The following is a 71,437-nucleotide window of genomic DNA, read 5'->3' on the forward strand; positions in this document are numbered from 1 at the left end:
TAGCGGTTTATTTCCAAATCGCTCAGGGGAAGAGGCCTGATCGAGGATGCTCGGGGCAGAGTGTCGGCTGCAAGAAGAGCATCAAAAGCAGAGTAGGGAAACGAAGGTCAATCGTGGTGGGGTAAGTCGTACCTAAGGAATGTGGTAACTCTGAAGAGATGTGGCTCATCCTGAATAGAAACAGTACGTCCTCTGTCAACAGTCTAAGCTGGTCCAAGCGCCAACATCTCAGTTGTGCGGAGGCCTCTGTAAAGTTAGGGTCTGCCTGAAAATCCCCTAAATGTGGTGTCGAAGGAAGAGATGAGTGCCACTGAGTAGGCCATTCCATGACTAGGGGGAAAGCTCACGAAAAATATTTTTCTTTCCACTCCGAGTCTGAGAATGAGAGAGGAACAAAAAAGATAGTTCGAGTGCAGGTCTAGAGACGGAAGAGACCCTCACTGTGACAGCGAGGGGTAAAGAAGCAATGAAATAAACAGGGAGTCCAGGATATGTCGCACACTTTGCAGAGGAGGACGAATCTAGACAAAATCCTCATGGAATTAGGGGTAAGTTGACAAAGGGAGATGCAGAAATAATGACTAACTTTAGAAAAGAAAGGATGAATTAGAAAATGGTGGCTGACAACAAACTGTTCTTTGAAGAAGGTCACATATGTTGGTGCGGTTAGCACTAACGGTCTAACTCAAGTTTTGATGAATGACAAAATAGGTTAAGTTAATTTTGCTGTTATCTAACACTCTGACCGAGTGTGTAGGAGAAGCCTAGATAGGTCGACAGGCTGACATGATGTCTGGCACGAATCCCAGCTAGGTCGACGGGCCGACTGGATAACTGGCACGAAGACTAGCTAGGTCGATGGGCTAACCGGATAACTAGCACGAAGCCTAGACGGGTCGAACGGCTGACCGGACGTCTGGCAGGTAAGTGAAGGTAAGTCACTGGAGGGGAGTGACTGTGAGGACGTGTTCTCAAGAATGGAACATTAGGCGTCGATCTGACTTAGACTCATTTCGGATATCTAAGTCGAGATCGTGACTAGATTCCGGTCTCGAGGAGACGAAATCTAGCTACTACTCTGATTATTAACTTTAAACTGTGCTAACACCTTGTTTTTACAGGATATATATATCATATGTTTGCCTCTGGACTAACGTTTTCTTGCAGGAAAGAAGTTGTTGGAAAACCAGGGTCCGGGCGCCCGGGAGGGATCCAGGCGCCCGGAGGTGAACTTTTATCCGCAACGTCATTTCGCCACGTGGAATGTCCTGGTTGGCTCAGCTACGTCATATTCAGGGTGCCCTGGAGGTTCCAGGCGCCCCGAACCTCCTATATAAGGAGGGTAAAGGCTGAAGCTCCAACAACAACTCACGATTCGCTCTATGGTGCTCCTGCGACGCTGCGAAGATAGTCTGACAACGCTCTGCTCTTTTCATTCTTCTTTTCTTTGTCAGTATTGTTTTTTCATTAGCTTTACTTTAAGTTGTATACAATTATTTCGAATTACTAGTGAATTTCCCATCGAAAGCACCCTTGCGTGCAGGTCTTAGAGTAGGAGTCGACACAGGCTCCAAACCAAGTAAAAAATTACTTGTGTCATTCTTTTCGCATCGCTTATTCCGCTGCTTACTAAAGATTTTTTTTAATCGATATTCACCCCCCCTTCTATCGAATTTACGATCCAACAAGTGGTATCAGAGCAGGTACCGCTCTGATTTGGTGCAACCACCAATCAGACAGGAGGTGAAACTAGTTTCTTTTCTTTTTTTGTTTTTGGTTTTTAGATTTTTAAAATTTTCCAAACTGGTACTATTACCTTTTTTGGAAACTTTTCTTTCGTCGCAATCAATCTGAATTGGTGCAACACCAATTCAGTTCTTAAATTATTTCTATCTTATCTCGCACTACTAATCTAAGGCCTAGTCTTGGGATTTTTTTTGTCTATTTCTTTACTTGTGTGCAAGATGTCTCAAATTGAAGGCTTCAGCACAGTACGTCATCCCCTGTTCAACGGGGATGATTTTCCGTATTGGAAGAAGCGGATGAAGGTCTACCTGAAGACAGACTTCGACCAATGGTTCAACGTCACAAGAGGCTACAAAACACCAGTCGATAACTCTGGAATTCCACTGGACCCGAAATAGTGGACTCTGGATATGAAGAAAAAAGTGTCAACGGATTTCAAAGCACTCAACACGCTTCAATGCGGACTGACGAAGAAAGAATTGAACCGGGTAGGACTGCACCAGAACGCAAAGGAATTATGGGACAAGCTGATCGAACTACACGAAGGAACAAGCGACGCCAAGGTAACGAAATGCGACCTTCTTTTAAATAGATTATTTAATATTAAAATGCAGGAAGGAGAACAGCAAGTCAGCTTTACACGAGGATCAAGGACATCCTCAACGGACTCCACACAATAGGACATCAAATGGAGAACCGGGATTTGATAAGGTATGCTTTAAATGCTTTTCCGCGCAATAATTTGTGGGCATCTATCGTGGATGCCTACAAAATTTCTAAAAATTTATCTAAATTAAAATTAGACGAACTATTTTGCGAGTTAGAATTGAATGAGCAAACTAACGCCGGGGCCGAGAAAGGTGTAGCCTTGTTTGTAGGTTCATCCAAGGAAAGAACAAAGACCAAGCCTGAGGTTGAGGATGAGTCTGACTAGGACTCTGAAGACAAAGAATATCTGGTGAATCTGGTAAGGAAAATGTTCACCAGGAGAAAGAAAATCTTCAGCAAGAAGGACCTGCAAAAGATCAACTCCCCAAATGAACCGAGGAACGTGACCTGCTTCGGATGTAACAAGAAGGGTCACTACAAGAACGAGTGCTCGAAACTGAAGAGCGACAAGACAAAGATGTAGGACCGTTGGCGGTCGACTAGAAGGGGGGTTGAATAGCCTTGTAAAACAAAAACAAAAAAAAATACCCTTCTCGAACTTTCAATAAAACACTTGCATAAAATAAATTGAACAAAAACTAAAGAAAGGAAGAGGCAAAAGGATTTACTTAGTTACAACCAAGGAGATTGTTAATCCAAGGAATATCGCACTAGTATCTCCTTTGGGCGGAGAAGCCTCTTACAGCAGTGAAAGCGCAAAACAAAGAAGCTAATCTAAAACTGAAGCGTACAAGCGTTGGAAATGAATTGCTCTGAGTTGTTGAAAAGCTTTTGGACCAAGGCTATATTTATAGCCTTGGTCGGGGCGCCCTGAGGGTTCCGGGCGTCCTAGGGGGGATAAAACTTTATCTCCCAACATTCAGATCGAGTCAAAGATCGATCCTGTGAAAAAGTCAACTCCGGGTGCCCCGGTACATTCCGGGCGCCCCGCAGTCCGGGTGCCCCGGACCCAAAAGTCAACTCTAGTTGACTTTTTCGTTCTGGGTCCTCTGCTCCGGCTCTGGTCGCCTCGGTCCGGGTCTTCAATTCCGGATCCGCTCGCTTGGGTGATCTCGGCCATCCGGAAAAGGGCTCACCCGAACCCAACTTTCGGTCTTCTCGAGTGGGCTTCCGTTCCGACTTCTCGTCCCTCGGAATCACCGCGTGTTTCCTTCTCGTCCGTCGGCGTACTCATCTGCAGTCTTCGTCCCTCGGGTGCACCACGTGCCGTCCTTCTCCCTAGCTGCGTCTCTTGCTCCTCGAGCAGTCTTCCGCTCTGGATTTCGTCCCTCGGAACCACCGCATGCTTCCTTCTCGTCCGCCGGTGTACTCTTCTGTAGCGCCTCGTCCCTAGGACGCACCGCGTGTCGTCCTTCTCGCTAGCTGCGTCTTTCGCTTTCACAAGGAAATCTACAACAAAATCGGGCTTGGCTACTAGTCAAGTTCGAATAAAACATTTAAATTATTAATAACCCAACACAAATAATCAAGTAAAGCTTAGGTTCCAAAAGCATGCTTAACCACGCAAGTAGGACTTAACCAATACTACATACCCAAAGAAAAAAATACATTATGTAAAATCAAATAAATCAACTCAACAACCAAAATACAAACCCAGATCAACAAATTCAAAATCTAAATATTTTAAACCCCACCAAGACTTAGAATATCACCAAGTCAATTATAACTATAAAAAGAACAGACATAAACCAAGAACTAAAAATCAAAAATAAAGGCCAATAATTCAGGGGGAGGCTCCAAAATAGCTGACACCTCCAAAACTAACATACCTAACAGGGTAACCCAAACTAACCTACCCGACAGGGTAATTAAGACTAATTAGAAAGGGACCAAGTTTAACTTGACCTATGGTACTAGTGAAGTTTTGGATGATAGTGCGTTAGAGAAGCTTAGTCTATGCATGTCTAGGAAGATATGACTTCGACCTGGTGCATTTGGCTAAGTGGAACTAACCGAAGCTACCCTTTATGGATCCTAACCAGTTAGACCAAGGTTTTGTATTAAGTTCAGTGGATAGGACTATTTGGAAAACCTCGAAGGCATGGTTACTCTAATGATGTCCAAGTGACTCACCATAGCCTAGAAGTTTATCCAGAGAATACCTATTTGTTGGACCCAAAGCTAAACCTGAATCTAACATAAAGTTAAATCAAATCCTAAAACTGAACCTAATTCATCTCACAAAATTATATGATTCCCTGATTAAAAACGTAGATAGGGTGAGATGACTAAGGACTCAATTAAATAAAGTTAAAATTAAATTAAATTAAAATTACATTAAATTTAAATTAAATTAAACTAAATTAAAACTAAATTAAATTAAATGAAAATGAAATGAAAATTGAATTAAATTAAAATTAAATTAATTTTTTTAACCTTAAAAAAATTATTTTAAAAATAATTTATAAACTTTAAGAATTATTTTAAAAATTCTTTTAAAAACTTAAAAAATATTTTAAAAATTCTTTTAAAAAAACTTTAAAAATTCTTTTAAAAACTTTAAAAATTCCTTTAAAAACTTTAAAAATTATTTTATTTTTTTAAAAAAAACTTTAGAAATTATTTTAAAAAACTTTAGAAATTATTTTAAAACTTGTTTTAAAAAAATTTAGAAATTATTTTAAAAATTCTTTTAAAAACTTTAAAAATTATTTTAAAATCTTTTAAAAATTCTTTTAAAATCTTTTAAAAATTATTTTAAAAACTTTAAAAATCATTTTAAAAATTCTTTTAAATCTTTAAAAATTATTCTAAAAAATTTAAAAATTCCTTTAAATCTTTAAAAACTATTTTAAAAACTTTAGAAAATTATTTTAATAATTCTTTTAAAAATTTAAAAAATTATTTAAAAAAACTCTTTAAAAATTATTTTAAAAACTCTAAAAATTATTTTAAAAACTTTAAAAATTATTTTAAAAACTCTTTTAAAAAAACTTTAAAAAAATATTTTAAAAATTCTTGTAAAAACTTTAAAAATCATTTAAAAAACTCTTTTAAAAACTTTTAAAAAAATATTATTTTAAAAATTCTTTTAAAAACTTTAAAAATCATTTTAAAAATTCTTTTAAAACTAAAAAAAAATTAATAATAATTATAATCATAATGATAATTATTTTATAAGTAGTTTTACCTAAACCAAATGAGAATCAAAACTTAAGCTAACCTTCAACCCCTACTTATTGTAGAAAATAAAGTGGATCTTGGACAGTGATTACTCCAAACACATGACTGGGGATCACACCAAGTTCACACGACTTACCTACAAAAGTTTAGTAACAATTGCCTTTGGAAACAATGGCAAACTCAAGGTAATTGGTATAGGTAATATTGAGCTTAAAATTGACTTTATTATTACAAATGTTCTACTTGTTGAAAATTTCAAGTATAATCTCCTAAGTATCAGTCAATTGTGTGACACTAGGTATAAGGTTAGGTTCTTATCCTCAGAATACTTAATCAAACACCTAGATAATCCTAAGATAAGTCTAAAAGAGTTTAGAAAAGATAACATCTATGCCATTAACTTAACCACTTCTTCAATTAAGTGTTATTTAACACAAAAGGAAGAAACTTGGTTATGACATAGAAGAATGTCACACACTAATTTCAGAAATATAAGTAAATTAAATGAATTAGTTAGAGGTTTATCAAAATTACCTAACTTAGACTCAACAATATGTAATGATTGTCAACAAGGTAAACAAACAAAGTCTACTCACAAACCAATTAATCAAACTCAAACCAACTCAATACTAGAACTTCTACACTTAGACTTATTTGACTCTCATGGAGTCAAATCAATAAATGACAGTTTATATTGCCTAATAATAATAGACGACTATTCTAGGTTCACTTGGGTAAAATTCTTAAAAAATAAGGATGAAACTTTTGAAATTTTTACCAACTTTTGCAAACAAGTTGAAAATGAAAATGACCTTAAAATTAAAAGAATTAGAAGTGATAATGGGGGAGAATTAAAAAATCATAAGTTTGATAAATTTTGTCTTGAAAATGGATATCATCACGAATTTTCGTGTCCTAAAACTCCCCAACAAAATGGAATAGTAGAAACAAAAAACAGAACATTACTTAAAGCTTATAGAACTATGCTGAACACATATAATATACCTAAGTATTTTTGGGCAGAAGCTGTCATTACAGCCTGCTATATCCAAAATAGAACAACAGTAAATAAAATACATAATAAAATATTTTTCAAAATTTATTATAATAAACAACCAAATATAAAATACTTTAAAGTATTTGGGTATCCAAACTTCATCTTAAACACAAGAGAACACTTAGGAAAATTCACCTCTAAAACAGAAGATGGAATTTTTGTATGATACTCCCTAAACAGTAGAGGGTACAGAATCTATAATACAGTTACATTAAGAATTAAAGAAACTACTAATGTAAAATTTGAGGAATCTAAACAACAAACCCAACCTCAACCAATTGAATTTATCCAAGAAAATAGCAATCAAGAAGGAACCAATGATTACGAAGAAGAAGAAGAAACTTTAGAAAATCAACCGCCTAGAACTATAAGAGTCAACCCAAATCATCCAATTGACCAAATAATTGGTGATCCAGAGTTAAGGGTTCAGACTAGGTCATCTTTTAGAAACCTAAGTCAAATTTCTTTGATTTCAAAAATTGAACATAAAACCATAGCTGAATCATTACTTGACCCACACTGGGTCATAGCTATGCAAGAAGAACTAGCTCAATTTGAACATAATGAAGTGTGTGACTTAGTACTACCAAAAACAAGAAAATAATAGAAACAAAATGGGTGTTTAGAGACAAACTAAGCGAAACTGGGGAAATTACTAGGAATAAGGCTAGGCTAGTCGCTAAGAGGTTTAGTCAAGTTGAAGAACTTGACTATGATGAAACTTATGCCCCAGTAGTCAGACTAGAGTCCATTAGAATGTTACTTAGTTATGCAGCCCATAAAGGGTTCCAACTGTATCAAATGGACGTTAAATCTGCCTTTCTAAATGGGCTGATCAAAGAGGAGGTCTATGTAGGCCAACCACCTGGGTTTGAATGTCTAGAGCACCCTAACTATGTCTTTAAATTAAAGAAAGTCTTATACGGACTTAAGCAAGCACCCAGGGCATGGTATGAAAGGTTAACCTCTTACCTTATATCCAAAGGGTTTAACCAGAGTCAAATTGACCCAACCCTATTCATTAAAATAATAAAAGAGGACATATTTATAGCCCAAATCTATGTCGATGATATAATTTTTGGTTCAACTAATTCAGAATTTTTAGAAGAATTCACAAACTTAATGGAACAAGAATTTGAAATGAGTTTAGTAGGAAAATTAACTTACTTTTTAGGATTACAAATCAAACAAATAAATGAAGAAAATTATATTTATCAACAAAAATATACCAAATAATTACTTAAAAAATTCGGGATGGAAAATACTAACGAAATAAAAACACCTATGACCACTAATACTATTCTAGACGATGACTCAAATGGAAAACCAGTTGACTTAAAACACTATAGGAGTGTCATAGGTAGCCTACTGTACTTAACTGCAAGTCGACTCGATATTTTATTTGCAGTGAGTATGTGTGCTAGATACCAAACCTATGCTAAAGAATCTCATTTGACTCAAGTCAAAAGAATCTTTAGATACCTTAAAGGAACAACAAATGTAGGGATTTGGTATCCTAGGACTAACAATTTTGAATTAATAGGGTATTCTGACTCAGATTATGCTGGATGCAAATTAGACTGCAAGAGCACAAGTGGTGGATGTCAACTACTAGGTCCATTACTTGTCAGTTAGTTTAGTAGAAAGCAACACCGTGTTGCTCTGTCTACAACTGAGTCAGAATACATAGCCATAGGTAAATGCGTTGCCCAACTAACATGGATGATGCACACTTTAAAAGACTTTAACTTAAACATTACAAATGTAAAAGTATTAATTGATAATATTAGCTCAATTAATTTAACAAAAAAAATCCTATGCATCATTCTAGAACCAAACACATTGAAATTATGCACCACTTTATCAGGGATCATGTCACTAAAGGAGACATTGAACTCAAGTACATTGAGTCCAAATCTAACTTAGCTGACATATTTACCAAACCCCTCCCTGAAAGTGAGTTTAGTAATCGACGCAGAAAACTAGGAATGTGTTTAATAGACTAGGATTACAAAAACTATTTTCAAAAATACTATTTTAAAAATTCTAGGATAAAATCTTTATTTCTTTAAAATCTTCCATTTCTAGAATCTTAAATCCGTTTTAGCCTTAGATTAGAACAATCCCTTAGAAAGCATGCACCCCTAGGGCTAGTACTTGAGCATCTCACCAACACCTTAGGATTCCCTTGTTTGTGATTGCCAAACATAGAAAGGGGTGAGATGCATAGACAAATTGTCTTGATTTAAGATGCTTATTTCAGTGCATCGATATAAGTCTGGGCGTTAAATACCAAACAGATATTAATCAAGCTAAGTCATTCAGTTTAGTCAAACACTACCTGATGCTTAGACTTAACTTGACTAACCAAGTGAAAGCTGCTATCTTCTAATAGTTAGTGAGTAGCTAACTGGTTAGACAGATTTTGTAATGTTAGGTTCAGGGGGAGGTTAATTATTTTTAAACTTATTTTAAAATTAATTTTTGAAAAAATACCTCTTTTTAAATCAAAACTAAGTGTTTTAAAATTTCATTGGATTTTTCAAAATTAGTTTTGAAAGTTAAAATCATTTATAAAAGTTAGCTTTATTTTCAAATTCTAAACTTTTCAAATTTAATTTTGAAAATGACAACTTCTAAATTTAGTTTTTGATTTAAACCCTCCAAACTTAGGTAAAGAGTTGGTGTTGAAAATTGGATTCTTCATTTTGAAAATTATGGTATTTTTAGAAATTGGATTCTACTTGGGGTTCAAAACGTATTTTTGGAAATTTATCTGAAATGATACAAAGTCAGATTTTAAAATAAGTTTAACTTCGTTAAGTCTTACAAACTCAAACTTGATTTTACTTAGTTTTAAAAACTTGACTTGTAAATTGAACTTACCCCTAATATTTTTTACTATCTTTACAAATTATGTTTCCAAATTGCAAAACTCTTTTTCGAAAGAATAAGTTACAGTAAAAAATACTACTTTTTGAAAAAGATATAAGTTGAAAGCTTAAATTATTTTTCTATGGTTTTAGCTTAAACTCCCCCAAGATAATCTGACTTGCATTTCTAGATTATTTTTACTTTGCATTTTTCAATTCACTACAACAAAAATCACTTTTCGCAGCGCGCAAATTCACTTTCCGCAGTGCACATTGCATGCTGCGCAGTTGAAAGCTGTTGAAAGTCCTATATTATTCGCGGTGTGCATTACGCGCCGCGGAAAAGACTATCCGCAGCATGCATTGCGCGCTGTGGATTGTATTTTCTGTGAAATAAAAAATAATATCCGCAGCATGCAATGCACGCCGCGGATAATAGTATCCGCGGCACGCAATGCACGCCGCGGAAAATAATATCCGCGGCACGCAATGCATGCCGCGGATAGTAATTTCCGCGGCGTGCATTGTGCGCTTCGGATACTATTTTCTACAGTACGCAATGCGCGCAGGGGATAGTCTAATGAATATAAAACAAAATAATTTCATTATGCTAAAACAATCAATAAATATTTTACAATAAATTAAATACAAATCCAATCCACACACAATTAATAAAAGTCATTTCATTATACCAAAAAATAATTTTAAGATCCATGAGTAGCTATTAAAAACTTCGATTAAAATCCAATCATCACAAACAAGTAGAATATGTATCAATCAGACAAGTACTATAAATTTAGATAACCATGCGACCGTACTTCCTATTGCATCATCCAGAAACTACATTTCATCATTTGGTGGAATTAGGTCCACTTTTTCTACCAAAACCTTGTCAACCCAAACTTTCCAACATGATCCACCAAGAATAACGTGATGCACTTTTGTATTTGGATCTGTGGATGCAATTCGACCTTCAGCAACAACTAGTTCATCAACACACCAATGAAGTAGCTTACATTTAGCATTAATAGGGATATCTCCATGACTCACATTCTTCAAATTTGACTATAAATAAACAATACAAGGTTATTAATTCAATGTCTAGCAATTATAATAAATTTATGGTTAAAAAAATACATAATTTTAATTACCTGAGAAATATGACCAAAATCATCACTTTTGTTGGCACCAATATTGATATCACTGTTGCTGCCAAATTCATTCCCAACACCACTACAAATGCCACAACTTGCAATCTAATTTAACAACACAATTGTATTAAGTAATATCATCATGATAATTCGAAAACAATTAAGTTTATATACCAAACTTATTGTATATATATTATTTACCAAACTTTCATTCTGTACTATAGTTTAAAGTTGTTGAACAGTTCCACTTGTTTGCACAGAAGCTCCAACTTTCGATGGCATAACTTCAAAGCCCATGCCACGCACTCTACCCTGAGCTTAATTTTCTTTCCCAAAATATTCCTAACATTTGTATAAACAAAACATTACTTAATCAATAAAAAACTTAAATATAAAAATTGATTTCTATATCATTATTTTTTAAACTAAGAAAATATTAAATTTCAATATTGTATTTATTGTCATGTTAAAGTAATATTGACACAATTGATAAATAATACAGTTACAACTACGCAAGCATATATGCAAATTAACAAATATTTTTTGCTAAGATTAATGCATGAAAATACAATGTAATTAAGAATTTTTCAAATTTGCTTAAAATATAAAATACTGAAAACAAATTAAGTGACATAAGTGGTCTCATCTATAGCATCTCATGAAGCAAAATAAAAATAAATCAGAAACATAGGAAAATTATTGCACATGAAGTTACACATGATGCTTCTAAATAAATGAGAAGAATAAAAAAATTATTAAAATTAGGTTTTAGCACATAATTCAATTTTATCCAAATCAATAATCCAATTTTATCCAACATCTTAACAATACCTCCCAATTCAATAATCATCCAGTCAACCTATCAACCAAATCATCAAACCACGATCAATCACAAACTCCAACATGATTCACCTTTAAATTCTCACCCATATCCATAGTTTCCAATCCCAAATCCCTAATCTAATATCAACATGGATTCAACAATATTTGCTAATATATCTAAGTAAGAATAAAAACCCTACAACCCATAAAAACTTAATTGTGTAACATACTACTAAGAATCAGAAGTGCATCACTGAAATACACTCACCTTGAGATAGGGCAGCCAATTCCAGTACCTAACAGTGCTACACTCCACTATCCGGAAACTACAACAGTCAACCATACACCAACTCTTCTAAGTATCAATCCAGAAAATGACATATACAGCAAAGGAGTTGCAGAAAACCTAATCCGCAGTACAAACTCACCTCAACAAACCCTCACTTCTTCACAGAGACCTCCAACAGCCGCAAGAAGTGGAGACGTAGTGATCGACAGCAGGGGAAATCCACCAATACCTTGATCCGGTGAATCCCCTTAAGTCCAGATCAAGAAGAACATCACAAAGGGGCAAGATCTTTGAAATCACACAATTTCGGATGAAGCTTACCTTGATCGGTCGCCTCCAATGCTGTCGCCCGATCCAATCCAGCAAGAGTGGAGACACCGATCAATCCCCAGCGAACAGATGGAGGAGGAGATGATCGATCGGCTGGGGACGCGAGTCAACCCCCCTCTCCGTGCCCTAGACAACGAGCTGCTGCCGACAGCGAACAAGAAATCGCCGAGAAGACTACCTCTCAGTCGGAGATGGCCAATACCGTCGAGATCCAACGCCACGTTCTCTCTGACGACACGTGAAGGCGAAATCGCGATGGAAAAGCCTCTCCGTCGGCGTCGGATCGTCTGCGCACGAGAGAGAAAGATTGAGAGAGGAGAGAGAGGAAGGATCTGTAACTTTCCTCCTCGAATCTCCGGTGTGCTCTATGCCGGCGCCACCGAGAGGCGAAGAGCAACATAGTTGATCGCCGATGAGGCTCGGTACGAAGAGAGCTCGCGCGCGAAGGGGGAAGAAATCGGGAAGAAGGGAAAGGTTTCGGCAATTAAACCTAGGTCAAGAGTATATACTTAGGGAATTTAGATTAAATGAAATTAATCTAACTCCCTCCTTGATTTGGGTATTCCAAACAAGGGATGTGCGAAGAGTTTGGGAATCGAAAATTAAAGAATAAAAGGAAACAATAATTATGAGAAAGTGGAATTAATATTACACAAGGTAAAAAAAATATAAAATTGATTATATTATTGTTTCTTACACGGTTAATAATAACTTATCATATTAACATTAACAGCATGCTACTTTTGCACGCTGTTATTATTATTAACTATTTGCAGCATACATTAACCTGCATGTCGTTAATAATATATTATTAACAGCGTGCTTTTAATGCGCGCTGTTAAAACCTTTTTTTATTTCAAAGTTCATACTATTAACAGCGCACATCAACATGCACGCCGTTAATAATACTATTAATGACATGCTTTTAATGTACGCTGTTAATAGCGCGCTGCGAAAAGTGATTTTTGTTGTAGTGATTACAAGTTGTTCTATGTTAATCTTTTGATGAATGCCAAAGGGAAAGGGTTAGGTGGTTAAGTTAGTTAAACAAACAGTAAAATAACAAAATTTAAAAAGCTAACTTAACAACTTTATGCTTGTTTTACTTGCATATTCTTCACTAACTTAACTAGGTTGTCATTGCATCAAAAAGGGGGAGATTGTTGGTGCGGTTAGCACTAACAGTCTAACTCAAATTTTGATGAATGACAAAATATGTTAAGTTAGTTTTGTTGTTATCTAACACTCTGATCGAGTGTGTAGGAGAAGCCCAGATAGGTCGACAAGCTGACCTAATGTCTAGGACGAATCCCAGCTAGGTCGACGGGCTGACCGGATAGCTGGCACGAAGTCCAGCTAAGTTGACTGGCTGACCAGATAGCTGGTACGAAGCCCAGATGGGTCGAAGGGCTGACCGAATGTCTGGCAGGTAAGTGAAGGTAAGTCACTGGAGGTGAGTGACTGTGAGGACGCGTTCTTGGGAAGGGAACATTAGACATCGATTCGACTTAGACCTATTTCAGATATCTAAGTCGAGATCGTGACTAGATTCCGGTCTCGAGGAGACGGAATCTAGCTACTACTCTGATTATTAACTTTAAATTGTGCTAACACCTTGTTTCTGTAGGATATATATATCATATGTTTGCCTCTGGACTAACGTTTTCTTGCAGGAAGGAAGTTGCTGGAAAACCAGGGTCCGGGCGCCCGGAGGTGAACTTTTATCCGCAACATCATTTCGCCACGTGGAACGTCCTGGTTGGCTCGGCTACGTCATATTCAGGGTGCCCTGGAGGTTCCAGGCGCCCCGAACCTCCTATTTAAGGAGGGTAAAGGCTGAAGCTCCAATAACAACTCACGATTCGCTCTTTGGTGCTCCTGCGACGCTGCGAAGACAGTCTGACAACGCTCTGCTATTTTCATTCTTCTTTTTCTTGTCAGTATTGTTTTTCCATTAGCTTTCGTGTACTTTAAGTTGTATACAATTATTTTGAATTGCTAGTGAATTGCCCATCGAAAGCACCCTTGCGTGCGGGCCTTGGAGTAGGAGTCGACACAGGCTCCGAACCAAGTAAAAAACTACTTGTGTCATTCTTTTTGCATCACTTATTCCGCTGCTAACTAGAGATTTTTTTAATCGATATTCACCCCCTCCCCCTCTATCGAATTTACGATCCAACAACATACGCCGCCGGAGGGGAAGAGACCCTGTGGATCTCAGAAGGTATGATGATATGCATGGCCCTGGGGATTTCATAGGAGAAGCGAAGATTGTCCAGATCTACGCCAGTGAAAGTCGAAACTCCAGAAGCGTAGGTAGGAATGAGGGGATCCATGGGATGATGCAAACGTAAAACACAAGGGATAGAACACAATCGACACTAGAAACAAGAGGAAGGCTTATGCTTGAGATGAAAAGTTCAGCAAAACGAAAGGCAAAGGATATTTATAGCAGTCACGGGGCGCATAAAGGGCCTCGTCATCAGCGCCCATCAAGCGGTTCGTATTTAAAGTAGCTAGCGTCAGTCATAAACTTAAAATCAACAATAGCCATAGAATCTTTCTAGAAAATCGTGTCAATGGGGAGTGTCAGAAAAGGTGGAGGTGAGAGATATTAGGGGAATAGGGGTTTGTTGTGGCTTGGGAATAGGCGATGCTACAGCGGCTCCCTCTCAAGACTCTCAAGTAACGTGGCTCTCAACCAGGCGAGTAGCTCGATCGCATGAAACTCGGTCGGGCACCTTAAAGTAGATTGATCAGACAAAGTGACTAATCGGGTAGCCTAAACACCAAACCCGGTCGGGACATTAAACGAACTGGTCGGGTTAGATGCCCGGTCGAGTAACAAAAACCCGACCGGTCGAGTGCCTTGACGCCTACACGGAGGCTAAGTTAGAAAAACCTCTACAAGAGGGATAAGCACTTAGTAAACTACACAGACATATCCAGTAAGAAATAGCATGGACCATAGGAGAACGTACTAAATGAACTATACAATGATACATTACAAAGATAGTCTGCCCAAGCACAGGTCCTTCACAATGCTCAAATCAAAGTAAGAAGAAAGGAAGCGCAAACTAGTCGTCGAAAGAAGGAAAGACATCATCAGAAAGCTCCTGGAGAAGGCGACCCCTGTCCAGGAAATTGTCAGGAGGGGCTGATCGGAGGTAGCCTTTCTCATAAAGCTACTGCAGGGCCCCTACACTACCGTAGCAGACCATACAGTCGATGCGACTACCTATCTTCGCTCTAAATTCTTAGAAGCAAGGTAGGTGGCCTTGTAAGCTTCCAGACGGGCAACCTCACTAGTCTGATAATCCTTCAGCTCGTTCTGGGCCTTGCCTGCATCGGCTCAGACTAGGGTCAGTTCTTGATGTGTGGTGGCGGCCTCTTCCTTGGCCTTAGAAAGGTCCTCTTGCAAAGACTTGAGGGTAGCCTTGGCTACCTCCCATTGCTTCTGAAGAGCAGCTTCCCGGTCGGTGCTAGCGAACAGGTCTGACTTTTTTACCTCTAGATCTCTCGCTAGAGCAGTGTGCGCTTCTTGCATTTCCCTCAGCCGTGAAGAGAGGGTAGCCACCTCAGCTTCCTTCTCTTCCAGATCGGCCATGATCTGGGCACGACGCAGTCCCTCGGACTTAAGCTTGGATTTGCTTGTCTTCAGAGCACTTTCTCTGACTCTGCCTGAGCCAAGTCCCTGGCAGTTTGGGATTTTTCCCCGACGGTCTGAAGATAGGTCTGCATCGGGTTATCAGAGGTGGTCAAGTCAAAAACATGGCTGGTGGTCGTAGGAGATTCCAACTCTCGAAGGCGAGCCCTCAGGGACTCGTTCTCTTGCTGCAGGTTGGCCACATACTGTGATATACTCAGATCCATACCACAGCCTGTTAGGAGCAGGGAAAGATTAGCCTTATCTGATCTGAAAAAGAGGCAGAGAAAATCACTGATACCAGTTGTTGCGAGAATAGGTCAGCCAACTCTAAGGGCGGTTGACACCGAGCAGAATATAGATTATTCTTGGGAGTAAAGTTATAGAGGGATTAAGAAGAAACAAGAGAGAAATAACGAAATAAGAAGTAGCTCAAGATAGGTTTTAAAAAAAAAACCTTCTTGAGAAAATAAGAGTGGGAAATAAAAAACAAAAGAGATGTAGCCGTAACGTGGCTTAAGCGAAACCAATTGATTCAATATCAAAATAACTTGTCCCCAAACATCATCTAAATATAGGTTTATATAACTCTCAAACCCCTAAAAAAAAATCTAAACAGAAAAATAACCAACTAGACTTATTCCCTAAGATTTAGGATAAATTAACTATTAAGACTCGTTTCCTAAGATTTAGGATAAAATTAAATATAAAAAAATAAACTAAACCTAATTAATGGATAACTACTTAAAAAACCTCCAATTTTGAATTCTCTCCTGCATCAGTCGCTTGGAGTTGAAGAGAACTCGTCCTCGAGTTTAGGGTGAGTGTATTCGGCTCCAGAGCACAATGACTTAGGTGTTTGACATTAAAAACATCAGAAGTTTTTAAATGGTTAGAAAGTCGCAACCTGTAGGCATTGTCATTAATCTTTTCTAGTATCTCATAAAGTCCAATCTTTCGATCTTTGAACTTGTTGTATTCACCAATAGGGAAATGGTCACGAGTTAATACAACCCAAACTATATCACCAATGTCAAAAAGAACCTGACGTCGATGTCGATCTGCCTTGATCTTGTATTCAGTGCTGCTTTCTTGAATAACTTGCTTAACCTACTCATGAATAACTCGAAGATGCTCGACCATCTCCTCAGCCTTGGGGTTAGTTTGTCCGAGATGTGAAATAGGGACTAAATCTAGTACCCCAGATGAGTTTCGTCCATAAACAACTTCGAAAGGACTCAAACCAATGGTCATGTTCTTTGATTTGTTATATGTGAATTCTACTTGTGGTAAAACCATATCCCATTGCTTCGGTTTGGTTCCTGTAAGACATCTCAGAAGATTTCCTAAGCTCTGATTCACTACCTCGGTCTGACCTTCTGTCTGAGGGTGATAGGCACTGTTGAAGTTTTGCTTCGTCCCTAGCTTTTGTAACGCCCCGGCCCGGGCGGGCCCCACCCGGACCAAACCAGGAACGACACCAGAATTACCTATCGATTTGATGACTAGCTCCACAGACCACCGGAGGTCCTTTCAGCGTGCTTTGTCCTCACTTGCACGCACCCTGAAAAACTTCCCAGGAGGTCACCCATCCTCAGATTTCTCCAAGCCAAGCACGCTTAACTTTGGAGTTCTTAAGTTTGGGCTTCCGAAAAGGAAGGTGCACCTTGGTGATATGAATAGTAACATCTAACCTTTTAAGTCATACTTAACCAGAATCTCAGAATCGGGGTATTACAATCACCCTCACTTAAAGACACAACGTCCTCGTTGTGTAACCACAAATCACACCACAAACAAATCCCAGAATCTCCCTCGCTAAGTGGTGCCCTGGGTGCTCCTACCACAGGCGCACTCACGGTCGCAAGGTCGCTCTGATAGCTTTTCCCATAAAGTCTTTCAAAATTGATTGACAAATTTAATATCATGATCCGAAGTAATAATTCAAGAAATACCATGTAAATGCATAATCTCTTTAAAGAAGAGAGTGACAATCTGAACAGTATCTATGGTTTTTTCTGCACACCACAAAGTGAGTCATCTTGGAGAATCGGTCCACCACAACTAGAATAAAATCAACATTGGTGAGGGTTCCCTTAGATTGCTGACAAACAAAGCAACGATCCACGAAATGAGCTACATCACTGGTTAGCTTGGTCCAATAAAAGTCGAAAGAGATGAGGGCTAATGTCTTATCTCGGTCAAAGTGTCATTCGTTATGCAATTCACTGATAATGTGTTGTATATCTAAGAAAGATCCAAAGCCAACATCCTTAATGCTCATGGTAGTAAGCAGGGAAGAATGACAGCTTAGAGCATCTGTAACACAATTAAGACTCCTGGATTGATGCTTCAACGTGAATGTGAACTCTGGAAGTGCTAGAACGGGTGCTTCGGTCATGTTTTCCTTCACCAGTTGAAAATTAGTTGTAGCTGCTTCAGTCGACTTGAACCCGTGCCCCTTGAGATACTCAGTGATAAGAGCAATTAAGGTACTGAAATTCTGGATGAATCGACGATAAAAAGAGGTCAATCCATGAAAATTTCGGATGTCGTGAGTGGTTTTTGGCTGTGGCCACTCTAAACTGCATCTATCTTTGATGGATCTACACGAACTCTATCGGTAGACACTATAAATCCAAGAAAAAAAACTGAGGTTGTGAAGAAAGAACACTTCCTATTGTTGATAAACAAGTGTTCCGCCTTTAGGTTCTCAAAAATAGTGCAAAGGTGATCAAGGTACAAAGCTCATGTCGGGCTATAAATGAGGATGCCGTCCAAGTATACAACCATGAATCTTCCCATGAAAGATCGTAAGACTTGATGTATGAATCTCATGAACATGTTGGGTGCATTGGATAGTCCGAAAGGCATAACCATCCACTCGTACAACCCATGTTGTGTCTTGAAGGCGGTCTTCCATTTATCTCCGGGCTTGATTCGAATCTGGTGGTATCCACTCCTAAGATCAATCTTGGAGAAGATCTTTGAATTGGAAAGTTGATCCAACATGTCATCTAAGCGAGGAATCGGAAATATATACTTCACCGTGATTGTGGTAATAACTCTACTATCAATACACATGCACCACGAACCGTCTTTCTTTAGCATGAGTAGGGAAGGGACTACACAAGGGCTCATACTCTCACGAGTATACCCTTGTCTCAATACCTCCACAACTTGTCATTGTAGTTTTTTAGCATCCTTAAGGATAACATGGTATGTCGACCGGTTAGGTAAGCTTGACCCCGAAACGAGATCAATCTGGTGTTGAATGCCTCTCCTAGAGGGAAGTCCCAGAGGAAGGTCTTTAGCCATCAAATTAGTAAAGTCGGATAGGAGTTGTTGCACCTCAGCTGGTAGATCCAAGTCTAGGTCTATTTTATCACTTTTGTAAGGAAGCAAAGTATAGGTCATGTCTTCGTGCTTCATCTTGTTCAAAAATTTGGACATAGAAAGTAGTGTAGAGTTATTAGTTACCAAATATGAAGGGATTCTATCTTGTCCAGACTCCAAATATAGTGCAACCACGTCAGAAGACCACGAACTCATCTTCTTCCTTGTAAGTAGCCTTGATCGTCCTTCTTCTATATTCAAAAGGAAAGTTGGTAGCTTTATTTTCTTCTCGTAACAACTCCAAGGGGAGCATAGCCATGTTGGATGGTACGAGATGATTATGTCACTGGATGCTCTTGCATCAGACACCCCAAGTTGAAAAGAACTCATCCTCGAGTTCAAAATAATGTCTTCAACATCCATAGTCTCCCTTTTCTTCGCATTGTCTTCCGATACGACACAAACTGCATCCTCAAATAAGACCAAAATCTCATGGTCATCACCATAGAGTACCTCGTCAACTTCATCATCAAATATCGATTTGCCTAGTGCTTCAATCTCATCTTTGTCGTAAATTGGATCATCGAATAATTCGATCTTGTCGTCGTCTTCGCTGCCTCCTGCAATTGGATGATTGAGAGAGCAAGATTGGTCATACTCGATGTTGTTGAGGTCTTCATTCTCATGGTTGTCTCCGTCGCCGTGAGAGGAAGGGGGGACGTAGAGGCACTGGGGAGTTGGTGTTCTCTCGAAGTTGTAGGTGGTGGAGTGGTTGAACCCGTATTTCTTGAAACCAAACTTGTACTTGGACAACTCTTCTCGATTGAAAATTAGAGATTTTTCAAAAGAGGAATAAAGGAACTTATGATATTTACATTCTTGTGTCGCTAGACGTTGAGATAACTTTGTGACTTCTCTCTGTAGATACTGAATCTTGTCTTAGGTACTACGACCACAATATGAGGCTTCCTCAGCCAGAACTTGCCTTTCACGATCATGACCACGTCCACGACGACCCTCCATTGGATCTTAATGAGCTCTGATACCAACTGACGCCGAGAAGAATGTACATTATTTTGAGGTGTGAAGTTAGAGGAATTAAGAAAAAACAAGAGAGAAATAACGAAATAAGAAGTAACTCAAGATATGTTTTAAAAAAACCTTCTTGAGAAAATAAGAGCGGGAAATAAAGAACAAAAGAGATGTAGTAATACCGTGGCTTAAGCGAAACCAATTGATTCAATATCAAAATAACTTATCCCCAAACATCATTTAAGCATAGGTTTATATAGCTCTCAAACCATAAAAAAAAAATCTAAATAGAAAAATAACCAACTAGACTTATTCCCTAAGATTTAGGATAAATTAACTATTAAGACTCAGTTCCTAAGATTTAGGATAAAATTAAATATAAAAAATAAACTAAACTTAATTAACGGATAACTACTTAAAAACCCCCAATTTTGGATTCTCTCCTGTATTAGTGGACCTTCTAGAATTTGGTTGGTAGTAGCTTTCCATGAGTCTGCCAGGGCCCCGTGGAGTTGCACCTAGCCACGGTGGGGAGAGGCACTGGCCGAAGGAATGGGGCCCTGCACCTGGAGAGATGGCAGCTGGAAGGAGGAGGTAAAAGCATACTTGCTCTGGAGGCGCTCCTTATGGCGGGAAGAAGAGGCAGGTGCTGGAATTGGAGCAAGAGGTGGAAGAGATGGGGTCGCGGAATCCTCGGGTTGGTCTCCCGCTCGCGAGATGGTTTGCTCTTGGACAAAAACTAGGACAGGAGAAGAGGTCGCAGCCTCTGTTACTGGAGAAGGGGTTACCCGAGTAGAGGTTTTTGCCTTGGCCTTGGAGGAAGCTTGCGAAAGAGGAGGCCTCAACGGAGAAGCTTGGACTAATGGGATGACCTGCTTTCTTTTACGTTGGAGGCGCAAACACTTCTTTGGAGGCGGAGAGGGGGCCCTCTCACCCACGGCCGCTTTGGTAGGGAGTGATTCAGTTCCAAGGGTCTCGGGATCCCCTGACGATTGAGAATAAGCCTCTGCTGAGGTGCTGACCTGTGGGGCCTGAGGAACCTCATGACCCTCCAAAATCTCTGGGCCTAGTTTCTTCAGAATATTGCTAGGCAACTTAGAAGAATTAAGGGCGTAGGCACGAAACATGGCAACTTCTGTAAAACAAAAAGAAAATACCTCAGTTAGCGAAGATCGGGAAGCGGGGACATTGAGTCATACCAAAAGGAGCGCCCAAAGGCGTCCGGATGGGGCTGAGCCCAAAAGTGTGTAGCATGCTCTCTCGCAACAGTAAGAAGAGTTGGAGTTGCACGCCCTCTAACTTTTCGGAAGTCGTGTGCAATTGTGGTTGATGTTGGTGGTCGCGTAGCTCAAAGGGAGTTGGAAAAGTATAGCGGCACTCAACAGGCCAGGATGCTGGCTGGGGCAATTGGACATAGAAGAATCTAGACTTCCAACCCTTGTTGGAAGAAGGCATCCCCTCAAAAAACTTGTACCCGACCTTGGACTGCACCATAAAAACACTCGACTTCAAGCATTTGAAGGTGGAAAAATGGTGGAAAAGCTGTGGGGTCAAAGGAATTTGATATAGACGACAAAGGATCACCATTCCACACATGATGCGGAAGGCGTTGGGGGCGAACTAGGATAGTGAAACGCTAAAGTATTGGCTCAGGGAAGAAAAGAATGGATGGATAGGGAAGCGAAGCCCGCCATGGAGTTGATCTTTGAACAAGGTCACAAAACCAACAGGAGGGGAAGCAGAATGGTCATTAGGCCCCGGAGGACGAAGCTTGTAGGCTTCGGAGAGTTGCAAACTCAACTGAATCACCCTAAGATCACTCCTATCCATGTCGGAACAAAAGTATGCATACCAGGGCACCTCCATTTCACCGGCCATTATAAGATCGAAAGGAGTGGAAGATGAAGAAGGAAGAGTACTTACAGAGGACAAAGGAAATGCACAGAGAAGAATGCAAGCAAGTGAAAGCAAGAAGGAAAAGATGGGTCGAAGGAAGTCGAAGTGATAGGGAACAACGACGGACAACCTTTAGGGTTTTAAAACCAAAACCCTTATGAAACATCAGGAATCGAGCCGGACAACTGAAATGGCATAGGGCACGTCAGCCGTCAGATCGAGAAGAGGAAGCGATTTGGGGTTGTGTGCAAAAAGCGTGCATCATACATTATGACGAGTTAAGTTCGTGGGACATGTGTCATCTCCCTAGGAAAGGACATTTATGATGGAAATGACAGAGAAATCATGGAGGAGGATATGTGAACAGGAGCACCCTGCCTTGCGAAGACCATGTCTCGAGGACTGAAAATTCCATGCGGCAACCTTGAAAAACGAAGAAGAAGACGGCGGGAAGTGTTGATTAAAATTCTGTGTCTTTACTCCTCCTTGAAATCATAATAAGGTTTAAATTTGACTAAAACCCTATGTATTGCACTTTGTGGTCGCAGGAGCATTAGGCTAAGTCCCCGAGCACAATCCCTTCAAGCCACAAATGTTACTCGTCTAAATCAAGTCTTGGTCAGACCTCCAGATTACTTCCTGGTCAGGCCTCCAGACCGCTTCCTGGTCGGGCTTTCATATAAGAAGTCTTGCTCAGATCTCCAGATCAAGTCCTGGTCAAATCTCCAGATCCATCCCTGGTTTGATCCTAGTCATCCCTTCAGATCGAGTGCTGGTCAGGCCTCCGGATCACTTGCTGGTCAGGCCTCCAGATCAATATTTTAGACTCTCGCCCCAGCACGAGTTATAAGTGAGCTAGCTCTCATGCTTCCAGACTCTCGCCCTAGTGCGAGTTATAAGTGAGCATGCTCTCATGACCAACGACCTCTCGGTCAGGATTCCAAACTCTAATCCCAGCACGAGTTATAAGTGAGCTTGCTCTCACGCTTCCAAACTCTCGCTCCAGTGCGAGTTATAAGTGAGCATGCTCTCACGGCCAACGACCTCTCGGTCGGGATTCCAAACTCTCGCCCCAGTGCGAGTTATAAGCGAGCATGGTCTCATGCTTCCAGACTCTCGCCCCAGCGCGAGTTATAAGTGAGCTTGCTCTCACGCTTCCAGACTCTCACTCTAGTGCGAGTTATAAGTGAGCATGCTCTCACGACCAACGACCTCTCGGTTGGGATTCCAGACTCTTGCCCCAGGGCGAGTTATAAGCGAGCATGGTCTCATGCTTCCAGACTCTCGCCCCAGCGCGAGTTATAAGTGAGCTTGCTCTCACGCTTCCAGACTCTTGCCCTAATGCGAGTTATAAGTGAGTATGCTCTCATGACCAACGACCTCTCGGTCAGGATTCCAGACTCTCACCCCCAATGCGAGTTATAAGTGAGCTTGCTCTCATGCCTGTAGACTCTCGCCCTAGCGTGAGTTATAAGTGAGCTTGCTCTCACGCTTCCAGACTCTTGCCCTAGTGCGAGTTATAAGTGAGCTTGCTCTCACGACCAGTGATCTCTTAGTCCAGATTCCAGACTCTCGCCCTCGAGCGAGTTATAAGTGAGTTTGCTCTCATGACCAATAACCCCTCGAGCAAGATTTCCGACTCTCACCCTTGTGCCTTAACATGAACTATAAACAAGCACACTCCCGCGATTAGTAACTCACGGGTCAGCCTTCTTCTTGGGCAGGTTATCAGCAAACAAAGTCTTCACTAACCTCCCTCAGGGTTTGAAAGTAAAGAAGGGCCAGAGAAGAAAGTAAAAAAGAAACAAAGGCTGATGCCCGACTAGAGTTGCATTTATTTAATAGAGTACAGGGGCACTCCTCAAAATCTCATTTCTACATTAGGGACATCTAAGTAACCAGAGTCCTGTCCCAGTGTCAGTAGCCAGTTGGCAGCTTAAGCAAAGATGTTTCGCTTGGCCTGCCTGCTCCAAGTAAGACCGCACTTGAATCAGTTCTGCCTTGGTGGACTGAATAAGGCGACGTTGCTGAGCAGTGGTTTCATCTCTAAGTCAGTTTTCTTCCTGAAGAAGGGCTACAGAAGCGACATGCTTCCCTTTCAAATAGATCAGGAATTGTGCCTGGCTCTCCAGATCCGCATAAACTTTCCGCTTCAACGTTACTTCAGCCTGGGCCCGAGATTTGGTGGCTAACCAAAGTTCCTCAATGTCTTGGCGGAGAGAAGACTGAAGATCCCTATTTTGCATCATCTCAACTAAAGCAGTATCCTTCTGGGCAAGTAACTTAGTCATATGAGCTAGTTGTTGGCGTAGGGATGACACCTCATCAGACTCAGAGATAGATTCCATGGTCAGAAGAAGTCAGCAAGAAAAACATAATGGTGTAAGGGGACTCAACACCTTTTAAAGAGGAGGATGTGAAGAGTTGACTTCGAAGGGTTTGTGAGGCCCTTCCCCCAAGGTTGATTGGGTGATTAAAAAGGTTACACATCCGAGGATCTGGGAAAAGAAGTAACATTTAAGGACGTCATGGTGGAATAAGAAACCAGAGCCTGAGTCTAGTCAGTCGGACCTAAGCCTCCTTCGACTAGACTTGGGGAGGCTTGTGATACAGTGCATAATTGTGGGGTGGGTCCGATAAAGTCAGACAGTTAGAAGTCAAGGAGACGTGACAGTCAGAAGTCAAGGGGACGTGACAACTAGAAGTCAAGGGGGCGGGACAGTTGATGGTTAGGGAAAGGAGAAGTAGGACTGTGAGATTGCGTCAGCAACATGGTTTCCGGTCGGGTTCTCGCAGACCAGGACTCCAGATCAGACACCCTGGTCTAAAACATGGGGGATAGTTGGAGTAATATCTGACTGGATCCGACCAGTCGGGTTCTTGCGGCTCAGTTATATCCAGGTCTGGTTCTCTCAGTGAGCTAAATCCTGGTCAATCAACCCTCGGTCGCCTCCTGGACGATCTCACTATAGCTCCCGGTCCCCCAAGGTTTGGGGTAGGTGTTATATCCAACAGAACAACCTGAGCTGCCTCATCTATTCTCGATCGGGCCATAAGGTCGAGACAGAAGGCGCTACACGACAACAAGGTCAGGGAATCGTAACTGCTTGTCAGGGAATAACTGCGAAATGTTAAAGAATATTCCAAAAGTCTGCGGTCACCTGTGAATGGAACCTTTCTTTAGTTTATAGGTGAATGCCACGTGTCCTCTATCACCCGACATTCTATGACATCAGTCAAGCTCTAGAAGGTACGCACTGTCATATAAAAAAGGAGGCCCTTTTCCTTTCGCAGATACACTCTCTCGCACATTCGCACTTGTCTTGTACTTTTCTTTCTCTTTTGTACACTGTTTTTCTGGGGGAAAAGTACCTGACTTGAGCATCGGATGACCTGCTCCAGGGACTTTTTCCCTGGTTTCTGGCCTCTAACGTCCGTGTGCTTGTCTGAGTGTACGCAGAGCTCAAGTACCGTCGGCTCAGTCATCGTCGTCCGTCAACATCACGTGGGGATCCATTCTTGTAGGCGTATATGAGAACGGTGCCTCAGTCACCCCTCCGTCAACACTAGCAACAACTCATTCGATCTTCATCCAACTCATATTTCGGACAGGATCAGGTAGTATGCTAAATGTAGTATAGTTCTCAGAAAAAAAAATTGTTATTTATTTACAAAGATAATGATTTTAGCAAATAGATTCCTTTATATTGTGCTTTCCTTTAATTTTAGAGACCATATCAAATTCTGATCACTTGGTATTATTGTATTACCCATCAAACTCCTGACAGTGAAGTATATATAGTGAACCCATCACAATATTACTTGGAAAATGATCTGAGCACCAAACTTTTTTATATATCCTTGTCTGTCTTTGATTCTAGGTTTTTGTTATTCTCGAAATATTTACTCTATGATTCTGGTGATACTTTCCCATTAAGGGAGTTCATTGTCAAGTGAATCTGCATTATTCTTGAAATATTTTATGATTCCGGTGATCTTTCCCACTAAGGGAGTTCTTTGTCAAGTGAATATGCTATAGAATTTTCTGGAAAGTGGTATCTAACTAATTAACTCTGGAAGTAGACTTTAACTTTATGTTTTTCCACAAAATAAACAAGGGCACTAGCACTGAATCAATTTATGTTGGCTGGCTAAATTTAGTCCACTACTCACTTAGCTACCGAGCATCTTGAATCACGCTAGAAAAGGGACCACCCTAGAGACTAACCCACCTATTGAGAATCTAACCATTGCTTTGTGATGGTGGGCATGAGTAATGATAAGGATTTCCAGAGTCAACTGGAATTTGTATCCAAGGAGACACCAATTTGCACTAATCCAGATTCCTATAAGGTTGTTTTACCAGGCTTTTGCTCTTCCATTGATCAAATAGCAGTTATATCTTGTATGGATCTGAACCTTCCACATCCTCAAACTACCATAATTTTTTTCGAATTTGCACAGATCATCAAATGTTTTGTAGGTTTATCAATTGCCTTGTTACGAAAGAATTTGTTTCGATATCCGAAACAATTTGTTTACTTTCTTTTGACAAAGATTCTGTTGGATGGAGTTTGATATATATGATGGTTGCTTACAGAATTGGGGTGTGGGCCATAATTAGTAATTCAGCATTAATTGAAAAAAGTTGATAATACTATGGCCGTTAGGGATTTTGCTCGATGAAAATATAGAATCCACTGTAACAATGTCTTTCAGAGAGTTGGAGTTGTTTTGGTAGTAATGACATCATTATAGTTATTGTTCAAGATCAAAATAAGTTATATCAAACTGAATGTTTGTAACTAAAATTCTAGAACAATATACAAGCACGAGAGTAGTAGAATTCTAGATTATGTTCTCGTTGCCTGTGTGCTCTGATTTGCACAAGTAGTTGCAAGAATAGGTTATTATTCGATGCACACACAGACACACAAAAAGAGGGTTCTAACAATTATCAATGTCTTCATGCTTCCTAGGCCTGGGTATTTCAAATACTGCTTATAGAGCCTTTTTAATGGACCAGCAACTTGACAAAAGAACCCTCTTTGATCTTAAGCAATACCGAAGAGGCAAATTGGAATCAGCTTGCAGCTTACTGGGGCGGCCTAAAAAATGGTCCAACTCCAAAGATTTAGGTCCTCCCTATCCATTTGATAGTTACAATAAGGAATCTTGTTATGTTGACAATTATTGAATTTGATCATTTCTCCTAAATGTTTTTGGATATTGATTCTTCTGTCTTATTTTCCATCCTGCATATGTGGAAGTTTAGAAGCCTTGCATAGAGTTTAAATGCATCTTGGTGACGAGGATGATGATGAAATGTGGAAGTTCAGGAGCAATATGTAAGCTGAGTCTGCTGTTTGCTAGTTGATGGACAAGGTATATTTTGTGTGGAGGTTCATACGACGAGTAGCTGAGTTAGCACCATATCAATTGATCTTTGGCATGCAAATCTAACTTGAAACTAAGATTGCTTGATCAACATTCGATCGGCATATGGTGCATTGACATGAATCCATTGTTAGTGTGCTACATTTGCAGTTTGCGTTAATTTTTTCTAATGCTGAGCTTATGTGTCATCTTGCTATCCATTAACACTCTATCGACGCCATAACTATATGATTCTAGAAACAAGAGATAGATTCTCCAGCTCCTCGAAACACCATCTTCAGATTCTATTTCAGAATCTATTATTCTGGAATCTGGCTCTATTCTCCGATGTAGCCCCACACTGCCCACTCACCTGTGTATATAAGAAGAGGCCGAGGCCATGCCATCTGACAAGCAACACATCGAAATAGTTTGATTGCTTATTGGATTACCTAGAGATCAAACACCATTGTTTGATGGCATCAAGCTCGGTTAACTCGCCGTGGACCTCAAAGGATAACAAGATGTTCGAGAAGGCATTGGCATTGTACGACAGAGACACGCCGGACCGATGGCACAAGATTGCCCGTGCCATGGGTGGGAAGACGGCGGATGAAGTGAAGCGCCACTACGAACTGCTTGTCGAGGACGTCATGCGTATCGAGGCAGGGCAAATGCCTTACGCTAATTACTTCTCCAACCGCAAAGGTATATTTGCCACAATTATGATCATCAATGCCCTATTTTCTTTAATTATTTGTGGTCATTTTTGTGGTCATAATCCATGAGACGGAAATGAAACATATTGGTTGCATTACGTATACTATATATTTGTAGTAGCTAGTGTAGTACCTGCAGCATGAAGCTGCTTCTTTTGAGCGTCACTTTCAGAAACTCTTTGGGATTCTGAAAGCAATTGTTATAATGAGTATTTTGAAGAACTTTTTGCTGGCTGTAAGTTAAAGTGCTTAATGCCAATTAATGAACTCTAATAGCTTTTATGACAGGTTGAAACAGCTCAATATAAGAGCACAACGGGAAAGAAGAAAGCAATATGCATGATAAATAGTGAATAAACTTATCTTATCTGGATATCAGAAAGCAGAATCTCAAGGATCAGATATGTCAATATCAGATGTTTGTGGTTTTAGAATATCTATCTATATATATATATAGAAACTAGAAGTTTCTATGTATTATATAATATTTAAAAATAAGGGTTATGTATCTGCTGTGTCTTTTATGTGCTTTCAGGTTTGTTATTAAGATATATGTAACTGTTGAAGTTGATAGCGTTATGTGATTAAGCTACTTCGTGTTTCAGAAGCATCTGTTTTAGTTCATTATGGCGTGCAGGGCGTCTTAATTAGATTCCCCGAGACTCCAAGTAAAAGTAAATTAAAAAAATCTTTTAATATATTTTAATTTTTTTTTCTCAAATTCCTTTCATTTGAATTTGGGATTGAGATTGATCGATTTAAAAAAATAATTTATTTTTTTAAAATAAAATATTATTTTTATATAAAATTAGTTTTCTCACTAATATTTAAATAATTTTTCTACCACGGTTGAATTATTTAATATTTTTAAGGCATTGAAAGTAAACAAAATTTTATTAATTTTAATTTTTAATTTTTAATTTTTTTATGAAGCATTTTACTTTAAGTTGTATGGATAAAAAAAAAATCTTTGATTCATGTTATTATCGAGAAAAAAAGAAAGAGCGAGGGGCGTTCTTTGAAAGTATCACCGACGAGAAAGCATAAACGTATAAAATTATTGATGAGAAAAGAAAAAAGATATTGACGAGAGTATATAAACATATAAAATTAATGAGGAGCAAAGAAATAAGCATGAAGTATTGGTGAAAGAATAATTAGGATTTTTTTTAGAGATATTGAGAAGGAAAGAGTTTATTAGTTTTATAAGATATATAATTAAATAGAATAAAATCTTGATTAAGTGTAATTATGAAGAAATAAGATTAAATAAAATAAAATCTTGACTAATTATAATTATATGTAATGTATAAATAGGAATAATGAATTAATTAATAAGATGATATTAATCGGTTAACATGATATTTATTAATGTGTATGTTATCATTAATTAATATTAATGACTCAATTTAAATTTTTTTTTTAATTCCTTTACTTAATTATTTAATGGACCCCAAATATTTGGGCCCTCGACATAGACCTTTGTTTAACCCAGAAAAAGAGGAGGATACGTTAAATTTGAGATTTGATGAACCAAAATTGAGAATTTTTAATAGCGGTGCATTAAATTAATTTACCAAAAAATTCACAACAATATAAAGAGTAATTAATGACGATTAGTCGACGGTCGAGTTGAATTAATTGAGTGGAATAAGTAATTTCACATAAAAATATTAAAATTTTCTTACAATCAAAAATGAAGAATTCAGTTGAAACATCTATTTCATTCCATCAATCAAATTTCCATAAACCAATTCAAAGATTAATTACTCTTTCACTGTTCTTTATTTTTTCCCCTGTGAAAGGTCCATTCACCCCACACGACCGGCCACATAGTAAGAGGTAATAAAAAAACTAAGCAGGCCATCACATAGTAAAATATTTCTATTAATTTTATCGGGAATCCATCCTTATCTATTTTTGCAAATATCACATATGATGATACTAACTCAGCTATGCCATGGGTGAATTCCTTGTCACTTCTATCCTAACAATAATTATTCTTCATCTTAGTCATCTCCACATATAACTCCATGAGAACACCACGAAGTGTCTTCCTTTTCAGTACACCACAATGTGTAGGTACAAATAGGTAATCCAGGACTGTCAAGTCTGCCAAAACTATACAAAATATAGCGACACGGTCTATAAGGTCCCAAAGAGATTAATGAGTCAACAAGAGCCTTCTATTTCGCCGTCGATTTTGCTTTCTTCCTACTTGCCATCTCTGCTTTATATCGATGAATGCATCAGCTGAATCAAGCATTTTATCATGCACACTTCCTTCGAGATCCCCTTTAACTTCTTCAATACTAACTGCACACCTCAATCGAGCAGTCTCTGCTAAAAGATCATTCACAAGCATCTCAGTGGTTCTAGTAGTTATCCCCCTCAGATACCATGAGATCGGTGGTGGAGGCACGAGAGCTGGCTGGATCAGTTGGTCTAATGTCACAACGGATCCAACTCTTCCCTTCCCCTGTGTGCATGAGTCGTAATCGTTCCACGTTGTTGGCTTGAATGGTTGGCACATTTGTTCATCGACAAATAAAGGTTCTACTTTCCAACAACCCTCGAATTGTTTCATGAATCCGGATTTTCCTTGCTTGAACTTAACCTACATCAAGAAATTTAAAAGATATGTTACTTGAATAGTGTGGAATTTATAATAAGTGGTCTTTCTTTTCTTACCGTATGATCTTTCCGATTTTGATCAACTATGGCATGGACTGTTATAGTCCCAGACCACCAAAGAAACCGCCATATCGCTGCTTGCTCCACCTCAACAACTTGCCTTAAGCCCTCATCAAGTAGCACCTTTCTTGATATCACCTCCTACCAAAGAACAGAGTGCAAAATATCAGCTAAATCACATGCTAAATCCACAATGATGACTACATTCAACAAATGAAATTGACATTAGGTGTCGGATTCAGTTGGTTTTATATAAACGAAAGGATATCACGTTTTAGAAGCTTATATAAACAATTTACAAGGAAAAACAATGTTATAAATACCAAAGAAACAAGTGATTTAGAATATGATAAGCAGTCAGAATCTAACTCAGCTTAGATGTTCACAATTAAGATGCAATGCATCTCCAATTTAGTGGCAGTTCCACATCAATAGCAGCTTACATAGATACTTATAATTCATACCCTTATCAACAGTACAATTTACTCTTTTTTGCAACTTGACAAAACAACTCGTAGATATAATGCTATAAACTATCATCTTTAATCCAAAATGAAAGTTGAACAAACACCACTCATATGAATGTGGACTAGACGGAAAAGCTGAAGAGTATAACAGCAACAAGCAGTAGAATTCAAACTACAAAGTTGCTGAACCTAATGAATCCTATATTATGACTAAAATAATAGTACAGTTTTAGGAAGAAAATATAGCTACAGGAAAGATAAAGGAAACAATGCCATTGAAGATAATTAACCTTATATGTATTTTTTCTATCATACCTTAATGTTTTTGAACACCCTTTTGTTATCAGGGTCAATCACAATATTGAATATGGCATCCGGAGGCAATCCAACATTGAATTTGACATTCAAGTTACAAAGAGATCCTTTAGGTACAGAAACCTGCAAAATACATTAAGTATGATGACAACTAAAAATCAGTACTATCTCATGATCACACATAATTTCCATCGGCACATTTCTGAATTTGTTATTGTTAGCACCACTAAGCATTCTAATATCGATCAACTCGTTTAATTTTTCCAGTCAGAGTATACTCTAAAGTCTCTTTGTAGAACTAAAGGGAGAAGAAGAATACACATTTGCTTGTCGTATCAATATATTCCTCGAAAAAATAGAGAAGAAAGATGACCAGCAAACAATAATATGCAAAGACCAAGATTTACAATATCGTTCCAAGCTTGAGTCTTGATCTTTGGTGAAACCATAAGGCTTTGTTATTGTGTCCTGCACTTGGGAAATAACAAAGCATGCCAAGATCAGCTTATAGGAGTTTTAACCCTATAATTCCTTTCCTTTTGAGCTTATTTACACATTTAACTATAGTTCTATACCAACTAGAAAACCAATTGAATAAAGTTTAGAGCAACATACTAAAAATATGAAACAAATATATTGACTAACGATTATATCTTACTAATACTATAGTGTGTTGTGCAATGAATGAGAATATTAGTTCTTATAGCATCCAAGTGAATTTCACACTTTCATCCTATAATTTTTCTAGAGCTAGATTAATAATGCTCCTAGTAAATTTGATATTGTAATTGATTTGTCTACATGTGCATAAATATATATCAGATTAGCACTGAGTTAGACTTACATTGACACAATGGAAACTAGGATAAATACAAGTATAGGAAACAGAGACATCTCAATTTCTTCGACTTCCATGTCACTCCTCTTTATTCTAATAGATGCACTAGTTGGTGTCATTCCCCCTAGTGCTTCATCTCCTCCTTGAGATCGGCTGGCATTATCAACGTCCAGGCCATGGGAAGAGATTTTTCCCAACTGAGAAAGTCCCCATCTAGATTGGTACTATTGAAATGATGTGATACAAGTGGTGGAGTGATATTTATCCATGTTGATGCAATCTCAGTTAGAATGAACCATTCAGCACTTGAAACCATGTGCAAAACCAAATCCGAATTTGACATTTTCTACTCCAGTAATAAAAAAAAAATAACACCTTAATCTCTGGCGCCTGATCAACCCAGAATGAATTCTCTTTCCAGGCTTCGAGCTGCTTCTTAAAGTTGGCCTCCAAAGCACTTGGTGATTCATTTTCCACCAATACCAGAGAACTTCTAGCACCAATTTTCTGTTTATCATTCATCAGTTTCCTCAAATGCCCCTAAACAAGAAAAGAAAATAGAAATGCTCAGTGAAGCAGCAAAAGTGCCACTTTGGTTCGATTAAGATGAAGATGACTGAACCTTCAAAGAATTCTGAATGTTCTTCTGGAATTGCACAAGTGAACCCACTGCTGAATTCATTGCCAAGCTGCATTCTTTCCCTTTGTTCACAGTAGCATCAAAAAGCTTCTCCATTTCCTTATTAGCCATTAAGATCTTACGACCTGCACTCGCCAGAAGGTATTGGATCGCTTCAGGAAACATACCCTCGATCGCACTACCAAGATATACGAATAAAATACAAGAGACAACAAAAAACCTACCTTTCAGCAAAAGAGGAGCATAAAATGGGGGGAACCAAATCGGAACAGCGTGAAGAACATAAAGGTAAGCTATCAACGGAAGAAATGGAATGCAAAAAAATCGTAGCAAACCTTTTGACGGATCTGGAACGACCAATCGAAGTGATTCAGACTTCGCATCACGTGGATTCGTGCTAAGAAAACTTCGAGGAGGTAAAGGATCGAGAGCTTCCGGGAAGGAGACGGATCTAGCTTTGAGGATGCGGAGGGGGGGGGATCGGGTCCAATTGCAGCTTGCATACGGAACGTTCAGCTTGACGATCGAACGTAGATGAGGCCGTCAACGTGTCCTACTCTAATCAAACAATATATCCAAATTTTTATAATCATGAAAACTACTGCTGAAATTTTAAGATTTCTCAAAATTGGACCCCGCTCTTTGTCAACGGAATGTCGATTGAAAAAAGGGTAAATTGCCTTTGGATGCATTTAAAAAAAAAAAGAAACTTTGTGGGATATTTTAAATTTACATATTTATACCGCATGATGTATAATTTTGCCTCTTTCTTCGTCGTCGTCGTCGTCTTCGTCTTCTCCTTCTTCGTCGTCGAAGCAGAAGGCTGTAGAAACCAAACCGTTTTGCTTTGCTTCTCTCTCATATGCGTTTGGAATGGCCGGCTCTTTTGTCTCTGAAGCACGCTTCGCAGCTCCACGCCCAGCTAATCGTCGCTGGATCGCTCTCCCACTCCCCGTCCACCACTTGTTTGCTGAAATGCCTCACAGAAGTCTCCTCCGCCCCGCACTCCTATGCTCTCGGCTTCTTCTCCCGAATTCCGGATCCCTCCACCTTTCAGTGGAACACCATCATCCGGGCCTGTTGTTCCCATCATTTCCCCCGAGAGTCCCTCAATTTGTTCCGTAAAATGCGTCAGAAGAGTGCGATGCCTGACGCCTACACATTTCAGTTCATGTTCAAGTCCTGCGGCCTTGCAGGCTCGGCCTTGGAAGGGCAAATGGTGCATGCTCTGTTCGTCAAGCATTTTCCTGACTGCGATGCGTTTGTAGCGAATTCTTTGGTGTATATGTATGTACAACTTGACTGCATTGACGATGCCGTGACAGTGTTTAGATCGATCGACATGAAAGATGTTGTATCCTGGACGACGATAATTGGGGGACTTGTGAAATCTAGGTTCGTGGATGATGCTCGGAAGCTGTTCAATGAAATGCCTGTGAGAAATGTGGTTTCTTGGACGAGTTTGATAGCCGGCTATGCTAAAGATGGAAGGGCTTCAGAGGCCGTTGGGGTGTTCAAAGAGATGATGTCTGAGAATGTCGAGCCAGATACTGTTGCAATGGTTGCAGTCCTATCGGCATGCGCACAGTTGCGGGATCTAAAATTGGGCAAATGGCTTCATCAGATTGTCATCGACAAGAGAATTGGTGTGAGCAGCAATCTTGCTGTTGCACTAATCAATATGTATGCAAAAGGTGGAAGCATCAAGTCTGCTCGTCAGATCTTTGACTCAATGAACAACAAGATTGCACCAGCATGGAATGCCATCATCGATGGGTACTGTAAGATTGGCGATATTGACATAGCTCGATCCTTATTTGAGAAAATGAATGCTCCTGATATCATCTCATTTAACTCAATGGTCACCGGATACATACATGGAGGTAGACTTAAGGAAGCATTGCAGTTATTTTCAAAGTTACGAGCATCTGGCTTGCAACCTGATAAGTTCACGGTAGTCAGCTTGCTCACAGCTTGTGCTAGTTTAGGTGCACTAAGCCAAGGCAAGATCTTGCATGCTCACATCGAAGAGTGTTTCGTAAAGCAGGATGTGTATCTTGGGACTTCATTACTGGACATGTATACAAAATGTGGAAAGGTTGATCAAGCCATGCTAGTTTTCGGTAGGATGGTGGAGAGGGACGCACAGACTTGGACTGTTATCATCTCAGGCCTTGCGATCAACGGAATGGGGAAACTTGCACTTGAGCATTTCAGGTTAATGAAGGCTGAGGGTTTGCGACCGAATGCAGTAGCCTATGTCAGTGTTCTGACTGCGTGCAGTCATTCAGGTCTATTAGATGAGGGGCGGAAGTTTTTCAATGAGATGAGTAGTTTATACAACATAGAGCCTGAGATTGAGCACTACGGCTGCATGATAGATCTGCTTGGTCGTTGTGGACATCTGCAAGAGGCGATTGGGCTTATCGAAAGCATGCCCATGGAACCAAATGCTGTTATCTGGGGCTCCATGTTAAGCTCTTGCAGACTGTACAAGAACATGGATTTAGCAGAGAAGGCAGCAAAGAATCTTTTGGAATTGGAGCCACACGAGGATGCCGTCTATGTTCAGCTGTACAATGTGTATGTAGATAACAAAAGATGGGATGATGCCAACAGGATTCGAAGGTTGATGGATGATAGAGGAGTTAAAAAGACTGCAGGTTATAGCTCAATTACAATTGGAGGACAGGTACACAAGTTTATTGCCGGTGATCAGCGGCACCCAGAAATCATGGAGATTCAAGCAGTGATGGCTGAAATGACAAAGAAATTGAAGTCGGCAGGTTATTCACCAATCGTCGAACAGGTAAAAGTGGAAATGGACGAAGAGGACAAGGAACAGGCATTGTTTGCACATAGTGAGAAGATGGCAATCGCGTTTGGGATCATGAAACTACCATCCAATCTGCCAATTCACATTCTGAAAAACCTGAGGGTCTGCAAAGATTGCCATTCTGCAATCAAGTTGATATCGAAGCTCTGGAATCGGGATGTCGTGGTCAGAGATCGAAGTCGTTTCCATCATTTTCGCAATGGAAATTGCTCGTGCAATAGCTTCTGGTGATCCTCAAGGATCGAGGTAGAAACCAGTAACTCTTTTTTCAGAAATTTCACTGCTTTTATATATTGCTCTTGATACAAATAGCATTCATTGGAATTGTATTTCAATTGTGAATTTGTTTATCATAAAGATGCAAAAATAACAAATAGCTCTTAGAATGATAAAACATCCCTTTTTAGAAATTCAAGAAACATAACAATCATTCTTACGAACCACACACATCATCAATATATTGAGTAATACAGATATTCATTTGATAGATCTCCATTAGTAACTACTACCTTCGCATTGCCTTGTGAAATGCCTCGACATACAGCTTCCTGTATGATTTAGAACTTTCGATTTAGTTCACAATAGAAGTAACTTAATCCTGTGGATAAATCAAATTAGGTATATACCTTGCAGGAAGGTCTTCACAGGGACCTTCATAGGTGCTGAACTCAGCTGGTGGACAAGCACTGAAGAGTACAGCCTGATTTATTATTCATATGTGAATTATGATTTGTCTAAACTTATGATCACGAATAGTCAATAAGTAAGGCATTAAGTAAAGTAGCGATGGTTGTCTGAACACCTTCAAGTAGTTGTTAGTGTCGAGGGTAAAACGATGATAAATTCCAGCGGGCAACAAGATCATGACCCCTTCCTTCACTGCTATCCGAATCCATCGATCGTTTTCATCCCTCACATCATGATACCCTGATAATGATTTAGTTATAATTATATTTTGCGGCATGAACTATGGTTAATTATTTGGTATTTAATCCAACAAATTAATTACCAGTGCCTTGGATACAATAAGAAATCTCAGGGTGAGGGTGGAGGTGCTCCAAAAAGAATCTCTTCACCATCAGCTCAAAGTTTGGCATCCTCTCTGGATGTATATCTACCATGAACTGCAACATAATATGTGTAGTTAATCATAAATCATAAAAAAATTATTTATTTTATTTATCTTAGAAACTAACACTGTGGGAGTAGCCTTCCGATTCACGAATTTGCTTCACATCTTCTTCATTCTCATAGTCATCCCCATGGACACTCCAAGTCAAAACTCCAAGCTCTGCAAAATACACATGAACAATTGCGGGCTTCATCAATCCAATAACCTTACATATCATTTTATAATCTAAAAGAAGTGAAAATAACCTTGAAGTTTTTCCAAAGAAACAAATTCCTTTGGCTCACAGTGTCTAGGCAATCTGTAATCTTCCTTCTCACTGTCATTCATGTACCATGCTTCCACAATCTCCTCCTTGACATCCTATTAAATTTTGTATTTATTCAACAAATTAAAATCTCCTCCATAAAATCCTATTAAATTTGCATTAATCAAGCAAATTAAAATCTACATGTGATTCAAGAAGAAGAAGAAGGAAGAGGAGGAGGAGGAGGAGGAGAAGAAGAAGAAGAGATGATGAGAGGAAAGAGGAAAAGGATTAATACTTGGGAGCAAGGTGGAGTCTCCATAGATCTCTTCATACAAGGAAGAAGAAAGGAAAAAACTCTAGTTTTATTTCATGGAGCAAAGGCACATCTATGCTATGGTTTAAATAGGCACAAGATTTTTTTTTAAACTAAAAACCATTTTAATTTATCCTCAATATGTTATTTGAAAATAGTTAAAATATATTTATTTTTTGAGGATTTTAAAACATTTGGTGTGAACACATGCATGACCTTTTGTCTTCATGTGATTGGAAGAAAGCTGTTATCGTGTGAACGCCATTGTTGAGCAACTCGAGGTCGATCTTTGCTAATTAATTCGAGTGGTTGAATATTAATCGTTTGAGTAGAAAATACTAACATACTTCAGGTAGAAAGTATAGAAATATGCATAGTGTACTGGGAACACATGTCTTTAAGTAAATAATCATTTTCGATTAATTAATTCCTCTTGTGTGAACACATTCTTGATTTAAATGTTTCGACAAATATTTCTACATTATATTTGTGGTGGATGCAAACAGCAGACAGTTTTGGTGACATAAAAAATTGACAGGTTTTTTAAAAATGTTTGAAGTTGGTGATTAATAGGGTTCAACGTCAAGAGGGTCCTTTGCCGCAAGTCAAGCTTTGTTTTCAAATGGAGCCATGTTTAATGTGTTTGAGCTGAGTGTGAGACATAAAAGTCCATATCATTGATATTCTCGATGAAGATTAATATTCACATTCCATTGATGCATATCTTGAAGATCACCTTCAACATATATATGTTATACTTCAAATTTATTGATAAAAGAATTAGAGAATATCATCTATATCCAGAATTAATCAAACAAAACATAAACACGTGAATTATTAAAAAAAAATTTAAAAACAATGACAAATATCTGGAGCTTAGGAGTGAGTGCAGTGATTAAATATTTAAGAAAATAAGTAAATTGATTACTGTTCAAATTTCATGAATGAATATTCTAGAGTTTGACTCTTGAATGTGCATTGTATTCGAGATTTACTTAGATGGTGGGAAAAAAAATGACTACACTTAAAGCTCATCCTAAGTGTCCCTTATAATTTATTCTAGGTTATGTAAATGAGGTAAATTATAGGATCAATTTATAATCGATCGTCAAGTTAGCTTGAAGCTAGAAGAGTTTCTTTCCTAAAAGTATAAGTCCGTCAAAAATTGATCCCTTATTCTATTATAATAAGTCTATCACTTTTTAATCAATTGGACATCCAGATTTACTCATATACAAATAAAGGAGGTTATCTATTTTCCAGATTAATCTGACAAAATTTAAACACTTGAATTGTAAAAAAAAACTTTACAGCCTCTTCGAGTGTGATCGAATTATACGATTAACCAACTCAATAGGATCCTTTTAAACTTTAAACTTAATATGATTTATTAAATTTTTAACGATCATAATTTTTATTTCGGGACTCGAAGTAAGACTTTGTCAACACTCATGCGTAAAGAATTTAAAATTTTATTTTTGTTATAGGAACTTAAGTTTTGAATCCAAAAAGTATCCATTTAGGTCTTTTCGGAGTGTGCTAAGATCTTTTTGCTATTTTTTTAGTACATTCTATTTTTATAATATTTATGATAATTTTAGTATTTTCTGGTATATATGAATTAAAGTTGATCTATATTAGGGTCTTATTTTGTTGATTTTTTTCTTCTGTATGAGATTCATACTTACTTATCAACAAAGTTTTCTTTTAGGATAAATGACGGATTTGTCTTCATTTCTTTTGGGTTCTCTTTATTACTTTCTCTTTAATTCTCATTTGGAAATGAAAAGTTTAGTATTTTTCGAAATTCTATCTTATGTGGTACCGATTCCTTGATTGACAAACTATATAGATTGGACACTGAAACTCATACAAATAATCTTATGATACATAGTATAGGTGTAAAGCGTGATGTGACAAATGAGAATTCATCAATGTTATGGCATAGGCGTTTAGAGCATATTTCTAAATAACACCTAGAAAGGTTAATGCCACTAGGAATTATCAATTTTCATGATATGTCAAATTTTGAAATTTGTATTGTGTGTATCAAGTGGAAAATAACTAACAAAAGTAACAGGGGTTTAAGGCAGAGTAATGAAGTCTTAGAACTTATACATATGGACATATATGAATCATTCCCTAAGACTTCTTGGAATAGTTAGATATACTTTATAAGCTTTATAGATGATTATTCTCAATACGGATACTTATACCTTATTCATGAGAAGTCGCAATCCCTGGATATATTCAAAACCTTCAAAGGTGAAGTTGAAAATCAACTTGGTAAGAATATTAAGGCCGTAAGATCAGACCGTGGTAGTGAATACTATGGTAGATCCGACGGATCAAGTGAATAATGTCCTGAGCCACTTGCAGATTACCTTGCTGAGTGTGGTATCGTGGCATAATACACCATGCTTGGGACACCTCAGTAAAATGGTGTAGCAGAGCGACGAAATCGAATCCTTAAGGACACGGTGAGAAGTATAATTGCATTTTCTTTTCTAACGGAGTCCTTATGGGGTGGAGCACTCATGACTGCAGTTTACCTACTCAACAGAGTTTCTAGTAAGGCGATAATGAAAACCACATACGAATAGTAAACATGTAGAGCGTCTAGTCTTAGGTATCTACATGTCTGGGGTTGTCCAGCTGAAACTAGGCCTTATATGCCGAACGAAAGGAAATTGGGCTCAAGAACCGTTAGTTGTCATTTTGTAAGATACTCTGAAAACTCAAGCGGTTTCAGGTTTTATAGCCTCTTGAGTAGATCCTTTTTCGAGACGAATAATGTCAAATTCATTGAGGATGGTAGAAGTGATAAAACTAGGGAAATATCATTTAAAAAGAACATTATGATGGATCGATGAGTTTCGCTAGAGGGGGGGGTGAATAGCGATTTTAAAATATCGGTGTATAGAGTAGGCAGCGGAAAAAACGAAAACACAAAACTAACAAAGTCGTTTTACTTAGTTCGGAGCCTTTGTCGACTCCTACTCCAAGGCCCGCACTCGTTGAGTGCTTTCGTTGGGCAATCACTAATAATTCAAAAAGTTTTTACAAATGCAGTACATGAATTATTTAGTAAAAGGAAAACCGACAATAAGAAAATAAGACAGAAAAAAACTTATCGAAGAGCCTTCGCAGCGTCGTAGGAGCACAGAAGAGTAGATCGTGAGTTGTTCTTTTGCTTCAGCCTTCACCCTCCTTATATAGGAGGTTCGGGACGCCCGAATCCCTTCAGGGCGCCCTGAATGTGACGTAGCCGAGCCAGTCAGTGAGCTCCACGTGGCGAGGCAACGATAGGGATAAAACTTGCCTCTGGGTGCCCGGACCCTTGTCTTCTAGCAGTTTCCTTCCTGCAAAAAAATGTTAGTCCGAGGCAATTATATATCTTACAAAACAGAGTGTCAACACAGTTTATGATCAAATAAACAGAGCATTAATTAGATTCCGTCTTACCGAGACCGGAATCTAGTCAAGATCTCAACTTAGAGATCCGAAATGGTTCTAAGTTGGATCAGCGCCTAATGTTCCCTTTCTAGGAACGCGTCTTCACAGTCACTCCCCTCCAGTGACTTACCTCATACCTGTCATACGTCCGGTCAGCCCTTCGACCTGTCTGGACTTCGTGTCAGTTATCCAGTCGGCCCTTTGACCTAGCTGGACTTCGTGCCAAACGTCCGGTCAGCCCATCGACCCGTTTGGACTTCGTGCCAACTATCCTGTCAGCCCGTCGACCTAGCTAGGCTTCGTGCCAGACATCCGGTTAGCCCTTCGACCTGTCTGGGCTTCGCCTACACACTCAATCAGAGTGTTAGATAAATATGAAACTAACTCAACCTACTTTGTCATTTATCAAAACTTGAGTTAGACCGTTAGCGCTAACCGCACCAACAATCTTCCCTTTTTTGATGCAATGACAACTTGGTTAAGTTAGTGAAAAATATGCAATCAATTTGGTTTTTAAGTTAGCCTTTATTTTAAATTTGGTAATTTGTTATTTAACTAACTTAACCACCTAAGTCTCCTCCTTTGGCATTCATCAAAAATAAACATAGAGCAAATGACAATTTTAAAATGTAAGGAAGTCTACAAATGTAAGTCAAATTGACTTGGAGGAGTTGAAAACATAGAAAGATAACTTTTGTTTTAAGCTTTTATCTTTTTCAAATTAGCTAAGTTTGAAAAATAATCAACTTTAGAAAGATAACTTTTGTAAGTTTGTAATGTAATTTTTCAAAGAGAATTTTTTTTTTAAAGTTAAGTAGAATATAATTTTCAAAACGAAATATGAAAAATCTAAGTTATAAAATTGAGGAAAGTTTATTTTTCAAAATCAAGCTTACAAAATCATATTTTCAAACCTAAGTTTGTAAGTTTTAAATTTCAAAATAGATAAAAGAAGATTTTCAAAGTTAAGTTTGAAAAGTTTAAAGTTTGAAACTAAATAAAACCAATATTCAAACCTAAGTTTAAAACAGTCCAATTAAGTAAATCTAATTTTCAGAACTAAGTTTGGAAAATCCAGAATTTTTTTTTCAAAAATAATTTAGTTTTATAAAAGTTAGTGTTAAAAATGTTATTTCAAAATTTAATTTCAAAGTATGAAAACGATTAATCCTCCCCCTGAACCTGACATTACAAAAACTGTCTAACCAATTAGCTACTTACTAACTATTAAAGAATAGCAGTTTTCACTTGGTTAGTCAGGTTAAGTCTAGTTGTAATCGGTTAGTGTTTGACTAAACTGAATAACTTAACTTGATTAATATTTGTTTTGTATTTAACACCCAGACTTATGTTGATGCATTGAAATAAGCATAATTAAGTCCAGACAAGTCGCCTATGCATCTCACCCCTTTCTATGTTCAGCAATCATAAATAAGGGAATCCTAGGGTGTTGGTGAGATGCTCAAGTACTAGCCCTAAGGGAATATGCTTTCTAAGGAATTGTTCTAGTCTAAGGCTAAAACTGATTTAAAATTCTAAAAATGGAGGATTTTACAAAAGAAAAAGATTTTATCCTAAAATTTGAAAATAGTCATTTTTTGAAAATATTTTTGAGAATTTCAAGGATCCTAGTCTATTAAACACATCCCTAGTTTTCTACGTAGATTGCTAAACTCACTTTTATGGAGAAGTTTGGTAAATATATCAGCTAAATTAGATTTGGACTCAATGTACTTGAGTTCAATATCTCCTTTAGTGACATGGTCCCTGATAAAGTGGTGTCTAATTTCAATGTGTTTGGTTCTGGAATGATGCACAAGACTTTTTGTTAAATTAATTGAGCTAATATTGTCAATCAATACTCTTACATTTATAAGGTTTAAGTTAAAGTCTTTTAAAGTGTGCATCATCCATAATAATTGTGCAACGCATTCTCCTATGGCTATATACTCTGACTCAGTTGTAGACAGAGCAACACAGTGTTGCTTTCTACTAAACCAGCTGATGAGTGATAGACCTAGTAGTTGGCATCCACCACTTGTGCTCTTGCGGTCTAATTTACACTCAGCATAATCTGAGTCAGAATACCCTATTAATTCAAAATTGTTAGTTCTAGGATACCAAATTTCTACATTTGTTGTTCCTTTAAGGTATCTAAAGATTCTTTTGACTTGTGTCAGATGAGATTCTTTAGCACATGTTTGGTATCTAGCACACATATTCAATGCAAATAAAATATCCGGTCAAGTTGCAGTTAAGTAGTGTAGGCTACCTATGACACTCCTATAGTATTTTAGGTCAATTAGTTTTTCATTTGGGTCGTCATCTAGAATAGTGTTAACTGCCATAGGTATTTTTATTTCTTTAGTATTTTTCATCCCGAATTTTTTAAGTAATTCTTTGGTATATTTTGCTGATAAATATAATTTCCCTCATTTGTTTGTTGATTTACAATCCTAAAAAGTAAGTTAATTTTCCTACTAAACTCATTTCAAATTCTTATTTCATTAAATTTGTAATTTCTTCTAAAAATTCTGAATTAGTTGAGCCAAAAATTATATCATCTACATAGATTTGGGCTATAAATATATCCTCTTTTATTAATTTAACGAATAGGGTTGGGTCAATTTGACCTTGGTTGAACCCTTTAGATATTAGGTAAGAGGTTAACCTTTCATACCATGCTCTAGGTGCTTGCTTAAGTCCGTACAAGACTTTCTTTAGTTTAAAGACATAGTCAGGGTATTCTAAACTTTCAAACTCAGGTGGTTGTCTTACATAGACTTCTTCTTTTATCAGTCCATTTAGAAAGGCAGATTTAACGCCCATTTGATACAGTCTGAACCTTTTATGGGTTGCATAACTGAATAACATTCTAATGCACTCTAATCTAGCTATTGAGGCATAAGTTTCATCATAGTCAAGTCCCTCTACTTGATTAAACCCCTTAGCAACTAGCCTAGCTTTGTTTCTAGTAATTTTTCCAGTTTCGTTTAATTTATTTCTAAACACCCATTTTGTTTCTATTATTTTCTTATTTTTGGGTGGTGGCACTAAGTCCCAAACCTCGTTTCGCTTAAATTGAGTTAATTCCTCTTGCATAGCTATGACCCAATCTAGATCAAGTAAAGATTCATCTATGATTTTGGGTTCAATTTTTGAAATTAGAGAGATTTGAGTTAGATTTCGAAAGGACGACCTGGTTTGAACCCTTAGGTTTGGATCACCAATTATTTAATCAATTGAATGATTTGGGTTGACTCTTATGGTTCTAGGCTGTTGATTCTCTTGAGGTTCTTCTTCCTTTTCGTGATTGGTTCCTTCTTGATTACTAATGCCTTGAGTAAATTTAATTGGTTGAAGTTGGGTTTGTTCTAGGTTTTGCTTGGATTCCTCAAATTTTACATTGGTGGTTTCTTCAATTCTTAATGTAACCTTATTATATATTCTGTAACCTCTACTATTTAGTGAATATCCTACAAAAATTTCATTTTCTATTTTAGAAGTGAATTTTCTTAAGTGTTCTCTTGTGTTTAGTATAAAGGCTGGACACCCAAATACTTTAAAGTATTTTACATGGGTTGTTTATTATAATATATTTCGAAAAAGATTTTGTTATGTGCTTTATTTAGTGTTGTTCTATTTTGTACATAGTAGGTTGTGCTAACAGCTTCTGCCCAAAAGTGCTTAGGTAGATTATATTCATTTAGCATAGTTCTAGAGGCTTCAAGTAGAGTTCTATTTTTCCTTTCTACAATTCCATTTTGTTGGGGAGTTTTAGGACACGAAAATTCATGATGATATCCGTTTTCAAGACAGAATTTATTAAAGTTATGATTTTTAAATTCTTCCTCATTGTCACTTCTAATTCTTTTAATTTAAAGATTTTTTTCATATTCAACTTGTTTGCAAAAGTTTGTGAAAATTTCAAAAGTTTCATCCTTATTTTTTAAGAATTTTACCCAAGTGAACCTAGAATAGTCGTCTATTATTACTAGGCAATATAAACTTTCATTTATTGATTTGACCCCATGGGAGTCAAATAGATCTAAATGTAGAAGTTCTAGAATCGAGTTGGTTTGAGTTTGATTAGTTGGTTTGTGAGTCGATTTCGTTTATTTACTTTGTTGACAAGCATTACATATTGTTGAGTCTAAGTTAGATAATTTTGGTAATCCTCTAACTAATCCATTTAATTTGCTTATATTTCTGAAATTTATGCGGGTCATTCTTCTATGTCATAACCAAGTTTTTTCTTTTTGTGCTAAATAACACTTAATTGAAGAAGTGGTTAAGTTAATTACATAGATGTTGTCTTTCCTAAATCCCTTTAGACTTATTGTAGGGCTATCTAGGTGCCTGATTGAACATTCCGAAGATAGAAACCTAACCTTATATCCAGTGTCACACAATTGACTAATACTAAGGAGATTATACTTGAAATTTTCAATAAGTAGTGCATTTGTAATAATGAAGTCAATTTTTAGTTCAATATTATCTATACCAATTACCTTGAGTTTGTCATTGTTTCGTTCCTAAGCTTTTGTAAGTAAGTTGGGTGAATTTGGTGTGATCTCTAGTCATATGTTTAGAGCAACCACTATCCAAAATCCACTTGGCTTCCTACAATAGGTAGAACTAGAATTAGTCTTAGTTTAATCTAAGTTAATTATTCATATAAAATTTTAAGTTGAATTTTTAAAACAAATCTTTAAATTATTTTTTTTAAAAAAAATTAAAATGATTTTTAAAGTTTTTTAAAAGAATGTTTAAAAGAATTTTTAAAGTTTTTAAAAGAATTTTTAAAATTTTTTTTAAAATGATTTTTAAAGTTTTTAAAATAATTTTTAAAGTTTTTAAAATGATTTTTTAAATTTTTAAAAGAATTTTTTTAATTTTTTAAAATAATTTTTTAAAGTTTTTTTAAAAAAAGAATTTTTAAAATAATTTTTAAAGTTTTTTAAAAATAATTTTTAAAGTTTTTAAAATAATTTTTAAAGTTTTTAAAATAATTTTTAAAGTTTTTTAAAAAATAATTTTTAAAGTTTTTAAAATATTTTTTTTAAAAATAATTTTTAAAGTCCTACTTGCGTGGTTCAGTCCTACTTGCGTATGTAGTATTGGTTAAGTCCTATTTGCGTGGTTAAGCACGCTTTCGGAACCCAAGCTTTACTTAATTGTTTGTGTTGGGTTATTAACGATTTGAATGTTTTATTTGAACTTGACTTGTAGCCAAATCCGATTTTGTTGTAAATTACTTTTTGCTTCAGCCTTCACCCTCCTTATATAGGAGGTTTGGGGCGCCCGAATCCCTTCAGGGCACCCTGAATATGACGTAGTCGAGCCAGTCAGCGAGCTCCACGTGGCGAGATGACGATAGGGATAAAACTTGCCTTCGGGTGCCCAGACCCTTGTCTTCCAGCAGTTTCCTTCCTGCAAAAAAACGTTAGTCCGAGGCAATTATATATCTTTCAAAACAGAGTGTCAGCACAGTTTATGATCAAATAAACAGACCATTAATTAGATTCCGTCTTACCGATACCGGAATCTAGTCAAGATCTCAACTTAGAGATCCGAAATGGTTCTAAGTTGGATCAGCGCCTAATGTTCCCTTTCTAGGAACGTGCCCTCACAGTCACTCCCCTCCAGTGACTTACCTCATACCTGCCATACGTCCGGTCAACCCTTCGACCCGTCTGGACTTCGTGCCAGCTATCTGGTCAGCCCGTCGACCTAGCTGGGCTTCGTGCCAGACAACCGGTCAACCCTTCGACCTGTCTGGGCTTCGCCTGCACATTCGATCAGAGTGTTAGATAAATATGAAACTAACTTAACCTACTTTATCATTTATCAAAACTTGAGTTAGACCATTAGTGCTAACCGCACCAACACATTAGTGATGATAATATGGTAATTACTAATGCAACTGATAGTGAAATGGTTATCATTCGACATATAGTTAAAGCTGCACAACCAGAAGGGGTAGTTGGCCATAATATTCCCATGTCACCTCCAATTCATTTGGAAAGTACATCATCTTAAATAGAGGTATACCCTCCTATGGCTGAGAATGACTCCTAACTACCTCAAGATCAACTGCCATCAAGAAGATCCATTAGAAAGAGGAGACCCACAATGTTTCGTAATTATGATGTTCACTTAAGTATCGCTCAAATAAGCTAGAAGATACGAGTGAAGGGACGAGCAAAATGCTAAGGGATAAAAATATTGAAGAACTCTAAACAAGGAGAAATATATACAACTAAGCACCAAGAGTTGTTGAGTTTTTACAAACATCACAAAGCATCTTAAAAGAAATACTATGCAAAATCTGGAAAGGCGTCCTCTGGGATAATCTCCATGATCTTTGATGGCGGATAAAATTTTTGAGAATGTTAGCCATCAGATAGCCTCCCTTCCTCAGTTGTTTAATGACCCCCTCTGCTCCGTAACCGAACATTTTGGTGGTCTGATCAGTGAGCATTTTATTGAAGTCCTATGAGCACAAATACTCCACTCTAAAGGCCTCCAGCCGATCGGGCTCCCCCTCCTTATAGCTAGCCAGCTCGACCATAAGTTCCTCTTGCTCAGTATCTTTTGCCTTAAGGGCATGTTGTTGTTCCTCGAATTGAATCTCCTTGGAGACTTGCTCAGCCACTCGACAAGCTCGTTCGGCAAGAAGATTGGCCTCTACTTCTTCCTGTTTCTTGGCCAGGGCTCGGGCCTCCTTATTCTTGACATCTAAATCTTCCATGACCCTGAGCTTCCGAGTGTTGGCTAACTGGAGGCGTGAATTAAAAGTTTGCACTTGATTTTGAAGCCTCTTGAGTTGGACAACTTGATCATGATTTTTATCTTTTTCTACTGTGAGGGCCCGCTCAACCCCCAACAATAGCTCCGACTGACTATTCAACTCTCTCTTTAGTTGAGCTACCTCTATTGGTCGAACCTTGTGATGTGCTTGCTCCCCTGACCAAGCCTTGCAGAATCTTGTGATCATAGCTCAACTTGGCTAATTTTTGGCATAGCGTCATGCCATCCACCCAAAAGTTTCATAATAAACAAAAGGGTTAGCTAAAGTATACGAGAAAAGAGAATGCATAAGTGTAAAGTAAGTGTACCCTATTGATGTCTTGGTTGAACCAATCAACTAACTCCTCGAGTGAGCTTGATGTCACTTGGGTTCTGGAGTCTGCCAAAGTTTGAGCCAAGAGGCCTTGGATCTTTATTTTATGTTCCGATGCAAGTGGCTCAGTCGGGTGAGTGTTAATCCATTTGTGAGAAGGTAGCCTAAGGGTGGTCATAACTTGCCTATGTTTACCCTGTTCGGTCAGTTTGGAGCTGGATTTGGATCTGGTCTTCGACTTGGAAAAGGAAATTGAGTGTATCGTCAAAATGGGTAGGGCCAGCTCGATCGAAGGTGGCAGCAAGAAGGAGATGGGCTGTGTTGGAATGGCTTCGATCGGCAGTTCGGAGAGCAAGGGCGTTAGTTCAGATGAAAGTGGAGTAGGTTGTCCAACCGCCAATTCAGGAACCGCAGAAGTTGAACTTCTCCTCACTCAGAAGGTGCTTCTGCGGCGGAGGCTCCGGCGGAAGCTTGTGGTAAAGAGGTGGTCGATCAGATGGGTGTGGCCGATTGACATCTTTTACAATGTTGACGGTGGATCAGGAGTTTTGCGGAGGTTGTGGACTCAGAGGGAATAACTACCGGCAGCAAGGAGGGACGTGGAGGTAGTAGATTGTCAGTATTGGCAATCGTGTCACTGTCGGCGACTCAGTTTGTCTCCTCTTCACCGATCAGCTCCTTAGAGAGGTCAATCGATAATAGTCGATGGCTTTCTAACTCATCTTCCTCCTGAACCACCATCTCTTCATCCACTAGCTTTGTGGAGTCACTTAGCAAGGTCTTCCACATGGTTTTAGTTATAAAATAGAAAAAGAAATCAGTTAGATCTAATATAAATAAGAGGATGAATGTCTCACCAAAAGTGTTAGGTGGTCTAGTCTGGATGGGACTTAAGTCAAATATGTACAGCATGTTGGAACAACGTGAGTCGACAAGAAGGGGTGAATTGCTTGCAAAATAAAATTAACCCCTTCTCGTACTTTGGACTCGATTAGTTGCACAATTAAAATAACAATAATAAAACTAAACTAAACAACTTAAAAGAAATTAAGAGGCCAGAGTTTTACTTAGTTACAACTTAGGTGGTTGTTAATCTAAGGCAATGAAAGACAGTAAATGATCTCTTTTTTTACAGGTGGAGACACCTCTTACAATCGTTGAAAAACTCAAAGAAATGCTAGGAAAGTGTTACAAGAGTTGTAGTTCAAGTTACGTTTTATTTCCTAGTGCTAGGGCCCATTTTATAGCCCCTAAAAAAATTCTATTCGAGGATGGAAAGCGCCTCCAAGATGATCCAAGGCGCCTTCCATCAGATAAGTCTTATCCGTCGAAAATAAAACCTTATCTTTGCTAACGGTCACTGGAAGACGCCTTCTATGGGTTGGAAGGCACCTTCATATTGTTCATCGAAGACGTCTTCCAAGTCTTTGAAGGTGTCTTCGGTACTGTTCCAAGGCTTTAAAGGTGTCTTTGGTATTGTTCATCCGATCATCGCAATCAAGAGGTTATCCGACCGGACCATCGGGTAGATCAGACACCAAATCCATCAGATTATCCGACCAGACCACTAAGTTGATCGAACGTCGAATCCCTAAATATTGATGAATAATTCAAGATGAGCAGCACTCTCCGGAGCCAAGACTTATTTACCACTTGGAGATAGCATGATTAGCTAGTTGGGTCGAATAGTTCAGCCAATCGAAACTATATATTTCAATCGAACAGAATGAACGCCCGATTCGATTGAACCCTTTGGCTAAATAGGTCGAGTGAAGGACGAGTTTCCAACAACACTCTATAAGTTTGATCGGTTGTTCCTTATGAGTGATTGTCGATCGGGTCACAGGGAACTCTGTCAGTTGGCCATGTAAGCATATTGTGAGTTTCTCAACTCAATGACCTTATATTCCTTTTTTGTCTTTTATGTCATTGAGGACAGAGAATATTCTCCCTACAAGTTGTACATCAGAAGCTTGCTCTCTACCAAATGTAGAGATTGTAAGTCCATTTTGAGAAAGATGTCAGAACATCTTTATGGTCTGTCCTTTTTTTGACACGCTTTGAGATTCGTGTACAGACAAACAGTAACACTATAAAAGGGGGTTTCCATCTATAGGTGGAGGTACGTGATGCTACGTTATTTTACACACTCATACCTACAGTTTCCTCTTACTGTTCATCTACTCAACTCGATCACTGACTTGAGCGTCGGAGAACTTACATCGGGGACCCCTTCCCTAGTCTGGTAAGTAATGTTCCTTTTGACATGCAGGACCACTGGGAGTCAACTTTTTTTAAATCGAAGTTTTCAAGTAATCATCAAAGCTACTTTTTTTAGTTAGCCATCTTCTCCACTTTCGGATGGATCACACATGATACCTTAGTTGGAAATATATTTTTGTAGAATAATGAGAAGAAGAGAATAGAAGAAAAAGATTTTAGTGGAAAATTGAATTGCTCGATACTTTCTTCTAAATCAGACATATATATATTCTCACGTTAACGCATTACATTATCAATGATAATATTCCCATAAACCGTTATATTTATCTTATAATGCTAATCTTCTCGAATATATAATAGGTATATCTTTGAAAATTACAATGAATGCATTAATTCCAATTAACACTCCCCTTAATGAACTTTTTGTTTATTATAACAATTTATTGAAATGAAAACAATGATCCGCATTCTAAATGTGTCCATCAAAATATTATAAAAATATTCTCAGAAATAATTAAGAGTGTAATTTAAATTTTATTAGGGATAAGTATTTTAGAGGTCAAAATATCTATAAAAATTTTTTAAGAAATAATTAAGAGGACTATTGAACTAAGAGTAAATATTAAACAAAATTATATATTAAAATCTCCAAATAAATATCTAAAGTTAAATCAAACAATATTAAATTATATTTTATTCCTTATAATTTTAATTATGTAAATATTTAGTAATCATATAACTAGGATTATATATTTGATAATTTAAACTATCCTTAATTTTTCTCTCAAGTATTAAGGAAATCGACATCGTAACCACCATAATATTATTTTATTAGTTATGTGCGCATTTTAAAATAAAAAATAAAAATTCATGTCATATACGCAGTAGTTTAACCTTATAAATTAAACTAGAAAAAGAATGATCGAGTCATTTGTTTATATCAATTTTTACTCCTATGGAATTTCTGTATAGCGTCTTCAAACTGCCATTTTTAATTAAAAACTAAATTTCACCTGCTAAACGTTTAATATTTATTTTTAATGAGCTTCTGTAGCATAACGCCAGTCTTAATTGCGCTATATATATATACACACGCTGCACTTGTTCTTCTCATTCCACCAAATTGGAGTTAAGATTCAAGTTATATTGATCGTAAACAAGAGCGTAAATGGCTACTCGTCAAGCAATGTCTATCTGCGCTCCCATGATATCCGTCTTCCCTCACCGCCCGATGATCGTTGCTGACGTCGAGCAGTGTGACCGACGGTCGTTCGGGCGAACTCTGCAGGTCCGATCATGCAGTGCCACTAGTCATGTAGCTCCGTTGCGGAGGTCGGGGAATTATCAGCCAAGCCTATGGACGGACGAGCGTCGGCAATCCCTCACGAACACCTCCACGGTATGTGAGTGTATATACAGTCGTCGTCGTCGTCGTCGCTTCTAAATTTTTGTTTGTAACCTTTAATTGTTGTGTTTTGTTTTGTGTATAGGTGCAACAAGAAGAGAAACGCGAGAGAATAAAAGTACTGACGGAACAGACAAGGAATCTAATACGCGAGAAGCAGCGAGTTGCAGAGCAGCTTCAACTGATCGACCACCTGCAACAGCTCGGAGTGGCTTACCACTTCAAAGACGAGATTGCAGACGTTTTAAGTCGTCTTCACGCTTCTTTAGACCACGTGAGCTCGCAGCTGAAGGACGATCTGCACGCCACAGCGCTGCTGTTCCGGCTCCTCAGAGCAAATGGCTTCTCTGTTTCACAAGGTAATCAAATCACTTGACCCCACTTTATCAACCAATAACTTCACAGTTCTGATCATGCAAAATTAATTACTTAGATTTGCTCGAGACATTTAGAGACGAGAAGGGAAACTTCGAAGCTCGCTGTGAGAATCAGATCAGAGGGCTTCTGAGTCTGTACGAAGCTTCTTACCTCGAAAAGGAAGGAGAGACTTTGCTGAAGGAAGCCATGGATTTCGCAACCAAGCAGCTGAAAGGATTCATGGAGGAGGGATCTGTTCCTGAGACTGGCGGTCTCAGAGAACAGATGGCCCATGCGCTGCAACTTCCACTGAATTGGCGGTTGGAGAGAGTGCAGCACAGGTGGTTCATTGAAGCATGTAGCAGTGGCGACAACAACATTAACCCTCTCCTTCTGGAGTTTGCTAAGCTCGACTTCAATCTGGTTCAGGACATGTACAAGAGTGAACTCAGAGAGCTCTCCAGGTAAATTAACTAGCAACTAATCAAACCTGCAAAAGAATGATGAGTTTTATATATCATACTCGTAGCATCACAACAACAGATACTACAAGTGTTTGTGATGACCTTTCATTGATAGGAAGCACTGCCTCTGTAGATCAAAACTTGTACGAGTATATCCAATAACAATTTCAAAGCTTAATTCCATTTTACATGCAGATGGTGGTCAGAGCTCGGGCTTCCAGAGAAGCTGCCATTTTTCAGAGATAGATTACTCGAGAACTACACGTGGGCACTTGGTTTCTCTTATGAACCAGATAGTCGGAGATGCAGAATGATTGAAGCAAAGGCATGCAGTATGTTTAATTGCATTGTATGATGATATTTACGATGTCTATGGAACCCTGGATGAACTCCAGCTCTTCACTGATGCCGTCAACAGGTGAGAGCGCGCATTCATCATCATCATTCATCAAGCCATGCTTATCTCAACTATCTAAGCTCGAGCGAGTTTTGTTGCAGATGGGACTTAACTGCCATGGACAAGCTTCCAGAGTACATGAAATTATGTTTCTTTGCCATCTTCAACTTGGTGCACGAAGAAGGCTATCGTGTGATGAAGGAGAAGGAATTAGACATTGTGCCTGACTTAAAGACAGCAGTAAATTATAAAATTTCAATTTTCTTCTTCTTCATCATCTTATTTATTATTGAATGAGTTGTTGGAATTAAATTTTCAGTGGGGAAATCTATGCAAAGCATACTTTGAGGAAGCAAAATGGTTCCACCATGGCCAAACGCCCGAGCTCCAAGTGTACTTGGAGAATGGATGGGTGTCAATCTCTAATCCACTCCTTCTATTTACTGCTTACTGTGTGGGCAAAGACTTAACTGGAGAGGCCTTGAAAAGTTTCTCCAGTTATTATGCGATCACACGCTCCTCAAGCATGCTCTTCCGACTTTACGACGATATGGGCACTTCCACGGTAAATATACACATACCAATATACATTAATTGAAATCAAACAACATTTAATTTACTGGGTAAATATATATACACACATACCAATATACATTAATTGGAATCAAACAACATTTACTGACTACAGCATGAGATGGAAAGAGGCGATGTGGCGACGTGTATTCAATGTGCATGAATGGAAAGAGGCGATGTGGCGACGTGTATTCAATGCTACATGCACGAGAAAGGTGTCTCAGAGAAAGTGGCGAGGAGGAAAATAAGAGAATTGATAAGAAAATATTGGAGAGAATTGAATGGATCTCTCAGTTGGGATTCTCCATTAGAGGAGTATTTCAAGAATATAGCAGCTAACATCCCTCGGGCAGCACAGTTTTTTTATCAAGATGGGGATGGATATGGCAAGGAGGATGGAGAAACAAAGGCTCAAATCATCTCGTTGTTACTCGAACCTATCCAAATTTAGAATGAGTTCATATAAATGGTACCCTTATACAGGGATCTATAAAGTATTATTGACTTAAATAAATCAAACGTTTTCTATTTATATATATATATATATATATATATATATATATATATATATATATTGACAAAACAATATATTGTCGGAGATTTTTGAAGACTTAACTGAATTTAAAATTACAAAATCTAAATTCAACTTATAATCGAGATGACCTGAGTGGATAATCTTAGGTTACCAGCAAGGACTGGTTTCTGCTACATGCCGAAGAGCGGCTGATCGAACTCAGTCGACGAGTGGGTAGATCTGCTGAGCAGCATGTCTGTATTTTCGAGCTAAGCAGTCAAGAGACAGGCAGGCCGAGCGAGCTAACAGGCAAACAAACCGATCGGGTGAAGTAGTTAGGCCAAGTGCGGACAAATCGGTCTAAGCAAATAGGTCAAGCGTCAGTCAAGCCGGTCGAAGCAGTCAAGTCGATCGGGCGAAGCAGACAGGCCGAACGCAGACTGACAGATCGGGCAAAGCAGGCAGACAGGTCGGGATGATGCAGGTTGGGCGAAGCAGTCAGGCCGACCGAGCGAAGCAGGCAGACAGGTCGGGCGAATAGACTGGCCAACCGAGCGAGCAGACAGGTAGGTTGGCCGAGCGAGATGCAGATCAGGGCTGGCAGAGACTGGTTGGGCTAGTGGAGAGGCCGATCGGGGCGGATAAAGAGACTGACCGGGAAAACTGACCAAGGCCTGCGACTAACGCAGTTTCCTTGAAACAGATTCGCCCCACCTCCGACAGTACTTCGAGGTTTACTTGGGTCGCTATTTCCCAGGATACAACGGTTGACTATAAACTTCACCAAGCACTAGTGGTCACAGTGAACTGAGTGATACCTAATTCCTATCACGGGCACTCTGCCGAGCAAGAATTGCACAACAGAGGATGAGGGAACGAAGGTGGAGAGAAGTTTGTGTTGCGCCCACCGTTTCACTCATTATCGCTCGACCGTTTTGATTTTGCATTACATAGTAGCAAAAAGGTTTACGTGGCAAAATGTTGGTTGTTCCCCTTGGGCAAATTTTGTCGCGACCGGTCCGGCATTCGGTGCGTGCAAGTCGTGCTCGCACATGAGTCAACATGGTTCAGTACAATCCGGGCCTTGGATTTGCACCCCCCTGCGCACCCACGCATGAGAGAGAGCCTCTCCCCATGCATTTGTTCACATCCTCAATGCATGTGAATCAATATAAACCAACCATCATGCCATGAAACTCTCAATGTGGGACTAAAGTCTCATTCACAATGGAGCCTCTTTCCTCTTCCACTTCTTCTCTATTTACTTTTATTCAACAATCCCACACATGAATGGAGATAGGGTATGTGATAGGATTCAATAGTTGAGTCAAGTATATGATAGATAAGTTTTACCCTTTGAACCTTCCCTTGTGAAGATCTGGTTGCTTACTGGTTGATAGTAGACACGATATCCTTGAACTATACTGCCATTTGTGTAAGCAGTGACAAATCTCACCCAAGACTCTTCTTGATACAATTCAGTCCTCATGAGTGTGTTCGTTCTTGGCCATGAGCACGCCTGGTTCTGTGATGAACTCTAAGAATTGTACCTCCAATTCTCTTCGAAGCGGCCCCACTTCTTTGTCATATAGGTGATCCCTCAAGAGTTGTCATATACTCTTCTTGATCATTAAAAGCTCATCGACTTACCCTCGCCTAGTCACTGTTTCATTGGGCTATTCCCCACAGTGTGTCTAGTCAGTGAAGATTAGTTGCCCCTTTGAACCTAGTTCTTGGGATCTCCAGTCAGCATAGGTTGGGTGTCCTTTGTACTAATTGTTGACAATGGCATCAAACTCATTCCTCATGATGAGCTTGCAACTAACTCTCTATTTAATCCTTTGGTTAGTGGATCCGCTAGGTTATCCTTTGACTTCACATAGTCAACAGTGATAACTCCCGTGGAGAGTCGTTGTCTAATGATATTATGTCTACGACGTATATGTCTAAACTTACCATTATACAGATGACTATGTGCTCGACCAATTACTGATTGACTATCGCAATGTATGCAAATTGCCGGCACAGGTTTCGGCTAGACCCGACCCCGGGCCGGGTCTGGCCCGGACCCGGCCTGGGCCTGTAACCGGGTCAACGGGTCGGTTGCCCGTTGACCCTGTTCGCTGGGTCGAACCGGAACCGACTCGGCAAGTTGTCGGGCCAGTTCTGGTTCATTGATTGTAAAACCGGCGAACCGCCGGTTAACCGGCGGGTTGAACCGGCGGTTCAGCCGCAATTTTTTTTTTTAAACGGCTTGAACCGCCGGTTAACCGGCGGTTCATAGCCGTTGGGAGGATTTTTTTTGGGTATTTTTTCCAACGGTTAGGATCATTTGATCATTTTTTGATCAATGACTATGATTTAGTGTCCGTTACTATCAAAACTCTATAAATAGAGAGCTCATTTCATCATTTTTCACACACATCTTCTCTACTCTTAATCTCATTTTCGTATTCTCTAATCTCTACACGCTTTTATTTTCAATTTTCAATTACAATGGAAGGAGGCCGCGGAGGTGCATCATCTCGAGCTCGGAAGGGAAAGCAAATAATGAATCCGCGGGAGGAGGACCCCAACATTCAATCCACCGATGATGAGATCGAGCATCTTCCGAATCCGACACCCGAAACACAAGGAAGTACCGATGCAATTACTTCTAAGGTTCGGGAACTTCCTCCTCTAAAGTCTTCTATTTTTACTAAACATTTTGAGAAGGTCACTCTTCTGTCGGGAGAAATGCGTGCAAAATGTAAGCACTGCAATGCTTCCTACAAATTCCAAGCCGGCGGCGGCTATGGGTCGTTGAAAGACATGTAGAAACGAAGCACCCGACAGAATATGGACTCGACCGTTCTCAAACACAATTATCAAGATTTTCTTCAACTAGCGGTAGTACCGATTCCAGTTTATTTTTATATTCGGATAATAAATTAAGAGAATCATTAGCTAAATTTGTTTCCGTAGAACATCTTTCTTTTAGTTTTGGATCTAAATGCATATTTGAAGATTTTTGTAAAGAATCTCTTAATCCATGTGTTAAACGTGTTCCTAGGACTACACTTACTCGTACATTTAAAAAATTAGTAAAACAAGGAAAAAAGAATTTAATTGATGAATTTAGTAAATTAGATAATAAAGTTTCTTTATGTTCCGATATTTGGAGTGATCATTGGCAAACACATTCGTATATGGGTGTGATTTGCCATTGGATCGATAACTCTTGGAACCTCCAAAAAAGATTATTAGCTTATAGAGTTTTTGATGAATCACATAATGCTCATAATATCACACAATTATTATGTTTAATTTTAGAAGAATATGGTTTAACTCATAAAATATTTTCAATATCATTAGATAATGCTAGTTCTAATACCGCTTGTATAGATGATCTAAAATTTGTTTGTCAACCTATTATTGGAGGTTTATTTTTTCATATTCGTTGTGTATGCCATGTTTTAAATTTATGTGTTCAAGATGGTTTAAAAATTTTAGAAAGTTATATTAAACCAATTAGAATTGCAATTTCTTATTTATGGTCTCATCCATCTATAATGAAACAATGGGGTAGGTTTTGTAAAATTAATGGAATGAGACCTAAAAAATTTCCACGTGATGTACCAACACGTTGGAATTCAACATACCAATTATTACAAGATTCATTTCAATATAAAGAATTATTATGTTCATTTTTTGCACAAAACACTAATACTAATATATATTTATTTTCACAACAATGAAATATTTGTAGTAGTATTTGTGAAATTTTAAAAGTATTTAATGATACAACCGAACAACTTTCCGGTGTTTATTATCCCACTGCTCAATTAGTTTTAGAAAATTTTTCTAATATAGTATTAGTTTTAAATGAACATATTAATAATGAATCATTATCTCCTTGCATCTTAGCTATGAAAACTAAATGGGAAAAATATTTTTATTTAATTCCTGAAATTTATTTAATTGCATTTGCTTTAGATCCTAGATTTAAATTAGAAGTTTTATAAGAAATGTTAACTTTATATTATGACGCTTTAATTCCAATTAAAGATTCTTTTTCCCCTGATCCAGTTAATTTTATATATAATGTTAGAATTTATTTATATGATATTTATAATCAATATTATGTAAAATATGGAACACAAATTAATATTTCTGAAATTCAACAAATTACTAGTAGTAATTTAAAACTTACAAAAGCACAACTCTTATTAAAAGAACGGACAAAACGTCCATGAGGATCCTCAAGTTCCACACAGGAACTTGAGAATTATTTTACGACTTCTTTTGATTTTAATGAAGTAGATAGCGAAAACTTTGATATCTTAAAATGGTGGTCACAGAAAGCTCAAAGCTTTCCCGTTCTCTCCGTGATCGCAAAAGAAATTTTAGCTTGTCCAGTGTCAACTGTTGCTATGGAGCAGACGTTCATTGCCGACGGCAACATATTAGATGAACGACGATAAACTTTGTCTCCCGACTCATTGGAAGCCCAAGCATTACTGGACGATTGGACCAGAGTGGAGAAAAGAATCCAAGGAATGCAACTTTCAGATGACGAAGTTGAAGATTTTGATACTGAAGGAACAAATACGACAGGAACAGGAAATGGAAGTGAATGAAAATGTAAAAGGATAAAAATGTAAAAGAACTACGTGGACTTTGATTCCCCTAAAGGGATACGTAGGCAACTTAAATAAGTGCAAGCCCTTTTTTCAATAAATTTTAATTTCTAATTTTTAATGTTTAATGTTTATTTTTTATTTTTTATTTTTTTTAACATATTAATCTTGAACCGTGGCGAACCGTGACGAACCGTGAACCGGCGGTTCTGAACTGTGAACTGTAATCGTCTTGGGCGGTTAAGGGTCGACCTGCCTGGAACCGTCGAACCGGCGGTTCCGAACCGTCGAATCGTCGATTCCGAACTGTGGTCAGGTCTAGTTTCGGCCATCTAAGAATATCTTCTAAGAATTACCGTACCTATTCAACCTCTTCACAATATTTGCCAAGAGCTACAAACTTAGATTACATCATGGATCTGATTATTACGGTTTGCTTAGAAGATTTTCAGGAAATGGCTGCACCTGCTAGAGTGAATACATATCCACTCGTAGACTTAGAATCTTTTATGTCAGATATCCAACTTGCATCGCTGTATCCTTCGATCATAATAGGATATCTTATATATTGCAGTCCATATTCATGAGTATACCTCAAGTACCTCAGTACTCTTGTTATTCCTTTCCAGTGCTCAAAACCGGGATTACTCGTGTATTTACTCAATTTTCTTACTGTGTAGGGCAAGTCTGGTCGTGTATAACTCATCAAGTACATCAGACTTCTAATCACTCGAGAGTACTCTATCTGAGAGATACTTTCATCTCGATCTTTTGATAGATGTTGACTCGTATCTATCGGCGTTCGTGTCAACGCAGTATCACCCTTGGTGAATTTTTCAAGAATTTTGTCCATGTAATGAGACTGACTAAGAACAAGTCCTTCTATTGTTCTAAGAATTTTGATTCATAGAATCACATCAGTTAGGTCCATGTTTTTCATATCAAATCTTGAGTTCAACATACCTTTTGTGGATTTTATTATCTTATCATTACTTCCAATGATAAGTATGTCATCTACATAGAGACATAAGATGACATAATCACTTTCTGTGACTTTTATGTAGACACATTTATCACATTCATTAATCTTGAATCCACATTCCTTTATGGCATTATCAAATTTTTCATGTCACTGCTTTGGTGCTTGTTTTAAGCCATATAATGAGTTTACCAATCTACAAACCTTGTCTTTCTGTCTTGGCACAGAAAACCCCTCATGTTGCTCCATATAGATCTCCTCTTCTAAATCATCGTTTAGAAAGACAGTCTTTACATCCATTTGATATATTTCGAGATTCGATAGAGCGGTGATAGCCAACAGTACTCTAATGAAAGTTATTCTTGACACCGGAGAATACGTATCAAAGTAATCGAGGTCTTCTCGTTGTCGGTATCCTTTGATTACCAGTCTGGCCTTATACTTATCAATCGTGCCATCTAACTTCATTTTCTTTTTGAAAATCCACTTGCAACCTAGTGGTTGACTTCCCGGAGTAAGATCCACAAGTTCCCAAGTGTGATTTTGCAAGATAGATTCTATCTCAGATGCAATTATTTCTCTCCAGTGAGGTCCATCAGAAGAGCCTACAGCTTCTGAGTAACTTCGAGGCTCACTCTCTAACACAAAAGTGATACAATCTGATCCATAGAATTTTTTACCCGAACTCTTTTGCTTCGTCTAGGCTCAGCCTCCATAGGTTCCTCATCATCATCATCATCTTCTTTGCCTTGTGTTTTATTTGCCCGTTTTGAGGAGCTAGCATACTCTCAGGTCTTATACGGAAATACATGCTTGAAGAACGAGATATTTCTCGATTCAATTATCGAGTTCTTGTGTATCTCCGGTATGTGTGACTCATACACACAAAATCTATACGGAGTGCTATTTTGTACATATCCAATAAATACACAATCAACAGTCTTTGGTCCTATCTTAATCCTTTCGAATTAGGCACCAATACTTTGGCAAGACACCCCCACATTCGTAAATATTTGTAGGACGATTGTCTTCATTCCATAACTCATAAGGGCTCTTATTTATTTTCTTCCGAGGCACCTTATTTAAAAGGTAATTAGTTATTAACACAACTTCCCCCACATGAACTCTGGCAATCCAGAGCTCAATAGAAGAGCATTCATCATCTCCTTTAGAGTTTGATTCTTTCGCTCAACAACTCCATTTTGCTGAGGAGTATAAGGAGTTGTTGTTTCGTGTCTGATCTCTTGTTCAGCACACAACTTAGCAAACAGTGATACATATTCACCGTCTCGGTCACTTCGAACCACCTTAATTTTCCTATTAAGTTAGTTTTCAACCTCATTCTTATAGAGAGCAAATTTCTCTGTAGCTTCATCATTACTTTTGAGAAGATACACATAATAATATTTTATGTTATCATCTACAAAAGTGATGAAGTATTTATTACCACCACGTGTTGGCATACCTTTTAGGTCGCACACATCAGTGTGGATTAGGTCAAATGGTTCGTTACTTCTTTCAATATGTTGAAAGGATGATCTTATCATTTTCGCTTCAACACAAATCTCACACTTGTATTTTAGGTCAAGGTGGAATGTAAGTATGCTTTGCATATTAATTAATCTACTCAATACATCATAGTTAACATGTCCTAGTCTACCATGCCACAAACACGAAGACTCAAGCATATAAGTGGAAGAGCTTTCAATTTTATTTATCTTAGGCCTAATCACCATTACATTGAGCTTAAACATCCCATCAAATACATAGCTCCTTCCTACAAACACTCCATTCTTGGACAATACAACTCTGTCCGACTCAAAAATAATGCGGAAGTCATGCTTGCTTAGCAGTGATCTGGACACTAGATTCTTCCGAATCTCCGGAACATACAGTACATTGTTCAAAGTAAGGTCCTTGCCCGAGGTCATCTTCAACACCACCTTTCTTTAGCCCATGATGTCCGAGGTTGCCGAGTTCCCCATGAACAGCTTGTCTCCAGTGACTTCTTCAAAGTTGTGGGACAGCTCCTTATTGCAGCAGACATGTCTGGTGGCTCTAGTATCGATCCACCATTATCGCTTGTTTGAACTGATCAGGTTTAACTCAGAACCACAGCGCAGAGGTCGTCCATTTCTAGTCCCTCGTTCAGGTTGACCTCTTGCTTCTTCTTCGGATTTCTGTACTCCAAAGATTTGTGACTCACTTTGTCATAGTTGAAGCACTTCCCAGAGAACTTCTTCTTGCCGATGCCTCCTCTGGGTTCCATCTTGGAAGGCTTAGGGTTCATCCGTTTTGAGCTTTGACCGTGCTCGACCACATTGGCTTTCACAGTAGCCTGAGAGAACAATTTTCTCTCTGAAATCTTATTATCTTTTTCGATGCGAAGTCGAACAATGAGTTTCTCCACATTCATCTCCTTCTGCTTGTGCTTCAGGTAGTTCTTGAAGTCTTTCCAGCCGGGAGACAACTTTTCAATGATAGCAATCACCTGGAAGGTTTCACTTAGAACCATCCCTTCTGAGTGAATCTCGTGTAAGATCACCTGAAGCTTCTAGACTTAGCTGATCACTATCTTGGAGTCAACCATCATATAGTCCAAGAATCGGCCCACGATGAACTTCTTTGCCCTTGCATCCTCCGTCTTGTATTTCTTGTTCAGGGACTCCCACATCTCCTTAGCCGTTTTCTTCATGCTATACACATCGTACAGCGAGTCGGCAAGGAAGTTGAGGATGTAGTTTCAGCAAAGGAACTCAGAATGAGTCCATGCCTCCACTGTACTGATGATTTGCACATCAGCATCCTCAGCATGCTTGGGAGGGTCCTCGATCAAGAACCGAGCCAGGTTGAGCGTGGTCAGGTAGAAGAGCATCTTTTGCTGCCACCTCTTGAAGTTCAATCCACTGAACTTCTCTGGCTTTTCCCCATGATTGATTGGCATAATTCCAATCGGGGCGGAGGGGACCTGCACGTGTTGAGTCTGTTGCACCTCAACATTTCGTTTTGTGACCATCTCAACAGAATCAAATCTGTTTCAAGATTGTTGGACAAAGCAATCTGTTGTCGGAGATTTTTAGAGACTTAGCTGAATTTAAAATTACAAAATCTAAATTCAACCTACAATCAAGATGACCTGAGTGGATAATCTCAAGCTGCCAGTAGTACCTGATTTTTGCTATGTGCCAAAGAGCGGCTGATCGGACTCAGTCGACAAGCGGGCAGATCTGCTGAGCAGCAGGTCTGTATTTTTGAGCTGAGTAGTCAAGAGATAGGTAGGGCGGGCGAGCTGACAAGCAAACAAGCCGGTCGAGCGAAGCAGTCAAGCCGAGTGCGGACAGACCAGTCTAAGTGGATAGGTTGGGCGTCAGTCAAGCCGGTCAAAGCAGTCAAGTCGATCGAGCGAAGCAGCCGGGCGTAGCGACAAGTCGAGTGCAGACTGGCCGATCGGGTGAAGCAGACAGGCCGGGCGCAGACTGACCGATCGGGCAAAGTAGGCAGACAGGTCGGGATGATGCAGGTCGGGCGAAGCAGTCAGGCCGACCGAGAGAAGCAGGCAGACAAGTCGGGTGAATAGATTGATCGACCGAGCAAGCAGACAAGCAGGTCGACCGAGCGAGATGCAGATCGGGCGGGTAGAGATTGGCTGGGCGAGTGGAGCGGCCGACCAGGCGGATGAAGAGACCGACCGGGAAAATTAACCGAGATTTGCGACTAACACAGTTTCCTTGAAACAAATTCGCCCCACCTCCGGCAGTGCTTCGAGGTTTACTCGGATCGTCTATTTTCAAGGATACAATGATTGACCGTAAACTCATAAACTTCACCAAATACTAGTGGTCACGACCAATTGCTATCACGGACACTTTGCCGAACAGGAGTTGTACGACAGAAGATGGGAGAACAAAGGTGGAAAGAAGTTTGGTGACAACAAGAAAAAAATTTACGTGATAAAATATTAATTATTCCCCTTGAACAAATTTTACCCTGACCGATCCGATATTCGGCTCACACAGATTGTGCCCGGACACAAATTAACATGATTCAGTACAATATGGACACTAAATTTGCGCCCCCCTTACACACCCACGCGTGAAAAGGAATTTCTTCCCATGCATTTATTCACATCCTCAATGCATATGAATTAATATAAATCAACCATCATACCATGTAAGGCTAAAATCACATTCATAATGAAACATCTTTCCTCTTTCACCTCTTCTCCATTCACTTTTATTCAACAATATATCATCTTCAACAAATTTGGCATTTAAAGCTCCATTCTGATTTCTGAAAACTCCACTGAGAACAACATTTTCATTACATGCGATTCAAGTTACGGCTTTGAACATTGACCTCGAGTACTAACAGCGCATTGTTGAGGCTTACTTGGTTCTTCCTTAATTAACTTTCAGATGCTCTGAACAAAGTAAGCAGAGACAAGAACAAGTTGATGATGTCCAAGTACAGCGCCACCGCTGCCCAAATGTACTCATCGTAGGAGTAGCGTTTGATCAGATTATCTGTGTCATAGATGATGTATCCACAGAATATAATTGCGGCGATAGCTCCATAAATCATAGTAGAGATCCTTCCCAAGTGGAATATCACCTGCAGAAAAAAGAATTGTAGTCGAAAGTCAAAGTTTTGTGATAAAAATAAGCTTGCTCAATCGCTGACTTGCCTGGATGAGAGCAAAGAGCATCAGTATGATGATGGCGGAGAATAGAAATGGTCCAAGGAAGCTGAAATCGTGGCCTCTGGAAGCCGCCCAGAAGGTGTACAGGGTGAGGCTCACAACCACTACCGCCGTGAGGATCACCGACTCCAGAATTACTTTTCCTGCTCGCCGAGTAGATTTACATGTTAATCTTGTAGCAAATGTGCGATTTTGAGCACACAGATGTTAAGAAAAAAGATATTTTTTTAGGGTACCGCTGGTGTAGGCACACGTCAACCCGACGGCGAAGCTGATGGAGACCGTAAAAATTCCGAGTAGAATGAAATTTAAGGGGTGGTGCTGATAGTAGTAGTAGAGCGGGCACAGGACTGTCAACAGCGGACAATTTCCACACAAATTGATGCATATATTTTTGGAAGTATAATAGAAAATTAGTGTTCGAAAAGAGGAACGAGGGTTTTGTTGATACCGATGAAGGGAAGAAGGATGAGGAAGATGTAGAGGCCGAGGCCGGCGCCGGAGGAGACGAAGAAGTGGGAAACGGAGGGAACGGAGACGACGAAGGCGGCGACGGCGACGGTGATTAGCATCTGGAAGGCGAGTATGGAGTAGATCCTCCGGATGAAGGCCCAGCGAAGCTCCGGCGGCTCCATCATCATCGGGTACAGCGGCTGCGCCACAGCCGCCTCAACGTCCCCGGCGCCCTTTCCGTACCCCGGTCGAGTCCACATCGTCCTTCACTTCGCCGGAGAACGAGGCAATCGATGAGATTCCAAGCGTTCGAAGAGAAGTTCGAGATGCTTCCTACCTTCCTTCGCGTTGGCTCGCGGCGAATGATGGCGAAAGCAACTGCGAGCGAGGGGTTAAAAAGGTCAAGACGGTTGCGGTGAGGAAGAATCGAGAGAACAGTGGAGGACACGTGGCGGACCGTCGGTTGCATTCTACAATTCTTACGGTCTTCTTGCGGCTACGAGAGGCTTCCGGATTTCCTGCAGCGGGGACCATAGTCCACGTAATGCTACTGTGCGAGTCAATATTTCAACTTGCCCCCGCAAAATTCTCAATATTCCAGTTTTAAGGTAGACCCATTTACTTTAGAAATTTTCATTTCCAATATTGCATCTCACTCCGTCTTATAATTATCAATTTAATTCCATTTTATAGTTTTGACTATCGACCTCTAAATCATTTGTCTCACCTTTGAAAAGAAAATGCTCATAATAATTCAAGGATTCAGATGTTACCCGATTAATTATACAGATAATATTCTTCTTGATTCATGTATTAAATACATCTAGTGAGAGACATGTAACATATTGATTTAGCTTCTATTAATCTCTAAAACTTTCAAATCAAAAAAATAGTTCATAAATGATTGGTCTGAATCTATTGTGAAAAAATATTACTTTTTACTTATTGCCTGAAGTTCTTGTGATTACGAAAAAGCCTTTTACATGAATGGACGACGATAATCCTTAATCCTCTTTCAATAGGAAAGAAAGGAGATTGAAAAAAGCTCTAGAACATTGTCCTAATTTATGAGCATTTTCCTTTATATACCAAATCTATCTTATAGGGACTATCAACCTTCAAACTCATTCATCAATAAAAGCCAATCAATATTAATGAACTGGATTTTAGATCTACACATTGAATTCATATTCATTTAATCCAAATCCTCTTTATATGCTTGAAGTATTAGATCACTTAAATGAATTTAGTTACTTTAATGGCAAGTAGTTATGTATGTGTATTAATCAAGTATAAGTCCACCTTATGAAGATTAAGTCTACCCATGTGGACTCAATTGGATTTAGTCCACTCATATGGACTAATCCTACAATCTCCTACTTGGGTTATACTTTATTCTTTACACACCACACAACTTTTAAGTTAAGCTCCACATGCTAAACTTTACGGGTTAAATATCCCTTTAAATAATCTCGTCCATTAAGTCAATTAGTACAAGACTAAAGAAGTCATAGTCACTATAACTGTAATAAAACCCAACAATAATCACAGTACTAATATTATTAACCACATAGATCAAATGTGAATGTGTAATACAAGAATGATACAAAATATGATATACAAGTGCTCATTCTCAATAAGTCTTCTTTATGACCCAATCCGGGTCCAAATTATATTTTACCAAAACCTTATGCTTAACTACCATAGTAAATCATAATTCAATTTTTTTGACTCCAAATGGAGTCCACATCATATTTACAATAATCAAATGCAAAACCGCAACAGTAAATATGATATGCATATGTCAAAAGAAAATCAAAATCAAGTACACATATAGAAAACTGCAGTATATACAATGAGCCAAAATATGTGTTCATGAATATAGAGCATTACGTAAAATACATATTCCTACATAATGGGTACTTCATCAAAAGGAAGAACCCTTACATTCAACACATGCTAATGAAACACCTTGGGTGGCAAACCTTTGGTGAGTGAATCGGCTAACATAGAATCTGTCCTTATATGTTCTATCATTATTTGACCATTACGAACTCTTTCTTTAACTGCTAAAAACTTTATGTCGATGTGTTTAGACTTCGATGAACTGCGGTTATTCTTGAAATACAATTCTGTAGCTTTGTTATCATAATCTCAATGACCTGTCAATACCCCTAATGATCTGTAACCCTGTGATAAGGTTCCGCATCCATATCCCGTTGTTGGAAGCTTCATAGCAGGATATGAACTCTGCCTCCATAGTGGAAGTAGCTATTAACGTTTGTTTAATGCTTTTTCATGATTTAGCTCCTTCCGCCAACATGAAGACATAACTTGAGGTGGACCTCCTGCTATCCAAGCATCCTGTAAAATCAGAGTCTGAGTATCCAATGATCTCCAGATGACTTGATCTTCGATATGTGAGCATATAATCCTTCGTCCTTTGCAAATATTGTATAACACTCTTTACAGATTTCCAATGCACTGGTTCGGGGTTACTCAAATATCTGCCCAACATCCCCATAATGTATGCATGATCCGGACGCATTCATACCTGAGCATACATCAAACTCCCTATTGTAGATGCATAGGGGAATTGCTGCATTTCCTTGATCTCAAGTTCATGACGTGGGCATTGTTACAAGCTAAGTTTATCTCCCTTTACCACTGAAGTGTTGTCAGGAGCACAATTCTGCATACCATATCGAATGTGCACTTTTTCTATATAGGTCTTTTGTGATAGTCCAAGTGTGTACCTTGAACAATCGCGAATAATCTGTATACCTAAGACAAAAGATGCTTCACCGAGATCCTTCATTTCAAATCCAACGAATAGAAATGACTTAGTTTATAGCAGCAAACTCATATCATTGCTTGCAAGCAATATATCATCCACATAAAGAACAAGTATAATAAACTTACTCCCACTGAACTTGATATACAAACATTGATCAACTGGATTTTCCTTAAAACCATATGAAGAAACCATTTGATCAAACTTCCGGTACTATTTACGAGATGCTTACTTTAAACCATAAATGGACTTCCTTAGTTTACATACTAGGTGCTTTGAGTCATCCCACTCAAAGTTCTCCGGTTGCACCATGTATATAGTTTCTTCAATGTTTCCATTGAGAAACACAGTCTTCATGCCCATTTGGTGTAGTTATACGTCATAATGAGCTACAAGTGTCATGATTACCCTAAGAGAATCTTTTGTCAAAACCGATGAAAAAGTCTCCTTGTAATTGATGTCCTCCTTTTAAGTAAATCCCTTGGTGACTAGGCGTGTTTTATACTTTTCGACATTACCATGTGAATCTCATTTGGTTTTAAATATCCATTTACAACAAATGAGTTTCACACCTTTAGGCAATTCTATAAGTTCTTAAATGTCGTTATCCGCCATAGATTTCATCTTTTCCTTCATGGCATTGATCCATTTTTTTAAATGAGGGTATTGTTTGACTTCTTAGAATGATGTGTGATCATCTTCCAACCCAATGTCAAATTCATACTCTTAGAGATATACACTCAGGTAACTCCACAATTTGCAGGCTCAAAGAGCCTTAACTAGCAACTGATTCTTTAGACATATTCATGAGAGCATGCTCACTTATAACTCAATCGAATGATATGAGAGTCTCAGACTTGGGTGTGAGAGTAAGCTCACTTATAACTTGCCCAAATGACACGAGAGTCTGATACTTAGGCGTGAGAGCAAGTTCACTTATAACTCGGATGAATGGCGTGAGAATCTGTGACTTGGTTACGAGAGCAAGCTCACTTATAACTCAGCTACATGACACGAGAGTCCGGGACTTGGTTGTGAGAGCAAGCTCATTTATAACTTAGTCAAATGACACGAGAGTTTGGAACTTAGTCGTGAGATCAAGCTCACTCGGTAGAATGGCATGAGAGTCTGGGACTTGGTCATGAGAGCAAACTCACTTATAACTCGGCCGAATGACACGAGAGTTTGAGACTTAGTCGTGAGAGGAAGCTAACTTATAACTTGTCCGATCGAAGTGAGAGTCTGGGACTTGATCATGAGCAAAAGATCACTTATAACTCGACCAAATGACATGAGAGTCTGGGACTTAGTTGTGATAGAAAGCTCACTTATAACTCGGTCGAACGATGCAAGAGTCTGGAAATTAGTCATGAGAGCAAGCTCACTTATAACTCGGCTGAACGATGTGAGAGTCTGGGACTTAGTTGTGAGAGTCTGGAACTTATTCATGAGAGCAAGCTCACTTATAACTCAGCCGAACGGCGTGAGAGTCTGAGACTTATTATTTTAACTTCAATTTTCTTGCATTTATTAAGTATGAATTTTCATAATCTAGATCAATTCAATACAAACGTATTCTCAAGCCCGATGGGGCTGTAGATGATTTGTACTTCATGGTCGATTCAAGTTCTTTCCTTCTGAGTCTTGGAGATAATAAGAACCTAAGCCAAGCTTTCACACTACTTTGTATGGACTGCCCCACTATGGCTCCAGTTTACTCACCTCACTGATGTTGGTGCAGGTTACACTAATAATCAGGTTTTGATGTATAGCAAATAGCTTAAAGTTAGATGTATTGTTTGTCTAACATTTTTACCAAGTATGTATAATTGAAAGATAGGGACCTGACACCAGGCTAAAGCCCAATTAGGTCTGGAGAACCTGATAACTTGCACGAAGTCCAAATAGGTAAAGGGGTGACCTAATATTTGGCAGGAAGTCCAGTTGGATTTGCGGGACCTAACAACTGGCTGAAGTCCAAATATGTCAAAGAGTGACATGATATTTGGCAGGAAGTCCAGTTGGATCTCTGGGACCTAACAATTAGATGAAGTCCAGATGGGGTATCTGGCAGGAAGACCTGGAAGGTGGGAGAGTCAAGTAGGTTTGCAATGGTAAGTGAGATAAGCACTGGAGGAGAGAGTTATAGTGATGACGAGTCTTAGGGATGACAACGGGGTGGGTTTGACCAATCCCAGAACCTGCCCCGCCAAAAAAAAAAAAAAATGGATCCGAACCTAGATTCGCCTCTCCTAATTTTTCAACCCACCTCGCCCCGACCTCGCTCAAAACACAGTGGGTCCATAGCGGGTTGGACCTGCCAACCCGCTAAACTTAAAAAAATACAATTCAATAATAAGTTATTATTATTGTATATTTTATATTATATAATATAAATATAAAACATAAATATTATAACATACATACATACATATGTATGTATACATACATACATATGTATGTATACATACATATATGTATGTATGTATGTATGTATGTATGTATGTATATTGCAGGACATTTTTACTAATACTTTGATGTAGGGAAAAAATATAGAATAAGGTTGTCTAGGCGCCCGAACCTTGTCCGGACGCATGGAGGTTTGGGTGCCCGAAGCTAGGCGCCCATACAAGGTGGGTGCGGTAGGAGGTGACTAGCTAAGGTGGTGATCGTTGTTTGGCCGACACAGGTCATGGTTCAGGCGCCTAGACAGGGCCGGGCTCTCAGAGGTGGATTAAGTTTACAAGATAAAATTTTGACGAGGTGCAGCCATGTCAGCACACTCAAGGCACTGGAGAGGATGTCACGCCCCAGAGGAGTCCCTGTCCGAAGAAATTTCGGCAGCATCTCCCTTGTACGGCGGAAAATCTGAAACTTCTACATAACACATATACCTCAGCCATAGGCGGCTGGAATTATAACAATAAATAAAAATAATCACCACGCAGTTTATATAGATATTCAGCCTCTGGCTGTCACAACCACGCAGTTAATAATAGTAATCACAAACAATAGTACTCTGACTCGAAATCCACCCTACTCAACTACACTCGTAAAGCTCAAATCCGACGAACTCACCTCTTCTGCCGTCCAGGCAGGCATGTAGTAGAATAAAATCCAAATCATATCAAAAGTCCATCAAACGGAAGGATTCCATATAATATCCATATGTAAAATCCAAAACAAGACTAAAACAAAGTCTGATAGAGAAAAACTAAAATAAAATAACAACTCAAAACTAGCAGAGGACTAGCACTATGTGCTGTGGGAACCAGCGACTGGAACTCCTCCTGACAGCCTCAACCTGAAAATATATCAACAATGGAAGCGGGGTGAGTCCAACAATCAGCAGGTACAACTGATATGCATAATAAAACAAATAACAAACAACACTAATCATGCGTACAGTCTCCTGAACACGAGAAGGATAAATGCAACTGAAACGGAATCAGGAGATAACTGTACTAACCGGAATCAAAGTACAAAGGTAACAGGGTCGTCAGACCGGGGAAGTCATAATCCTGTATGCATGTCAATCATATGCATCCATATAAATGTAGCAGGAATCACAAACAATAAATGCAATAAATGCATATGGTGACCGTGCACTCGACATCACTCTCCCGATGAACGACCGAGTGGACGGGATGCCGTCGAGTACTCCATCCTCCGACCCCAAATCATAAATGGGGAGCTCAATGCTCTCATCTCCATACACGATGACGGGAGGATATCTCCGCCGGCTACCACGTTGAGTCATCGACCAATCGAGCCAAACAGAGTCCACCATCTACACTAAATGCCAACGGAGCCAAACAGAGCGGAACTGAC

General features: G+C 38.7%; 6 protein-coding genes across 7 annotated transcripts; 3 read left to right on the forward strand and 3 right to left on the reverse strand.

Moving 5' to 3' along the window:
- Positions 1-27,768: 27,768 nt before the first annotated feature.
- On the forward strand, positions 27,769-28,666 carry LOC121973556 (protein RADIALIS-like 3). The gene is made up of 2 exons (XM_042524963.1): positions 27,769-28,054; positions 28,354-28,666. Exons 1-2 carry the CDS (start codon positions 27,823-27,825, stop codon positions 28,356-28,358), a joined length of 237 nt encoding a protein of 78 aa, XP_042380897.1. The 5' UTR covers positions 27,769-27,822; the 3' UTR covers positions 28,359-28,666.
- A 1,270-nt stretch (positions 28,667-29,936) lies between these two features.
- On the reverse strand, positions 29,937-33,496 carry LOC121970588. Its single transcript, XM_042521391.1, has 6 exons — positions 33,244-33,496; positions 33,002-33,144; positions 32,755-32,919; positions 31,542-31,664; positions 30,757-30,900; positions 29,937-30,682 (listed from the first exon to the last, which is right to left on the reverse strand). The coding sequence occupies exons 2-6, from the start codon at positions 33,128-33,130 to the stop codon at positions 30,230-30,232; spliced, it is 1,014 nt and encodes a 337-aa protein (XP_042377325.1). The 5' UTR covers positions 33,131-33,144; positions 33,244-33,496; the 3' UTR covers positions 29,937-30,229.
- Positions 33,497-33,779: 283 nt separating this feature from the next.
- Positions 33,780-36,249, forward strand: LOC121970589 (pentatricopeptide repeat-containing protein At4g21065-like). Its single transcript, XM_042521392.1, has one exon. The coding sequence runs from the start codon at positions 33,882-33,884 to the stop codon at positions 36,084-36,086; it is 2,205 nt and encodes a 734-aa protein (XP_042377326.1). The 5' UTR covers positions 33,780-33,881; the 3' UTR covers positions 36,087-36,249.
- On the reverse strand, positions 36,242-37,650 carry LOC121970590 (1,2-dihydroxy-3-keto-5-methylthiopentene dioxygenase 2-like). 2 transcript variants are annotated; one of them, XM_042521394.1, is made up of 7 exons: positions 37,530-37,650; positions 37,233-37,347; positions 37,052-37,146; positions 36,865-36,979; positions 36,658-36,782; positions 36,482-36,541; positions 36,242-36,403 (listed from the first exon to the last, which is right to left on the reverse strand). In XM_042521394.1, exons 1-6 carry the CDS (start codon positions 37,563-37,565, stop codon positions 36,524-36,526), a joined length of 504 nt encoding a protein of 167 aa, XP_042377328.1. In that variant the 5' UTR covers positions 37,566-37,650; the 3' UTR covers positions 36,242-36,403; positions 36,482-36,523. The 2 variants fall into 2 exon arrangements, with proteins under 2 accessions (XP_042377328.1, XP_042377327.1); XM_042521393.1 differs by having other exon boundaries at positions 36,482-36,555.
- A 13,795-nt stretch (positions 37,651-51,445) lies between these two features.
- On the forward strand, positions 51,446-53,233 carry LOC121970592 ((+)-epi-alpha-bisabolol synthase-like). The gene is made up of 5 exons (XM_042521395.1): positions 51,446-51,751; positions 51,843-52,116; positions 52,191-52,578; positions 52,774-52,996; positions 53,077-53,233. The coding sequence occupies exons 1-4, from the start codon at positions 51,521-51,523 to the stop codon at positions 52,931-52,933; spliced, it is 1,053 nt and encodes a 350-aa protein (XP_042377329.1). The 5' UTR covers positions 51,446-51,520; the 3' UTR covers positions 52,934-52,996; positions 53,077-53,233.
- A 10,618-nt stretch (positions 53,234-63,851) lies between these two features.
- On the reverse strand, positions 63,852-65,197 carry LOC121970593 (protein LIFEGUARD 2-like). Its single transcript, XM_042521396.1, has 4 exons — positions 64,811-65,197; positions 64,596-64,709; positions 64,345-64,502; positions 63,852-64,271 (listed from the first exon to the last, which is right to left on the reverse strand). The coding sequence occupies exons 1-4, from the start codon at positions 65,070-65,072 to the stop codon at positions 64,065-64,067; spliced, it is 741 nt and encodes a 246-aa protein (XP_042377330.1). The 5' UTR covers positions 65,073-65,197; the 3' UTR covers positions 63,852-64,064.
- Between the last annotated feature and the right edge of the window lie 6,240 nt (positions 65,198-71,437).

The sequence above is a fragment of the Zingiber officinale genome, chromosome 4A (assembly GCF_018446385.1).
Source record: "Zingiber officinale cultivar Zhangliang chromosome 4A, Zo_v1.1, whole genome shotgun sequence".
NCBI lineage: Eukaryota > Viridiplantae > Streptophyta > Magnoliopsida > Zingiberales > Zingiberaceae > Zingiber > Zingiber officinale.

Excerpts from the sequence above, each read along its gene's own strand:
- LOC121970589 (XM_042521392.1), top strand. The coding sequence starts at position 33,882 with ATGCGTTTGGAATGGCCGGCTCTTTTGTCTCTGAAGCACGCTTCGCAG.
- LOC121970593 (XM_042521396.1), bottom strand. The coding sequence starts at position 65,072 with ATGTGGACTCGACCGGGGTACGGAAAGGGCGCCGGGGACGTTGAGGCG. Across the intron at positions 64,503-64,595 it reads GACGTGTGCCTACACCAGCG|GAAAAGTAATTCTGGAGTCG; the intron begins GTACCCTAAAAA and ends CTCGGCGAGCAG. Across the intron at positions 64,272-64,344 it reads TGCTCTTTGCTCTCATCCAG|GTGATATTCCACTTGGGAAG; the intron begins GCAAGTCAGCGA and ends TTTTTTCTGCAG.
- LOC121970588 (XM_042521391.1), bottom strand. The coding sequence starts at position 33,130 with ATGGCTAATAAGGAAATGGAGAAGCTTTTTGATGCTACTGTGAACAAA. Across the intron at positions 31,665-32,754 it reads ATCAGGCGCCAGAGATTAAG|GTTTCTGTACCTAAAGGATC; the intron begins GTGTTATTTTTT and ends TGTATTTTGCAG. Across the intron at positions 30,901-31,541 it reads GGGTGTTCAAAAACATTAAG|GAGGTGATATCAAGAAAGGT; the intron begins GTATGATAGAAA and ends GTTCTTTGGTAG.
- LOC121973556 (XM_042524963.1), top strand. The coding sequence starts at position 27,823 with ATGGCATCAAGCTCGGTTAACTCGCCGTGGACCTCAAAGGATAACAAG.
- LOC121970590 (XM_042521393.1), bottom strand. The coding sequence starts at position 37,565 with ATGAAGAGATCTATGGAGACTCCACCTTGCTCCCAA. Across the intron at positions 37,147-37,232 it reads TTCTTTGGAAAAACTTCAAG|AGCTTGGAGTTTTGACTTGG; the intron begins GTTATTTTCACT and ends TGTATTTTGCAG. Across the intron at positions 36,980-37,051 it reads CGGAAGGCTACTCCCACAGT|TTCATGGTAGATATACATCC; the intron begins GTTAGTTTCTAA and ends ATTATGTTGCAG.
- LOC121970592 (XM_042521395.1), top strand. The coding sequence starts at position 51,521 with ATGGCTACTCGTCAAGCAATGTCTATCTGCGCTCCCATGATATCCGTC. Across the intron at positions 52,117-52,190 it reads TGGCTTCTCTGTTTCACAAG|ATTTGCTCGAGACATTTAGA; the intron begins GTAATCAAATCA and ends TTAATTACTTAG. Across the intron at positions 52,579-52,773 it reads GAACTCAGAGAGCTCTCCAG|ATGGTGGTCAGAGCTCGGGC; the intron begins GTAAATTAACTA and ends TTTTACATGCAG.